The following is a 71776-nucleotide window of genomic DNA, read 5'->3' on the forward strand; positions in this document are numbered from 1 at the left end:
GGGGAAAGGACCTACATGTACAAAAATATTTATAGCTGCTCTTTTTGTGGTGGCAAAGAATTGGAAATTGAAGGAATGCCTATCAATTGGGAAATGGCTAAACAAGTTGTGGTATATGAATGTAATGGAATATTATTGTGTTGTAAGAAATTATAAGCAGGCAGATTTCAGAAAAACTTGGAAAGGCTTACATGAATTGATGCTGAGTGAAATGAGCAGAACCAAGAGAACATCGTACACAGTATCAACAACATTATGTGATGATCAACTGTGATAGCCTTAGCTCTTCTCAGCAATACAATGATCCAAAGACAATACCAAAAGACTCATGGAGGAAAATGGTCTCAACATACAGAAAAAAGAACTGTGTAGTCTGAATGCAGATTGAAGCATACTATTTTCACTTTTGTTGTTGCTTTTTTCTTGTTTCTTGCATTTTTTCCCTTTTGTTCTGCCTCTTCTCTTATAACGACTAATGTGAAAACATGTTTAATGTGAAAATATGTTGTAATTTAAAATCTATTTCAGATTGCTAACTGGCCTTGGGAAGGTGAGAGAGAAATTTGGAACTCAAAATCTTACAAAAACGAATGTTGAAAACTATTTTTACATGTAATTTGAAAAAATAAAGGTTTGATAAAATGAAATAAAAAGTCAGCTGGGGAAGCGAAAAGAAAAAAAAGAATCTTAGTCCTTTTATCACCTTCTTTCCTTCATATTTTTTAGAATGATCCTTTTCTTTAATTACTTCTCTTTCTATATTACAATCAGAGCACATAGATTACATTTGCTGTCCCATCTTAGGAAGCAGCTGTCTGTCTTATCATTATTTGTACACCTCAACTTTTTTTTTTTTTTTTTTTTTTTAGTGAGGCAATTGGGGTTAAGTGACTTGCCCAGGGTCACACAGCTAGTAAGTGTTAAGTGTCTGAGGCCGGATTTGAACTCAGGAACTCCTGACTCCAGGGCCGGTGCTCTATCCACTTCGCCACCTAGCTGCCCCACACCTCAACTTCTACATGCACTATATTTCTGAACAGCTCCCATCTTGCCATGACAGCCACTGGATGCACTACAAAGAATATTTTTGCTAAGTTGCATTTTGGTGGTCTTGTCATTATAAAAATCTTCTAAAGACACCTTGAGTGGATGCATCATGTCCTCAACTCTCCTACTATTTCAACTTCTATCTTGATTATCCATAAAACTGAACAATCCCCCCAAAATATGAGAAAAATATCATGCATTCCACCACTTCCACTATTACATTCTTTTTTTTCTTTTTTTTTTGCTGGGCAATGGGGGTTAAGTGACTTGCCCAGGGTCACACAGCTATTACATGTCAAGTGTCTGAGGCTGGATTTGAACTCAGGTCCTCCTGAATCCAGGGCCGGTGCTTTATCCACTGTGCCACCTAGCTGCCCCCCACTATTACATTCTTTCTAGTTGTTTATTTACAGAGAAATTTTAGAACAGTGTTTTTTGTTTTGTTTTGTTTTTTGGCAGGGCAATGGGGGTTAAGTGACTTGCCCAAGGTCACACAGCTAGTGTCAAGTGTCTGAGGATGGATTTGAACTCAGGTACTCCTGAATCCAGGGCCAGCGCTTTAACCACTGCGCCATCTAGCTGCCCCCCCACTATTACATTCTTGAAGGTCTTGCCCTCTATATTGATCATATAACTCCCATTTCTTTATATTAAACTTTATATGCAGAATTTATTTCTTTGAATTTGTTTGCCTCATTTGGATTCTTATCAGGGTGGTATTTCTTGATCAGCTTTTTCTCCCCTGTAAAATGTACTTTATTTTTTCCAATTACATGTAAAGGTAGTTTTCAACATTAATTTTTTATAAGATTTTGAGTTTCAAAATTTTCTCCCTCCTTCCCTCTCCTCCTCACTTCCCAAGATAGCAAGAGATCTGATATAGGTTATACATGTGCAATCATGTTAAACTATTTCCACAATAGTCATGTTGTAAAAGAAGAATCAGAACCAAAGGGAAAAACCATGAGAGGGAATTTTTAAAAAAAGTGAAATAGTTATCAATAAGAAAATCAACCAAAATCATATGATTATCTCAATAGATGCAGAGAAAGCTTTTGACAAAGTATAACACCCATTCCTAATAAAAACACTAGAGAGTTTAGGAATAGGTGGAGCTTTCCTTAGAATAATAAACAGTATCTACCTAAAGCCATCAGCAAGTATTATATGCAATGGAGATAAATTAGAGGCCTTCCCAATAAGATCAGGGGTGAAACAGGGATGTCCATTATCACCCCTATTATTTAATATTGTCCTAGAAATGTTAGCTTTAGCAATCAGAGAAGAGAAGGGAATTAAAGGAATTAGAATAGGCAAGGAGGAAACAAAACTATCACTCTTTGCAGATGATATGATGGTATACTTAAAGAATCCTAGAGAATCAACTCAAAAATTACTTGAAACAATTAACAACTTTAGCAAAGTAGCAGGATAGAAAATAAATCCACATAAATCATCAGCATTTCTATACATGACCAACAAAGTCCAGCAGCAAGAGATAGAAAGAGAAATTCCATTTAAAGTAATGGTAGATAATATAAAATACTTGGGAGTCTACTTGCCAAGACAAATCCAGGAACTCTATGAACACAACTACCAAACACTCTTCACACAAATCAAATCAGATCTAAATAATTGGAAAGATATCAATTGCTCATGGATAGGCAGGGCTAATATAGTAAAAATGACAATACTGCCTAAATTAATTTACTTATTCAGTGCCATACCAATCAGACTACCTAAAAATTATTTTATACAGCTAGAAAAAATAATAACAAAATTCATCTGGAAAAACAAAAAATCAAGAATATCCAGGGAAATAATGAAAAAAAAATTCACAGGAAGGTGGGTTAGCGGTACCAAACCTGGAGCTTTACTATAAAGCGGCAGTCATCAAAACTATCTGGTACTGGCTAAAAAAATAGAGTGGTAGATCAATGGAATAGGCTAGGCTCAGGAAATGCAGTAGTAAATGACACTAGTAATGTAGTGTTTGATAAACCCAAAGACTCCAGCTTCTGGGATAGGAACTCAGTATTTGACAAAAACTGCTGGGAAAACTGGAAGATAGTATGGCAGAAATTAGGCATAGACCAACATCTTACACCTTATACTAAAATAAGGTCAAAATGGATAGACGATTTTGCCCAAAAAAATCATGGAAGGGGGAAAGGGACCCACATGTACAAAAATATTTATAGCTGCTCTTTACGTGGTAGCAAGGAATTGGAAGTTGAGGGGGTGCCCATCAATTGGGGAATGGCTGGACAAGTTGTGGTATATGAATACAATGGAATACTATTGTGCTGTAAGAAATGATGAGCAGGAGGAGTTCAGAGAAACCTGGAGGGTCTTACGTGAGCTGATGATGAGTGAGATGAGCAGAACCAGAAGAACATTGTACACAGTATCATCAACATTGAGTGTTGACCTACTGTGATGGACTATATTCTTCTCACCAATGCAATGGTACAGAAGAGTTCCAGGGAACTCATGATAGAAGAGGATCTCCAAATCCAAGAAAAAAAAAGAAAGAAAGAACTGTGGAGTATAGATGCTGATTGAACCATATTATTTCTTTTGTTTTGGGTGCTGTTTTTTTTTTTCTATTTTGAGGTTTTGCATCACTGCTCTGATTCTTTCTCTTGTAACAGGATTAATGCAGAAATAGGATTAATGTTATTATGTGTATATATATGTGTGTGTATATATATATCTATATGTATATGTATAGATATATATAGATATAACCTATATCAGATTACCTGCTGTCTAGGGGAGGGGGGAGGGAGGGGAGGGAGGGAGGGAGAAAAATCTGAAATTGTAAAGCATGTATAAACAAAAGTTGAGAACTATCTTTACATGTAACGGAAAAAATAAAATATCTCAAAAAAAAAAAATGGATAGACGATTTAGACATAAGAGGTGATACCATAGGTAAATTAGGAGAGAAAGGAATAGTCTACCTATCAGATCTTTGGAAAGGAAAACAGTTTTTGACCAAACAAGAGATAGAGTATATTATAAAATACAAAATGGATGATTTTGATTATATTAAATTAAAAAATTTTTGTACAAACAGAAGCAATGCACCCAAAATTAGAAGGGAGGCAGAAAGCTGGGAAACAATTTTTGAGGCCAGTACTTCTGATAAAGGCCTCATTTCTAAAATATATAGGGAACTAAATCAAATTTATAAGAATCCAAGTCATTCCCCAATTGAGAAATGGTCAAAGGATATGAACAGGCAGTTTTCTGATGAAGAAACCAAAGCTATCTATTCCCATATGAAAAAATGCTCTAAATCTCTAATGATTAGAGAGATGCAAATTAAAACAACTCTGAGGTACCACCTGACACCTATCAGATTGGCTAAAATGGAAAAAAAGAAGATAATAAATATTGGAGAAGCTGTGGGAAAATTGGAACACTAATGCATTGTTGGTGGAGCTGTGAACTGATCCAACCATTCTGGAGAGCAATTTGGAATTATGCCCAAAGGGCGATAAAGCTGTGCATACCCTTGGACCCAGCAATTCCACTTTTAGGTCTTTTTCCCAAAAAGATCATGGAAAGGGGAAAGGGACCCACATGTACAAAAATATTTATAGCTGCTCTTTACGTGGTAGCAAGGAATTGGAAGTTGAGGGGGTGCCCATCAATTGGGGAATGGCTGGACAAGTTGTGGTATATGAATACAATGGAATACTATTGTGCTGTAAGAAATGATGAGCAGGAGGAGTTCAGAGAAACCTGGAGGGTCTTACGTGAGCTGATGATGAGTGAGATGAGCAGAACCAGAAGAACATTGTACACAGTATCATCAACATTGAGTGTTGACCTACTGTGATGGACTATATTCTTCTCACCAATGTAATGGTACAGAAGAGTTCCAGGGAACTCATGATAGAAGAGGATCTCCAAATCCAAGAAAAAAAAAAAAAGAACTGTGGAGTATAGATGCTGATTGAACCATACTATTTCTTTTGTTTTGGGTGCTGTTGTGTTTTTTTTTCTATTTTGAGGTTTTGCCCTGATTTTTTCTCTTATAACAGGATTAATGCAGAAATAGGATTAATATTATTATGGATATATATATATATATGTGTGTATATATATATATGTATATAGATATATAGGTATAACCTATATCAGATTACCTGCTGTCTAGGGGAGGGAGAAAAATCTGAAATTGTAAAGCTTGTATAAACAAAAGTTGAGAACTATCTTTACATGTAATGGAAAAAATAAAATACCTTATATGTTAAAAAAAATAGAAAAAAAAAGTGAAATAGTGTGCCTTGATCTGCATTCAGACTCCATAGTTCTTTCTCTAGACATGGATAGCATTTTCCATCATGAGTTTTTTGGAATTGTCTTGGATCATTGTATTTCTCAGAAGAGTTAAGTTTATCACAGTTGACCATCACACAATGTTGCTGTTACTATGTACAATGTTCTCCTGGTTCTGCTCACTTCACTCAGCATCAGTTCATGTAAGTCTTTCCAAGTTTTTCTGAAATCTGCCTGCTCATCATTTCTTATAACGCAATAATATTCCATTACATTCATATACCACAACTTGTTCAGCCATTCCCCAATTGATAGGCATTCCTTCAATGTCCAATTCTTTGCCTTCACAAAAAAGCTGTTATAAATATTTTTGTACATGTAGGTCCTTTTCTCTTTTTTACAATATCTTTTGGATACAGACCTAGGAGAGGTATTGCTCGATTAAAGGGTATGCACAGGGGCAGCTGGGTGGCTCAGTTGGATAAAGCACTGGCCTTGGAGTCAGGAGTACCTGAGTTCAAATCTGGCCTCAGACACTTAACACTTACTAGCTGTGTGACCCTGGGCAAGTCACTTAACCCCAATTGCCTCACTAAAATTAAAAAAAAAAAAAAAAGGGTATGCACAGTTTTCTAGTCTTTTGGCTAGAAAATTCCAAATTGTTCTCCAGAATGGTTGGATCTGTTCACAACTCCATCAACAATGCATTAGTGTCTCAATTTTCCCACATCTTCTCCAACATTTATCATTTTTCTTTTCTGTCATATTAGCTAATTTGATAAGTGTGAGGTGGTACCTCAGAGCTGTTTTAATTTGCATTTCTCTAATCAATAGTATCTCAGAGCATTTTTTCATATGTTTATAGATAGCTTTAATTTCTTAATCTGAAAACTGCCTGTTCATATCCTTTGACTATTTACCAATTGGAGAAACTTGGTCAACTTTTTATAAGCCTTTTTCAGTTCATTGTCACTGGCACCTGGAGGGACCCTGAGATTGTCATAGAGTTTCATATCAGTCATGTTTCCTATTGGGGGGAGGGAAAGGTGGGAGATAGAAAAAGCATAAGTAAACCTTGATCCTCTAGCGATGGAAGCAGCAGTGGGGGCAAACTGGGGAAAAGGAGAAATGAGAAGAACAATTAAAAAAACCCTTTTAAGTTGCTATCTGATTTAAGCAAGCTTCTAGGAAAGAGTTAATAATAGGTAGTTCTGACATATCAGATAAATTTAAACTAAAAACTCATTTAAAAAAATTCTTTGGGGGGCAGCTAGGTGGCACAGTGGATAGAGCACCGGTCCCTGGAATCAGGAGGACCTGAGTTCAAATCCAGCCTCAGACACTTAACACTTACTAGCTGTGTGACCCTAGGCAAGTCACTTAACACCAATTGCCTCACCAAAAAAATTGAAAAATTCTTTGAAACAAATTCTACAGAAGGGTACCTCTAAACTCATGAAACATATCAGCATTTATAAAACATTCAAACTGCAATTTGAAAATTCACAGTAGAGAAATTATATTTCAATCACAAATTTAGTCTCTAATTAGTTTGCAATTACATAAATTTCTGCAGACTGGGGAAAGATTAATCTGCTTTATCTTTTGTTTGCCTTTCAACCTGACTGGAGTTAGAAGGTAGAGAGATTCTCCTTATTAAAGGCCTTGAAAGTTCTACAGTGATATAGAAGCACTTGACTTCACCCTTCTAAATACCTTCTTCTTGCCTCCCGGTTTTTTTCCCCCTTTCTTGTCAGTCTCTTCTCTCTGGGATATTCTCATTTTTGTTGTAAGAACATCCTCTCTCAACAGTTCTGAAAATAACATTTTTTCCTACATGATTCAACTTGAAGACTTATTTCAAATGTACATCTGAATGACTATAATTCCCAAGGTCCCATCTTTTAAGTAACAGGATTCCCTTTTCTCTTATTAAATTTACTTCCCAGTCCTTATAGAAGTTCAGTGGACAAAACTATTCAAAGTCCTATGAGGTTTTTTTATTTTTTCAAAAAAATTTTGAACTTGGCAAGATTTCTTTTCCCCTAAGAGCCCCTCCCAAGTCCTAAAGGAATCCCAGCCCCTAATGAGTCTCATTCCTCAGCTGTGGACATAATTGGCAGGTCTCCTTCCAAGCTTCTCTTCTGGCTCCCTTCCGCTCAAGATTGTCATCCTGGGAGTCTCCAGCAGGCTTTCTCCTTCCCCTCTCATTTAAAATACAAGTATTTCCCTTGCAATTAGGGACACTTTCCTGGTTCCCTTGCAATGAAGGATGTGCAAGCCCATTTCTTACCTGCTTCTTGACTGTGCCTTCCCTTCTTCATCTTTGTGTACAAATAGGAGACAAAAACAAAACAACAACAAAAAATTGGGGGTTTGGCACATATTTCTCCTTTATCCTTTCCTTAGCCTGGGGAGCCCAATTCTCTAACACTTTTCATGGCAAGTAAACCCCAGCTTAGGATAGGGCAAAAATAGCCCTAGTGCTGGCAGCAGCAGAAGAGAGCAGTGTTGGCCTATGAGTGCCTCCAAAGGAGTGGCCCATTGTTGAAAGAAAAATCTTCCTTAGGGCTTCAATCTAGCAAATCAGGCAAGCCAGGAGGCAAAAAGGAGTTTATTATAACATACATGCATTGTATGAGCCAAGGCTGGGCTCTGGCCAGGTTCAACCTTCTCAAGACAAATTTTCATAACAAGAAAATTCAATTCTGATAGGTTTAAAATTCAAAATGGGGTGGGCTAGTGTTTTTATCAGTGTCTTGAGTTTGCAATCCAGATCTGGTGCTAATTTCTAAAGGGGATCAAAGTGGGCATAAGGCTGCTCTTCACTACACTAAGTTTTGCATGCTACAGTACTCATCACAAGAGAGTTGCCACATAAACCTGTGCAGCCCCTCATCTTAGGAGATGTATGCTCAGGGGCAGCTAGATGGCGCAGTGGATAGAGCACCAGCCCTGGAGTCAGGAGTACCTGAGTTCAAATTCGGCCTCAGACACTTAACACACTAGCTGTGTGACCCTGGGCAAGTCACTTAACCCCAATTGCCTCACTAAAAAAAAAAAAAAAAAAAAAAAAAGGAGATGTATGCTTGATAAAATAGGGGTGAGAAACCAGGCGAATTCACTTGACTTAGCTTGTTGTGGATAAATTCTGCACATTAATTCAAAAGTTGAGTAATGAACACATAGTGAATTCTTGGAAAGTTTTTTTTACACAATTATTATTAATACAATTAACTAAATTGTCTTAAGGATCCTAAGACTTCAGGAGTAGGCATCTCCCCATTTTTGTAATGAAGTTAACTCCTAATTGTTGGCATACAGTATTTATGCCCTTCATGCAGTGTCAGTAGGACAGTGTTCATCAGTTTGTTTACCCCTTGCCATCCTAAATGTTTTTGAGCTTCTTTCAATTGTCATCAATTACAATGTGATAGGGAGACCAAATGGAATGTTATAATAATCTACGTATGAGGTAGCAAGACCCCAGACTAGGAGTGATTTGAAAGACATTAATAAGTAATAATAATAGGAATTAGTGATAGTTATAAAATACTTTAAGGTTTATAAAAACCTTTTTTTACAGTGATTTATGTGGTGGATCACAATAATAACTAAGATTTATGTAGTAATTTAAGGTTTATAAAGTGCTTCTCTGGTAACAACTCTATGAAGGAGGTAGCAGAGATAAGAGAAGACAGCTGAGAAGTTATGTTGAGAGAAGTCAACGTATCCTTGTATCTTGTTCATACATATGTACCACTGGTGGTTTGTATGATATGAAGAAACACTACAGTTTCATTTAAGGAGTATGTGGCTGAATTTCCATTCCTGGAGAGCCAACATTGGACTGACTCACATGCTTCCCAGCTATTACCCTACCTTCTCCCTCCATGGTTTCTCTTTTGGTGATTCTTACCTACTCTCATTATTATCTCTACAAAAATGTTTTCTAAATCTATATCTGAGCTAAGATGCCAAATTTGCCAACTGCCAGGAATTATCTAGCTGAATGTTCTCCTGGCACCTCCAACTTAACACATCCAAAACTTACTGTAGTCTCTCCCCCTAAATTCCGCTTCCTCCAAACTACATTTCTGTCAATGGCACTACCATTCCTTTTTTTTGTTGTTGTAGAAATAATAATTTATTGCCTTATTTCTTTCAAAGTGGTAGGTGCTTCAAAAAGGACTGGTGTTGACAGATGTAGCTATAGATCAGAGACTGACAACACAGAAGAATCCATAGCACAAGATGGTCAGCCCTGCTGTCCTGGCTTCTGGACAGATGGGCAAGGTCCTGTTTACTGCCATCTGGCTACAATTGGGCAGAATTCTAAAAAAAGTTTGGTTATTGCCTTTCAAGATGACATGGTATTGGTTACAATCCCAAGTTGCATATATGCGCATGTGGTCATCAAGTTTATTGGAATGGGAGGGGGTGGGCAGTTTTTTGGGTTTGTTTTTTTAAAAATAGGATTTTTACTGTAAAAATCAGTTTATTTCTGAAAAATAAATTGGTCAATAAATTCATTTTGTTCTGCTTCTACTTTACACAAAGCTTCATATTCAACTCGATACCTTTCTAGCTGCATTTTCTTCTCTGTTATTAGAGCCTGGAGCTGCTGTTTTTGGGCCTCCCTTTGCTTTGCTATGGATTTAAGCAAATTTCGAGCTCCAATTGCCTTCACTTCTCATTTTCAGCTTCTTTTGCAAGTTGGTCAACAAGTTCAATTAAGCCGCCTACTATTTTCTGAAATTGGCCAATTTTGTCCACAAAGTCCTTGCACTCCTCCTTGAGTTCTATGGTCTGCTGTGTCACCTCGGGGTCCAACACTCGCAGCTTATTCAGCTCATCGAAGTGCAGGCCTGCATCTCCCGGGATATCTTTAGCCATGACTGAGGCCGGGCGCGGGGCGGGCATAGGAGACGGCGGCTCCGCTCTCCGGTTGGTAGCTAACTCCGCCACCCGGAGCCGCCCGCTCCCGCCACTGGCACGGTTACAGCACCTCGGCACTACCATTCTTAAAGTTTCAAACCCTGGAGTTGACTATCTTTGACTATTACTACTTTCTCCCTTCTTACTACATCCAATTAGATGGCAAGTCCTACTGCCCCCTCTTGCATCCATCCCCTTTTTTCTATTCATGTTGCCATATTCCTAAGTTCAGGCCTTTAACCACTCACCTAGACCATTGTTTGTTTGTTTGGTTTTTTTTTGCAGGGCAATGGGGGTTAAGTGACTTGCCCAAGGTCACACAGCTAGTAAGTGTCAAGTGCCTGAGGCCGGATTTGAACTCAGGTCCTCCTGAATCCAGGGCTGGTGCTTTATCCACTGTGCCACCTAGCTGCCCCACACCTAGACCATTGTAATAGCCTTCTGGTTGGTATCCCTGATTCTAGTCTGTCTCCTCTCTCAAGGTCTGTCTTCTCTTTCAATGCTGTTAAAATAATATTTCTAAGTTACCAGTCTCTGTAACTCCCCTGCTTCAGTTGCTGCTTTTTGTTGTTGTTGTTGTTGTTATTCAATCTTGTCTGACTCTCTATCACCCCATTTGGGGTTTTATTGGCAAAGATACTGGAGTGTTTTGCCATTTCCTTCTTCAGTTCATCATTGTTTTTTGGGGGGGGGTGGGGCAATGAGTGACTTGTCCAGGGTCACACAGCTAGTAAGTGTCAAGTGTCTGAGGCTGGATTTGAACTCAGGTCCTCCTGAATCCAAGGCCAGTGCTTTATCCACTGTGCCACCTAGCTACCCCCATCAGTTCATCATTTTACAGATGAGGAAACTGAGGCAAACAGGGCTAAGAGACTTGCCCAGGGTCACACAGCTAGTAAGTATTTGAGGCTAGATTTGAACTGAGGTCTTCCTGACTCAAGGCCAGATGTTCTATCCACTTGGATACCTCACTGCCCGTTTTTACTTCTAAGATAGATGCCAAGGTCATCCACTATATGCTGGGCCACAGCCAGTTGTCTTGACTTTTGTCTTGCCCCTGGATTTCAATGACTCAGGAAGAGAGAGTGAGGCTGACAGCTTTGTGCAACTCTGCCTCACTTAAATCCAATTTAATCTTTTTTTTTTTTTTTTAGTGAGGCAATTGGGGTTAAGTGACTTGCCCAGGGTCACACAGCTAGTAAGTATTAAGTGTCTGAGGTCAGATTTGAACTCAGGTCCTCCTGACTCCAGGGCCGGTGCTCTATCTACTGCGCCACCTAGCTGCCCCTCAATCCAATTTAATCTTAAATCCATTTTAATTTGAATCAAGATATCACTCCATGATGTCATTGGTCCTCTGAAAATGAAGGACAAACAGCAACAACTTCAAACATAAAATATATGCTCCTTAGTCAACTATTTAGTGTGACTCCAAACATTTTCCCTGTTTTCTTTCACACTGCTCTGCTCCACACATCCAACAGACTAGGCAAACACAAACAATTTCTATTCCCTGAACTTGACACACCAATTCCTGCCTTTGATCATTTATAAGGGTCATCTACCATACCTGAAATTCATTCTCCTCTAACCTCAGAACCTCAGAACCCTTGCTCTTTTTCCATGCTTAGGTTAGGTACCACCTTCTCTTGGCAGACTTTTCTAATTCCTTATTAGTTCTTTTGCATTTTCTTATCTGTGTCTGTGTCATATTCTTTGGGGGGCAAGGACTAATTTTACTTTTGTATCCCCAGAATTCAGCACTATAAGGTATAGAGTTGCCTTTTTTGTTTGTTTGTTTGTTTTTGTTTTTTTTTGGTGAGGCAATTGGGGTTAAGTGACTTGCTCAGGGTCACACAGCTAGTAAGTGTCAAGTGTCTGAGGCCGGATTTGAACTCAGGTACTCCTGAATCCAGGACTGGTGCTTTACCACTGCACCATCTAGCTGCCCCTAGAGTTGCCTTTTAAAAAATGTTTTTCTGAATTATTGAATTTGACCTAGAAAAAAGAGAACTGTAGTGGAACATGATAGCTGATCTTTATGTAATTGAAGGGTTGTTGCTTGGAAAAGAGATTAGGTTCATTCTGTGTTACTCCAGAGAGCAAAGATAAGTAAGACCAATAGATCAAAGTTACAGGGATGTAGATTTTTGGCTCATTATGACAAAGAACTTTCTAATAATTAAGAGATGCACAGAAATGTTATAGACTGTGAGCTCCTTGTCACTGGGTGTATTCAGTCATGGCCTGCGTGACCGCCCATCCTAAACACTGTGGAGACGGATCATTTCATATGATTGGGGAAGTTGAATTGAATGATCTCTCTTTAGTTCGTTGTTGTTTGTCCTTCCTTCTTGAAGAGGACCATGACATTGGAGAGGTGATATCATGATTTGCAGTGAATTGGATTTAAGTTGAGAGAGGGCTGTGCAAAGTCATCAGCCTCACTCTATCCCCCTGAACCATCTGGATCCAGTAGCAAGATATACTTCAAGAAGCCTGGAGAGCCACCTCAGGGAGGGGGGTGGGGAGGTGGGGAAGGAGGGATAAAAATTGGAACTCAAGACTATAAATAAAAATGTTTATTACATTTTTTTTAAAAAGAAGACTGGAGGGGCTAGCTAGATGGCGCAGTGGTAAAGCACCGGCCCTGGATTCAGGAGTACCTGGGTTCAAATCCGGCCTCAGACACTTGACACTTACTAGCTGTGTAACCCTGGGCAAGTCACTTAACCCTCATTGCCCTGCAAAAAAAAAAAAAAAAAGAAGAAGAAGAAGACTGGAGAAGGCCATGGATGCAGTGGGAGACCTAGGCCTTTTAAGCTAAGGCTTTCTGTGGGTCTCAGTTTGCCTGAGGCATAGCTCATTCAGATCTATAAGTCTATAGTAAAAGAAGGGCAGAGAACAGTGGAAGAGTCAAAAACCAAATTGCTTAAAAACTTCCAGATTGGGTAGGTGAATGATGAGTTGATCGTATTAACATTAATATAGTACTTTCAAAGAATTTAATGTTTGCTTTAGCAATACTGATGTGGGATGGAATTAAAGTGATCAAATTGATTGTGAGGCATCCCCAAAGGAATTACAAGACTCAGTGACTCAGTTTCCCAAGTTTTATTGCAATACTGCAAGTGACCACAGGGAGAGCACCATGGAGGTGTCTCTGGATTAGGGGGATGAAAATGGTTATATTTATAATCAGAAAATAATCGATCATCTCTTCATTATCCTAATCTCCATTTTAGGGAGGTACAGGGGAGGGCCTAGCCTAATTTGGAGTAACTGGGGGGTTAAGCCAATCCCTGAAATGGGTACTTTTTTCCTTGGAGGTGTGTTTTGGGGGTCATATGGTGAATTTAAGGACAAATTTAGCCTTTTCTGTGCATGCTCCTAAAGACATGCTTAAACTTGTCAATCTCAGAGGGTCTCTGTATTTATGGTATCTCTTTACTTAAGATCTGGTTTCTAGGTGTCCTGTCATCTAGGAATAGTAATGGCTATTGATGGTTAATGGTCCCTAGTTACTGTCTCTGTTGATGGTGAGGGTTGCTAGGGAGTAAACCCTCTTGGTTACTGTACTGTAAGAACACAAACCTTAGTTTCTCTGTTAACCCTTCTAGGTACTATTGATAGCTACTATTTATAGGTTATATGTTAACCCTTTTAGCCTCCTCCATCACTCCCCCCTTTTCATATGCCCCAGGAAAAGAGACAAAGATCATTTCTTCTGTAACTGCTTCCAGCTGAGTCGGGGGGTGAAGTAGGGGCCCACAGGGAGTCTATGAACTGAGGGAGATCTAGGAGCCAGAATTACAAATGCAAGGACCACAACACAAACCATAAATGATAAACAGACCAAGAAGCAACAGGGACCCTAATACAGAATAAATACAAGAGGTCCATAAAAAACTGGATGAAGCAAACAGTTGTGAACAAGTTTCAGCCATCCAAGTGGACACGGAGCTCAACCTTCCAAGAGTTGTTGTTGTCTGAACCATATAGACTCCACCTCAGTCCAGGATCACATTTGCCAGAGAATTTGATGACTCTTCCAATTCTTGTAACCCTAATGCAGTGGAATTAGATATTTATTCTATTGCCGAAGTTAAATTTGTAAGCACAACCTCATGTTCAAGATACCTAACCCAGGGGATAGCCTCCTTCATCAGTTTCATTATGAGTCAAAGTCAGCCAACATTTAATATATAAAGTATCACTACAAAGTGTTTTCCCCCAAGAAGAAAGTTTTATTAAAACAAGGAAAATGAACATAAATCATGGATGGGCAACCTTTAGTTGCAATCATATGTAAATATCCAAAGTCAAGTTCTCATGTCCTCCTAAGACTTTTCTTCTTCATGAGTTTTTTTCTTTTTCTATCAGTCTTTCATTTTTTTTGTGTGTGTGAGGCAATTGGGGTTAAGTGACTTGCCCAGGGTCACACAGCTAGTAAGTGTCAAGTGTCTGAGGCTAGATTTGAACTCAGGTCCTCCTGAATCCAGGGCTGGTGCTCTATCCACTGCGCCACCTAGCTGCCCCAGTCTTTCGTTTTTCATTTTTTCCTTTCATTTTGTTTTCTTCTTCATATTTCCAGTTCCTTCCATTGATCCACTTATAGCCTGGACTTATGATCATGATTGTCTTCCTCTGGAATTTCTGCTTATTAATGTCCTTCCTAAATTGTGGCAAGGCAGAGGTATTACCAAGGTCAAATGAATTGCCTAAGTCAAAACAATGAAGTTAGAAAACTTTAAATACCAAAATGCTTACCTCAGGCCTCCAGCTGAAAAAAAATAGAGGGGGCAAGATGTCTTGGAAAGAACACTTAATGTTGCAGTCAGAAGCCTCGGATTCTTATGAGTTTTATGACTTTGGGCAAATCACTTTCCTTCTCTAGTTCTCCATCAAAGGGTTCTAGAATATAATTTTTCTATAAGGTACCTACCTTCTAGCTTCAGATTCAAGCCCTGATGGAGGGAGCACAAATCACAGCACAGACATGAGCTTCTGGACTGGGCAAGTCACTTAATCTCGACAGTCTGCAAAATAGAGATAATACTTGTACTCATCTCCTTAGAAAACCCCAAAATAGGGTCAAGAAGAGTTCGACACGACTTAAAACGTCTGGACAAAAGCAACTTCATAGATCTGTGAGGAAAGCACAGGACAAGTCTTTAAAGCACCAATTTAAATGGAGCGGGAGGAGGGGAAGACAAACATATAACTCCAGATTTACAAACTCCCTCTTCTGATACATGTCTCTAAGTCATCATCCCAGAGCTACATTTTAATATTTTTAATATCATGGACCTCTTTAGCATTCTGCTGAAGCCTACGGTCCCTTTGTTGGAATAGTGGTTTGTGACTTACATTTATAATTGAAGGAAGTGATAGATTTCAGTTAGAGGTTTGAGAAAATAAGGATGTAATTTTTTTTTCTCCATTTAAGTGTACGGACCCCTGAAATCTAACCCTGGGCCTCGTGGATCCTAAGTCTTGTCTTTGAGATTTGTCTAGAGCACAGGATCACACAGCCACGATGAAAGGTGAGACTTTGAACCCAGGTCTCCCCAGGTGTCTATCTATCCCTTAGGTCTCAATACCTCAATATTAATTGGCATATTATTCTAATGGAAAACGCGGCTGCTTTCCCTCCCAAGTTAAGAAGGAGGCTGAAGCCAAGCACAGCAGGGATTCTCCCTCCACATAGTCGGCTCTCGACCTTCGACCCACGGTTTTAGGGACACAGACACTGCTCTCCTCCAGGGGTCAAAGCCAGGATTCTGTCACTGGCGCTTTCTCAGGGTGAAATGCCGCACAGAGGCCTGAAGTCGGGGAACTGGGGCATTAGGCCGCTGGGGGAGCCCCTACACACAGGTTCAGTGGGATGTGGAGTTGGGGAGGAGCCGCTTTAGTGACCCCTGGCAAGGGAGAGGAGAGGAGGCCAGCTCAGGTAGAGCCGCTAGCTTCTCTTCCACGTCCCCTATCCTTGTCTATTGCACGTTGTCTCGGAATCACGGCTTTTCATTGGTCTGATGGAAGACTCCAGGAGCTCCTGATTGGGCCGCAGCTTCAGGCCGAGCAGGTGGACTCCTCGTCCTCACGCTGTCTCAGAATCGCGGCATCTTATTGGTCGGGTCGGAGACACCGGGACGCTCCTGATTGGTCATCTGGAAGTGGAGTCAGAAAGATGCCCGAAAGCCGAGGTTCGGCCGCGTTCCCTCCCGGCCCGTCCCCCTTTGGCGGTGAAAGCTCAGCCTAGCGTTTCATTGGTGGAGAGGAAACGGACCACCACCTCCAGACAACGTCTATTGGCTTGGCCCCGAGTCCTCCGAAGGCGGGATGGTCGGTCGGATACGGAAGCCGGCTCGGCGGGGGAGGGGGAAACCTTCCACCTGAAGTCGGGCTCGCTGCCGGGAGGAGGCGCCTCTGGTCTCGATGGCGGCGGAAGGTGGCAGCGGCGATGGCAGCAGCATGGCGGGGAAGGAGCCCGACGGGGTCACCTACTACCGGCTCGAGGAGGTGGCGAAGCGCAACTCGGAGAAGGAGATGTGGCTAGTGATCCACGGGCGAGTCTACGACGTCACCCCCTTCCTGGGCGAGGTGGGGCCCGGGGCGGGCTGGGGGGAGCGTGCGGGGCTCGGGTCCCTAGCTCCCGGGAATGCCTAATGCCAACGGCTGCACCCCGGCTTTGATGGGGGGACGCACTCGGGAGCTTCCGGGAACGGGCTGGACGCGGTGCAGGCAGGGGAGCCGAGTTCAGGTCCTGCTGCAGGCCCTTGCGACCCCAGCGGCATCCTCAATTTTGTGAGATCAGCTTCCTAAGAACACGAGTGCAATCTTGCATGTTATTACGAGCTTTGGGGCCCTGGTGGTGGTGGGGGGGGCAAGTCCTTCAAGCCGACTTAGCCAAAGCATGCCCTTTGAGTTCAATAATAGCAAAGATAATAATTACCAGCACTTATAGGGCACCTGCCATGTGCCAGGCACTCACAGCTCCATGGGAGGTACGTTGCCATTATCATTCCCTTTTTTCACAAGTGAGGAAACTGAGGCACAGATCGGTTAAGTGACTTGCCCAGGGCCATGCAGCCGGGACGTGTCTGAGCTCAGGTTACTCCTGACTCCACATCCAGGCCCTCTATCCCTATCAATTCAAATCCTTCTTCAGACATAGTTAGCTGTCACCACCCTGGGTAAATCATGAACCTTCCTTTTCAGCCTCACTTTCCTTTTCTGTAAAATCAGGATCATAATAGCACTTGAGTTCAAATCCTGCTTCAGACATTTAACTGTGGGCAAGTCACTGAGTTTCCTTATCTGTAAATTGGGAATGAATAGAACTTGAGTTTAAATTCAGCTTCTGACTCTTAGTAGCAGTGATATCCTCTATGCCACGTCTGAAGCTCTCATCTGTAAAATGGAGATAATAGTACTCATTTAACCTGACCTACCTAGGAACTGCATGCATTCCTCTTGTTTCCGCCAACTGATTTACTATTTGTGTGCCTATGGACAAATAATTTCCTTGAACCCTGCTTTCATTACCTAGAGAATAGAAATTACATATAGTTTACCTACCTTACAGGGTTATTGTGAGGAGTAAATAAATAAGTACTATATGGATGTCAGCTATTAATAATGTCAACAATTCAATATAAAAAACATTTATTCGTCCCCTGTAATGTATAAGGTACTATGTTGAAAGTTGGAGATAAATTTTTTTTTTTTTGGTGAGGCCAACATTTGATATAGATATATGTGTGGTTGTCAGCTCCAATGAGCCAGTGCCCCTCCCCCACCTGGGCCACTGCTACTCAAGCCTACCTCCTGGTTCTCAGCAGGGGTGAAAAACCCAAGTTCTGCCTCAGCACCAGCATAGACCCCTGTAGTCTTCCCCTTGCTGAGGGCTCAGCCCTCTCCCCAGACTGTGAGCTTAGTTCCAGATGACACTGACGCTGCAGCTGATTGAGAGGCTCTGAGGGTCTGCTTCTCTGGTGAGGCCTTGCTGGGACTGGATCTGTGTCAGGGTGACTGTGGGGTTGGGCCCGACTCCTGTCTCAGCACAGCAGCTCCCTCCTTCTGACCTTCCAAGCCATTCTTGGTTGGAAGATGATGTCAGCACATTCTTCCGTGGGTTTTGCTCAGCCTGAGCCAAGAGAATGGGGCCAAGAAGCCAAGATCACCCAGATCAATATAGATGTATATGTGGAACCATACAATACATTCTTCTAGTTCTTTCTCTGGAGGTGGATTGCATTTTCCTTCATTAGTCCTTTGTAGTTGATCGGCGTGATGACATCACTCAGAATAGTTTGGTCATTCAGTTACTCCTCGAACAATTTTTCTGTCACTGTATACAACATTCTCTTGGTTCTGCTTGCTTCACTCTTCATTATTTCATGCAAGTTTTCCCATTCCCCCCGACCCAAACCAGCTTATTGTCATTTCTTATAGCACTGTAGTATTCTATCAGAATCATTCCACAACTTGTTCAGCCCAAATTCCCCAACTGTTGGGTGGGCATTGCCTTCATTTCCAATTCTTTGTCACCACAAAGAGAGCTGCAATAAATATTTTCTGATATAGATTCTTTTCCTTTTCCCTTGCCCATCAAGGTGTTGTCTTAGATCTCTCCTAAAGGCCTAGGAATGAGCTGTGCCCATTTGTTGCCTCCTCATCTCTCATTAAGGTCTCAGCTCTTTGCTTTCTGGCTTCCTATCTCTGTTGTTTCGTAGGGATCACCTTCCTTTAGGTCATCAGTGATCTCTGCTATTGAAGGCAACAGCCTTTTCTTAGTCCTCACCCTTCTTAACCTCTCTGTGGTGCTTGATACTGTTGACCTCCTTCAGATGAACTCTTTTTTCTCCCTGTCTGTCTGTGACACTGCTCGGTCTTGGTTCTCTTCCCATCTTATGGATTCCTCTCAGTTTCATTTGTCCCTTTCCTATGTTCTCCAGGACTCTGCTTTGGACCCTCTTTCTCCATTTCTCTCTACACTTCATTGGTGAGCTCATCAACTCCCAGGGATTCCTCTATGACCTTTTTGCAGGTAATTGCCAAATTAAAAATTTCAGCCTTCATCTCTCTTCTGAGTTCCACACCCACATTTCCAACTGCCTATTTGAAATCTCCACTGGGGTTTTCCAAAGGCATTTCTAACTCACCCCATCCAAACCCAGACTTTGCCTCAATAAGTCGATAAGCACTTGTTAAGGCCCTCCTGTGAGCCTGGCACTGAGCTAAGCACTAGGAATACAAAGAGAAAAGGGAAAGGCCTGTCCTCAAGGAGGCTTCTACCCTAATAAAAGTAAATACATAAGTATTCAAAATGAGTGAGTGCCAGCTGGTTTGGGGAGAGGGTAGACTAGCAGCTGAAGGATCAAGAAAAGCCCCTTGTAGAAGGTGATGCTTGAGCTGAATATTAAAGGAAACCAGCAATTTGGAGGCAGATTTCCAAGTGAAAAGTCACCCTCAACTCTGCTTTCTTTCATCTCCCGTATCCAGTCATTATTAAGTCTTATCATTACTAACTCCTCAACATCTTTTTTTAAAAAAATTATAAACATTTTTATTTAAAGTTTTGAGTTCTAAATTTTATCCCTCCTTCCCTGAGGTGGTAAAGCAGATATAGGTTATACATGTGTGATTATGTAAAACATTACCATTTTAGTAATTTTGGTGGTTTTTTTTTTTTAGTGAGGCAATTGGGGTTAAGTGACTTGCCCAGGGTCACACAGCTAGTTAGCGTTAAGTGTCTGAGGCTGGATTTGAACTCAGGTACTCCTGACTCCAGGGCCAGTGCTTTATCCACTGCGCTACCTAGCCGCCCCTAGTCATTTTGTATAAGAAGACTAGAATAAAAGAAAAAAAAATGAAAGAAAATGAAAAATAGCCTGCTTCAGTCTGTGTTCTATCAGTATTGGTTCTTTCTTTGGAGGTGGATATTATGCTTCATCATTAGTCCTTTGGCATTGTCTTGGATTATTGCATTGCTGAGAACAGTTAAATCATTCACAGTTCTTCATCAAACACTGTTGCTGTCATTGTGCACAGCATTCTCCTGGTTCTGCTCACTTCATTATACACCAGTTCATACAAGTCTTTCCAGGCCTTTCTGAAATCATCCTGCTTGTCATTTCTTATAACAGTAATATATTCTATCGCCATCATATACCACAGCTTGTTTAGCCATTCCCCAATGGATGGGCATTCCTTTGATTTCCAATTCTTAGCCACCACAAAAAGAGCTGCTGTAAGTATTTCTGTACAAACAGGTCTTTTTCTTTTTTGAGGAATGGTTTGGGGATATAAACCTAGCAATGGTATTGCTGGATCAAAGGGTATGCACAGTTCTATAGCCCTTTGGGCATAGTTCTAAATTGCTCTCCAGAATGGTTGGATCCGTCTTCGACATCTCTTGCATCCATCCATTTCTCTAATACCACAACCACCTTAGTGGTGGCCCTCATCACCTCTCTCCTGGCTTGTTGCAGTAGCATCCTTAGTGGTCTCCAACATCCATTCACTCCACTCTATGAGCCTTCTCTACACAGCTGCCAGGACAGTGGATAGAGTTCAAATCTCACCTTAGTTACTAGCTGTCTGACTCTGGGCAAGTCACTTAATTCCAATTGTCTCAAACATCTGGGGCCATCTCCAGTTGTCCTGATGTATATCTTGCCACTGGACCCGGATGGCTCTGGAGGAGAGAAGGAGGTTGGTGACCTTGCATAGCCCTGCCTCACTTAAGTCCAGTTCACTGCAAGTCATGACATTACCTCCAGATGTCATGGTCCTCTTTGGGAACAAAGGACAGACAACGACTTAGCTGCCAAATGAACATTCTTTTTTTTTTTTTTTTTTAAAGTGAGGCAATTGGGGTTAAGCGACTTGCCCTGGGTCACACAGCTAGTAAGTGTTAAGTGTCTGAGGCCGGATTTGAACTCAGGTACTCCTGACTCCAGGGCCGGTGCTCTATCCACTGCGCCATCTAGCTGCCCCTAAATGAACATTCTTAAAACAGATCCTACTATGTCACTCTCCTCAAGAAGCCTTTAGGATAAAGTACATATTCTTCTGTTGGGAGTTTTAAGCCCTTCCTGATTGGATTCCAGCCCATTTTTCAAGGCTAGTTATACTGTGCTCTACACTCCAGCCAGTGATCAGATGAAGCATTCCATCTCTCACTGCCATCCCTTTGCCCAGCCTGTTCCCCAGACCTGAAATGCTCTACCTTCTCACAGCCACTTCTTTCTTAGAATCTCTAGGCCCTTTCAAGACAGCTCCAGCGCCACCATCTTTAGGAGACCTCTCCAGATTCTCTTAGGTGTTGGCTCTTCCCATCGCTGAGTATTTTTTGTACATAGCTTACATTTACCTATTCTTGAATATGCTGTTATATCCCAGTAGAATTCAAGGTCCTTGAGAACAGGGACTGTTTATCTCATTTTGGGATTGATATTCCTAGCACCCAGTCTAGCGGTTGTCATACAGCAGGCACTTAATAAATGCTTGTCCATTGACTAGCTAAGCGGGGCGGATGTTCTTCACCTTTTTATGTCACAGACCCCTTTGGCAGTCAGTCTGGTGTAAACTAAGGGACCCCTTCTCAGAATTGTGTTTTTAAATATGTATTAAAATATGTAGAATTACAAAAGAAGAGGATTATATTAAAACAAAGTTATCAAAACCATTTAGGATGGTTGTATGTCTTATTTTCTGAAGACAGGGCTTCCAGGGATAGAAATTCCACAGTTTCTTTTTAGAAACTTTGTCTTGTTCTCAATCTTTAATGGCAGGTGTAAAGGAGTTGGACACAGCAAGCATTGAGCAATATCACAAAATGAAATGGCCTCGTTTTAACAGATAGGACTTGGGAGCCATTTCAGGATCCTTTCTGAATCCTTTCAGACTCTGGACGAGTGAAAGCAAAGGTCAAAGTATGCTAGCTTAGAAAGAAGAGGAAGAGCAGACACTGCCTGCTCTTAGGAGGCTCACCCAGCCTGTTTGAACAGACTGTTGACAGTGAGAAATGGGAAGTGCCTCAAAGAATTCTGATTCTGGATTCCAATTGTTGTAACTCTTTCTCATCAAAGGTCATGGGACTGTTGATTTTTGAGCTGGAAGTGACCTTTGAGGTCATCTGCTTTTTACCCTTGTCATTTTACTGCTGAGGACACAGCGGTCCAAGGTCACCTCTGGAACTAAGGAGAAGGGTCAGGATTTGGGCTCAAGTCATCTGATTTCACATCTAGCAAGCAAGTTCTCTTTCTAGGGCACCAGGAGTTAATCTGACTTAAAAATAGATGTGACCATGAGTAGGCCTAGAGAATCCAGAAACTGTCTCAGCCAGCAGACAGACACTCAGCTCCCCCAGCCCAGAGGTGTGGCAGCCAGAAGGAATGCTGGTTTGAGGGCAAGCTAATTTACAAAAAATCTTGGAGGCAGAACATTATGGGATGTCTATCATTTTGGAAGATCTTTAGAAAGCAATGGAAGAGAAAGCAGATGTGCAGAAAAGTGTTAGCGGCCCTCAAAGCCTTCGCACTGGAGATGACAGCTGGAAGGAGGACACAAACAGAGGCTGAATGAAGCAGAAGTGTCAGGATTCCTATAGCAGTATTCTCATTCATGTCAGTGGAATCACCGTCCCCATTTTGTATGCTCTTTGAGGAGGTGAGAAGAGAGACTGGACCTGACTGAGACTTACAGAAGAAATTCTTGTTGGAGATAATACAATTTGTTTTGTTTTGGTTTTTTTGTGAGGCAATTGGGGTTAAGCGACTTTCCCAGGGTCACACAGCCAGTAAGTGTTAAGTGTCTGAGGCAGGATTTGAACTCAGGTACTCCTGACTCCAGGGCCGGTGCTCTGTCCACTGTGCCATCTAGCTGCCCCTGAGATGACACAATTTTGAGGGCAATCAATATTGATTTTTAGTATAGGAAAGAAAGCAAGATATTAAAAGAATGGGAAAATTGTGGACTGTATTATCCTCAAAGATGACTGGGAATATTGTTACCTTTGTAAATTAAGGTCAATTGAGAGACAATGGTCTGAGCATGATTAGTTTATTAGGCTAGCAGTAACCAGTGGGTCAGTAGCCTCTTTCACAGATAACTCACCAGCCTTAATATAATTTTGGGGAATACAGAGTTGGGTAGGTGGAGAAGACGGTATGATTGGTTACAGAGCAGACAGCCTCCTGGGTTTTGATACAACGTGATTGGTTATTCAAGAAGGAGGGCAAGCACACTCCTGTGGGGCTAGGGACCACCCCTCTCTGTTTGTTTGTTGTTGTTTTTTAGTGAGGCAATTGGGGTTAAGTGACTTGCCCAGGGTCACACAGCTAGTAAGTATTAAGTGTCTGAGGCCAGATTTGAACTCAGGTACTCCTGACTCCAGGGCTGGTGCTCTATCCACTATGCCACCTAGCTGCCCCCCCCCCATCCCTCTCTGACAATTAAGGAATGTTCATTTTTATTTTGATACCCATCCCCATCTCGTGGACCTTGTTAATAGAACTTGAATTAGCAGACTCTCCGGTGTCTAGAAGGGTTTGTTAGGGAGATAAGACTCTCCTTAGTTGTACAATGGACAATATGTCTTTTGGGTTTGATAACAAATTAGCTTGTAACTTTAAACTGACAGAGGAAAAGCTAACTCAATTATAAAAGTAATACAGCATAAAATCAGTTAAATTCATACCATAGAAACTAGAAGTAATATTAATTTTGATATTTTCAATTTTATCAAACTGATTCAAATGCCTGCTTTCTTGTCCGTCTACAAAACAACTTTATGAGAATGATCCACACCTTTATTGATGTTATCCTCTATGAAAGTATATGGGTAACAAATAGAATTTTCTTTTTTCTTTTTTTTTGGGGGGGGGCAGGGTAATGAGTGACTTGCCCAGGGTCACACAGCTAGTAAGTGTCAAGTGCTTGTGGTCGGATTTGAACTCAGGTTCTCCTGAATCCAGGGCCCGTGCTTTATCTACTGTGCTACCTAGCTGCCCCCACAAATAGAACTTTTTTCAGTGATACTGAGTTTCTTTATGATTCCCAAATCTACTTTTTAACACCACATTTCTCTAGTAATCATCACATATACAATGCCTAATGACAAGGTACTTTGTCTTATTAAAATTTCATTTAAAAATCACTAAATGTATAAAAGAAATTTAAATAACTGAACTTTCTAATGATGTTTTTATAATTTTTGTAGTATTTATAATTCTGAGATTATTAAAGCTTAAAACTGCATGAAGGCTTTTGGGATACCCTCATTATAACCTCATTCTACTTTTCAAATGGATTAGTACTCTCCATCATTCTAGCATTCCATAAACAATGTAAATGTAATCCATCCATGCCTGCCTATTTTGTTCAGGGAGGGAAATATGCACAATATTGTCTACTCTTGTCCAAGGCTTCCCATGATCCTCTTTGTGGGAGTAGGGGTGGGGGTCCATTCAATGTGTGTGGGACCTTCTTTAGGTTGTCTTGACAATTCATGGATACTAGTGAAGCAGACTTGTGAGATTTTGCCAGCTTCTCTCCCCCTGCCCCAGTAAGATTTTGCCAGCTTCTTCTAGCATGTTATTCCCATGGTCTCTTTGGCAGTCTACCTGTCTTCCTACAGAGTGCTTATTTGCAATGACACGTTACACATTTTGGCCCACAGTTCAACAATTTCACCCCTGAGTTCCTTGAAGGCACTTGGGTGATTGCCATTTGGCACTTGGGTTGTGTTTCTGGTTTGTTGATTAGGTCTGTAGGATTCTAAGCATTTGACAGTGTTTGATTTGGTCCTCTCAATCTATTTTATTTTTGAAGCCAGATATTCAGACTTTCCCTGTGAAGAAGGAAAGTCTCTGAAACCTAACTGTCAATTCTGAGTTGTCCTTCATTCGAGAAGAGGACAATGACATTGGGAAGGTGATGTCATGACTTGCAGTGACTTGGATTTAAATTAGGAAGGGCTGTGTAAAGTCACCAGCCTTACACTCTTCCCCCTGAACCATCTCAGTCCAGTGGCAAGATATATCTGGACGACTAGAAATGGCCCAGGATGCAGTGGGAGACCTAGGCTTTTTTTTTTTTTTTTAGTTAAACTTTTTATTTAATGTTTCAAAAAATATATTTAGTCAAACAGACCAAAGCCCATGTCATCATCGGACTCCTCGGGCTTTTCTTTTTTTGCTTCCTCTTTCTTCTCCTCAGCTGGGGCAACTGTGCTAGCAGGGGCAGCACCACCAGCTGCTGGGGCAGGTCCACCAACTCCTACATTGCAGATGAGACTAGCAATGTTTACATTGTTCAGGGCCTTTGCAAATAATCCAGGCCAGAACGGTTCAACATTTACACCTGCTGCTTTAATGAGGGCATTCATTTTATCCTCCGTGACCGGAACCTCATTGTTGTGAAGGATGAGAGCAGAGTAGATGCAAGTGAGCTTGGAGACGGCCATTTCGGGAGATGGATGAGGAGAGACTTGTTTGTAGTGGTGCTAGCCGCCGGCTGAAGTGAGGGTGGCCTTAGCTTCAGAAGAAGAACCAAGCACCTTATAGACAACTGAAGAGAAAGACCTAGGCCTTTTAAGCTAAGGCCTTTCCTAGATCTCAATTTGCCTGAGGCATTGCCCATTCAGTAATTAAGGCTAGGTAAGAAAGGAGGCAAAGAAAGGCCTCTTTTACCTAGTCTCTTCCCCCTCTCCCCCCCAAAAACCCACAAAGGATATTTAAGGAGTTAGGAGAGAGACTCTCAGGGTTTCTGGGTAAAAGAAATACAATTGCTATATTTAGGCCCACTCTGAGCCAGTTCTGCCCCTGAGAGATAGATTCTTTTTTGTTTTGTATTTTTTTGAAGACATAGATTTTGTTTTGTTTTGTTTTGTTTTGTTTTTGCAGGGCAATGAGGGTTCAGTGTCTGGCCTGGGGTCACACAGCTAGTAAGTTTCAATTGAGTGAGGCTGGATTTGAACTCAGGTCCTCCTGAATCCAGGGCTGGTGCTTTATCTATCCACTGTGCCACCTAGCTGCCCCTGAAGACATAGATTCTTAAGGGAGTTTGTACGCAGACACACAGGATAGTAACCAACAGATGGTGCTGTGAAGCAGGGTTTGTGTGGGTAAATATAGAATTTCCACAAAAATTCAGTAGTCCTTTTATTTTTCTAGTAGGAAAGATGTTATGCTAGAATTGAGTATGTCATCCTTAAAGTGCTATTCCTCTTTATGACTATTCATCCTAGTGCTTTCTCTAGAGTTTGTAATGTGGAAGCATGGTATCCCATTTGTTGTCCTTATCATGTTGTTTTTAGTTTCTGGGGCAATTATGAAAAAATCAGGGTCAATCCCCAGTTACCATATATTCTCTGTACAAGGTTGTTGAGCTGAATAAACTAGTATCCCAAGAGATGTTTTATAATCCCTTTTACTTCTTGACTCAATGAGTGAGTAATGAATAGATCAGTGACTGTTTTGTCTTTCACAATTATCAGTCTTGATTGCAGAATATTTCTTTCTTTCTTTTTTTTTTTGGTGAGGCAATGAGGGTTAAGTGACACGCCCAGGGTCACACAGCTAATAAGTGTCAAGTGTCTGAAGCCAGATTTGAACTCAGGTCCTCCTGATTCCAGGGCTGGTTCTTTATCTACTGCGCCATCTAGCTGCTCCCAGAGAGCTCCAAATTTTTAAAAAGAATGATAAACATAAATAAATAAAGATGAAAAAGAATACATAGCTAGAAGAAAAAAAGAAAAGATGGACTTTGCACTAGATAGATTCTGAGGCAGATCCCTTGCACATGTCAGATTCTATTAGCAAGGAGCAGCTTTTGGGTTCCTTGAAAGGACTATGGGATTTCCAGCCCATTGGTCTCCTCTTGCGTTCTAGTTCCGGTTCATTGTTTAGTGCCTGGCAAGGTAGGTCCATGAGCACTGTTTGTTTAATTCAGTGGCCTGCACTTCTGACCATGTTCTAACTTAGGCACAGTTGCTAAAACGTACTCCTTGGTGTAGTGGCAGGAGTCCTGTGTTGGGAGCCATAGGGATTGGAGCTAAATCTTGCCTCTCTTGCTTACCACAGGTGTGACCTTGGGTAGATATCATTTGACTTCCCAGTGAATCAGTTTCCTCATTTGTAAAACGAGGGAGCTGGACTAGATGATGTCTGATTCCTTCTTTCTCTAAGGAATACACATCTCAGTGATGTGATCGCCTGACTTGTGTGCTGGAAGTCTTCTAGGCACATGCCATTTTTTTCTATCGTGGTTCCTTGGTGGAAGGGAGGAAGCTGCAGTCCCTCTCTGTCCCCCATCGATGAAGGACCAAAGCTAGTCTTTAACATTTAGTCTTAGAGTGGCTCTGCAGTGCTAGGAGGTGCACTCACTTCCCCATAGCTGGGTGGGATATGTATTTGGAATGGAGATGTCTCCCCCTTGCTTTGAGCTACTGCAGTTCGGCTTCAGTCATAGAGCATAACGCCTTCTTTGATAAGGGCACCCCATGCTGGCAGTCCTGTGCCTGTGCCAGCATCTTCTTCAGAGAGACCTGGAGAGTGTCATTGTATTGCTGCTGCTTTTCTCCACCTGAGTGCTTGCCCTGTGTGAGTTTTCCCTAAAATAGTCTTTGGCAAATGTAAGTATGTTTGGCATTCAGACAACGTGGGCAGCCCATTGGAGTTGCACTCTTTACAGTAGAGTCTGAATGCTTGGCAGTTCAGCTCAAGAAAAGACCTCAGTGTCTGGTATCTTATCTTGCCAGGTAATCTTCAGAAACTTCCCAAGACATTTCAAATGGAAGTGATTCAATTTCCTGGCATGGTGCTGGTAGGCTGTCCAGGTTTCATAGGAATACTACAATGAGGTCAGCACAGTGACTCTGTACACCTTTAATTTGATAGAAGTTATTAATAGATAATAGACTTGAGAAGGTTAAAAATAGTAACAAGAAAGTTTAGATTTTTAAAAGTTTGCTTAAAACTGAAATACATAAAAATGTTATATACAGATAATGTTTCACTTAAATATTAGCTACATATTGATATAGTGGGAAATGGGGTACGGGTTGGGGTTGGGGTTCTTGGGAATTCCTCTTTAAAGAATTACACCCTCTTGCACACAAAACATAGTTAGAACAAGGTGATAGTTTATTTAGGAGCAAGGGAAGGGAAGGGTGGGGGGAGGGAAACCATGAAAGAAATCCTTAGACTTTTCATGGGGAGATTTGGCATAAAGCACATGGCTCAGAGGTACCAAATCTCCTCGAACAGGAGACCGGAAGGTACTTTTATAGAGGACTGATGGGGGTGGACCATCTGCCCGTGAAAAGTTCCTTTAATGAAGGTGGACCATCCCCCACTGGTGGTAGCTGGGGGAATTGGGTGAGGAGTGGAGGACCATCCCCCACTAGTAGTGACTAGAGGAATTGGGTGAGGGGTGGCTACGGATCCCTCTTCAGAACACAAAGGCCGAAGCCACACCCAAACTTATCTCCCCAGGATAAGGGAGACCGGAATGAAGGGTAGGAATCCCAAGCTAGCTCAGTCCGATTTGGTTCCTCTAGGCCTTATCTGTCCTCTGGTTTAGTTTCTCAAGGAGAAGATTCCTCGGTGTGCCCCAGAGAAATTCTGGGGTGCTCTGCGCCCCATGACATTCCCCACTTCTCTATATATAAGGAAAGGGGACGAAGATTCTTCTGAAACTGCTTCATGCTGACCGGGGGTCGAAGAAATCACGGCGCAAGGGAGGGGGAGGGGAGAGAAGTGGAGAAGGCCCGGAATGCTCGGAGTTGTGAGGGGCCCAGAGAGTCCAGAGGCAACACGTAGGCACAGTGTCATGAATCCTTGAGCCTAGATGGAACAGACTTAAACAAAAAAAAATTAAAACTGACCAGAGCAAAAAAAGGAAAAGGGACTTTATCAGATCAGGAGTCAAGTGGGACCTTTTTGCAGGACAGGGTGTGGCCTGCTTTACAGGAGGGAGTTCAAGCCTAATTCTGTGATAGGCAGTGTCTGTCTACATTAAGGGTCCTTTTATCCCATCCCCACTTTGTGCCTTGATTGCATGCTAGGACCTGAACCAGAGAGTAAGACAGAGGTCGCCCCAAAACCATTCCTAGGCTTGCCTCCTATGTCCAGCTTGGCCATAGGCCTGACACGATGCTGGTCAGGAGAGCAAGCTGCAGAGCCCTGGATTTTTGCTAAGCCAATCTCTCGGGTGCTGCCCTGGGGACAAAGAGGTAGGAGAGCTGACCTCACCTTCGTGCGGCGTCCCCCACTTCTGTGTTCCGGTTTACTGCAGCTGCCAGAATCTCGGCCAGCCAGAGTTCTGCTGGTAGCAGATGTGGTGATGGCTGCTGCTATTATATGAGCTTGGTCTATGGAGCGGGCACGAGCCATCTTTTCTCTCTCTTTGGCTACGGCAAGGTCCCTGTTATTAAAAATCTTAAAAGCAATGTCAAGGAGTTGTGAGGATGGGATCTGGGGACCCCAGTCTAACTTCTGGAGCTCTCTCCTAATGTCAGGAGCAGACTGGCTGATAAAATGAATATTGAGGACAGTAATTCCTACATCTCTTTGGGGGTCTAGGTTAGTATATTTCTTCAGAGAGTCTGCTAAGCGGCTCATGAAGACAGCAGGATTTTCATCAGACCCCTGTGTTATCTCCCTCACCTTTCCATAATTGACCTGTTTCTTAACCCCCCTTCTCATTCCCTCAACTAGGCAGGTGACCATGTGATTTCTACGAGCTCTGTCTTCCCTGTTATCATAGTTCCATCTCGGTTCTATGACTGGGACAGCTGTAAAACCAGGGACCCCAACCCAATTTCCAACCTGCGAGTGTTCATCCCCAACTTGTACCGCCAGGTCCCAAATCTGTTTTTTTTCGTCAGGGGTACAACAGCTGGCAAGAATAATTTGCAAATCGGTCCAGGAAAGGTCAAACTCCAGTGTCACAGACTTAAAGCCATCTATGAACTTTGTGGGGTTCTCTGAGTAACTCCCCAATTTCTCTTTAATCTGAGATAACCTGCTTATAGAAAAAGGGGCACGCCTTAATGTTGTGCCCTTCCCAATGGGAAATTCCCTTAATGGAAGCAGGGAAGCAGTGGGAGACGCTGGTAAAGACCTGGGTTGGGGAGATAGCTCAGGTGGAGACAGAGGATTGGGCACAGGGCCCAGTAGGGGAGGGGTGACAGCCTTTGGCTGTGGAGTAGGTGGGGGAGGGGAAACAATCTTTGGCTGCAGCATGGGTGGAGATGGGGAAAGGGAGATAGCCGTAGGTGACTGCAGATTAAGTAAAGCAGATGGGGTCGGCTGAATGGAAAAAACAGGAGAAATGGGAACATATTGGAGTTCCCCCCGATTGTAAATGGGGTAGAGCAGGATAGAGGGAGACTGATATCCACTCCCCGTGTGGCACAGGGAATTGGTTCTGAGATCAGCCGATGGGCAAGGAGAGGTCTCAGTCATAGAGTGATATGACTGTGGTTGACCCATAGGTACAGAAGCAGGCGGAGAAGGAGTGGAATGAGAAACAGGTAGGGAATGAGTTTGAGGAGGGGGGGAGGCTGAGGTCTCAGAGTAGGTGCCCAAAGAGTTAGCGAATTGCTTGGGCTTGTGGTGATTCTCAACCGGCAAGGGGACCTCATCCTTTCCCTTTGATTTCTGGCTCAAACTCATAAAAGCCGATATGTATGGAATCTCTGTCCATCTCCCTTCACGCTTGCAAAACTTGTCCAATTGCAAGATGGTATTATAATTAAGGGTGCCGTGTACAGGCCAATTTCCTTCACTTCCTAGAGGATAATGTGGCCATAAATTGTTACAAAAATGTATCATGCACCTCTTTCTCAGGTTTTTAAGTTCCAATTTAGTCCAATCTCTTAGGATGCACCCCAGAGGTGAATTTTTCGGAACACTCCCTTTCTGTCCCATAACTACTGTCTAAGGAGAATAGTCTGAACCAAGAGCAGAGAGCTGGTAAGGGATAGACACATAAGCATAAATGTTCTTACCCAGAAACGTGTAGTCTGAGGGTCCTAGCGTGGTTCGGACATCTAGGAGTCCCAGGCTGCTCTCTGCTATCGTGCAGACGCCGACCGTCTCTACCTCTCTGTGACTCAAACGGGAGGTTGAGTCCAGTGGGAGAGGGAGAAGAGAAACCCAGAAGGTAGGGCCTTACCTCCAGGTTCTGTGCCAAGCGTGGTCCAGACGTCTGTTTGAGCTTTCAGCGAGGGAGGGAGACTCAGGCTGCCCTCCACTGTCGCGTGCGAAAGCTGACCCTCTCTCTACCTCTCTGTGACTCAAACGGGAGGTTGAGTCAGGCGGGAGAGGGAGAAAGGAAACCCAGAAGGGAGATTCCCACCCCCCAGTTTTGTGTGTTAAGAGGAAAGAGGAAAATCCCACGTGCCCCACGTTCGGGCGCCAGATGATATAGTGGGAAATGGGGTACGGGTTGGGGTTGGGGTTCTTGGGAATTCCTCTTTAAAGAATTACACCCTCTTGCACACAAAACATAGTTAGAACAAGGTGATAGTTTATTTAGGAGCAAGGGAAGGGAAGGGTGGGGGGAGGGAAACCATGAAAGAAATCCTTAGACTTTTCATGGGGAGATTTGGCATAAAGCACATGGCTCAGAGGTACCAAATCTCCTCGAACAGGAGACCGGAAGGTACTTTTATAGAGGACTGATGGGGGTGGACCATCTGCCCGTGAAAAGTTCCTTTAATGAAGGTGGACCATCCCCCACTGGTGGTAGCTGGGGGAATTGGGTGAGGAGTGGAGGACCATCCCCCACTAGTAGTGACTAGAGGAATTGGGTGAGGGGTGGCTACGGATCCCTCTTCAGAACACAAAGGCCGAAGCCACACCCAAACTTATCTCCCCAGGATAAGGGAGACCGGAATGAAGGGTAGGAATCCCAAGCTAGCTCAGTCCGATTTGGTTCCTCTAGGCCTTATCTGTCCTCTGGTTTAGTTTCTCAAGGAGAAGATTCCTCGGTGTGCCCCAGAGAAATTCTGGGGTGCTCTGCGCCCCATGACAATATGCAGGTTTATATTTTATGTCAGAATGCTGTCTATTCCCCCTAAATGCAAAATAAAGAAAAGGAGAATTCTCCTGGACAGAGAAGTGCCTATTAAAAAATATGGTATCTCCAATAGAGTCAAATTCTGTCTTTCTCAGCTTTTTTTTTTTCAAGAATATGCCTGTTACGGGGGCAGCCAGGTGGCACAGTGGATAAAGCGCCTGCCCTGGATTCAGGAGGACCTGAGTTCAAATCCGGCTTCAAACACTTGACACGTACTAGCTGTGTGACCCTGAGCAAGTCACTTAACCCTCATTGCCCCATGCCAAAAAAAAAAAAAGAAGAATATGCCTGTTACAATTAGTATTCAAATATAAATGAAAACCATTGCTAAAAGGCAGCCAAAGTTGGATTACTTAGAGTAACCCCCATCATGGGCCTGGAAAATAGATGATGAAAAAATACTTCCTGGGGCAGCTAGGTGGCGCAGTGGATAGAGCGCTGGCCTTGGAGTCAGGAGGACCTGAGTTCAGATATGTCCTCAGACACTTGATACTTACTAGCTGTGTGACCCTGGGCAAGTCACTTAACCCCCATTGCTGGGGGGGAGGGGGAGATAAGGGACTATGAGGACAGAATGTTGTGTATGTTATCACAAGGGGTCATTTTCCCCCCATTGTTTTTGCTTAACTCTTTTTCTTTGCTACAAGGTAAAGTTCATGGGGGTGGGGGGCAATGATCAGAGAAGAGAGAATGGTTGATGCTTGGAAACAACTACAGTCTAAAAGCAAAAGGCAAGAACAAAACCAAACCAAAAAGGAATATGGTTGTTGTATACTAGAATTCACAGAAATGACTTTCTTCAAGACTCTCTTAAGAATTTGACTTTTTCTAGTTTGTTTTGCAAAAAAGGTTCTATAGGAAGGAAAATTTTAATAGTATTTTTGTTTGGCCCATCTAGTTTTTTAATCTGGACTGCGAGTACAGCTTTCCATGGAATAAGGTAAATAAATAGTTAAAATTCTCTTGGTCCTATGTATTCTGTTACATACTTAGGAGAAACTTCAAAGCTTAAATCACATATGTTAATTAAGTGCTTGAAATGGCAATCACCAGTCACCAGCTACAGGGCAAACTGGGAAACCAGGAGACATCTGGGTGTGTCCCAGCTCTTTGTTTTTGGTCTCGGTTTCTTCCTATTGTGGCTGATTGTTTTATTCCTGTGGGACTTTGAGTGAAAAGGTTGATCTCTTTGAAAGTTGATTCCCCCTTTCCTTGTTGAATTCAGTTTAATATAGACTCCTCCCATTAGAAGGAATTCCAGGTACCAGCTTTTGAAGTAGGGAATGAGATGTTCCATTTGAGGAGATTTTCCAGATGAGTGAAGCTTAAGGTCCTTTTTAAGTACCAAGAAAAAATTTTTGAAGTTCACTTTTTTTGATGCTGAGCTTCAAAAGTGTATTATGGCAGAAAAGCCTTTCCTTATTTTTTTTTCCCTGCTGGATTCCTCATAGTGCTTTAAGATCCAGCTCAGATCCCATCATTTCTTCTCTCTGAGCTTCCATATGATTTTCCTTGCACTTCTCTTCTCCATTTTAACCATGTTGTAAAAGACAAAGCCTGACTCAGGTTTGAAATTAGAATGAGGTGTGAGACTCCTGTAGAACATCTGACACTGAACAAAAGGAGGTTTCCTTAGCCCCAGCAGGGCAAGGATGTTCAGAGGGGAGACCGATGACATTGATTCATTCCCTGTCTCTGTCCACTACTCAGAAGCCTTAAAGAGGATCTGGCTTGTGTACAAGGATGCTGTGACAAAGAGCCGTTTGGCTCCTCTTAGCCTTTGGTCAGCTCAAGGATGATTTCAATATATTTTTTTTGGGGGGGGCAATGATGGTTAAGTGACTTTCCCAGGGTCACACATTTAGTAATTGTCAAGTGTCTGAAGCTGGATTTGAACTCATGTCCTCCTGAATCCAGGGCCGGTGCTTCATCCAGATTCCAATAAAGAAAAACTAGATTATCTCAGTTGAGGTGCAGGGCCTTATGTATTGTTTGTTTTAGTTTTTGAATGTGAGTCATCCCCACTGTGAGAAAATAATGGGGTTTTGGGACTCCCAGAGGCCCCCTGCTGAAGGGTCTAACCCAGAGAGCCTGGCCTGACCTTTCTTAAGGCCAGCGCAGAATCAGGAAGTTACCTCACTCAAAACCACACCCACCTGAAAGCCTTGTTCAGGCCAGAGGATCTGGCTCTGACATCAGCATGCACTGAGCTGAAGATTTGAATGATGCTAGCCAATTAGCTTTAAGCTAGTCGTCCTTCCCTCAGGGAGCTTATGCTCAGCAATTGGCCTCTTGGCCCTGGGACACTCAAGGAGGCAGCCTGTGTCCATTTTGCTCCCTTCTCTTTCCTAGCTAGCTGTGTGACCCTGGGCAAGTCACTTAACCCTCATTACCCTGCCCCCCAAATCCTTACTCTGCTATGTGACCATGGGCAAGTCCTTTAACCTTTCTGAGCCTCAGAGTAGGTCTATAAAGTGAAAATAACCCTTGTGCTTTCTGACTCACAGAGTTGTGGGAAAAGTGCTTTGTAAGCCTTAAACTGTAGTATAAATATGAGCCGTGGTTATAGTAACAGAAATAAGCCTTTTGTTGGTGATTTAGCATTGGCATTATGGATATATCACCGAATCTCAGTCAGTAAATATTCAGCCCTTTGTATGTGCCAGGCACTGTGCTAAGTGCTATACGATTATTACTCATTCGATCCTCACAACAAGCCTGGTAAGTAGGTGCTATTGGTATCCCCATTTTCCAGTTTTGAAACTGAGGCAGACAACTAGACCCGCCATCAAGGAGCCCACAGTCAAATGGGAGAGATAATGAACAAACAAATATATATGTGTGTGTGTGTGTGTGTGTGTGTGTGTGTGTGTGTGTGTGTGTGTGTGTGTGTGTATATATATATATATATATATATATATATATATATATATATATATATATATATATAAGCAAGCCATCTACAGGAGAAATAGCAAATAATTAGCAGAGGGAAGGCACGAGAATTATGAGGGATTGAGAAAAGCTCCCTATAGAAGGTGGGATTTGAGCTGGGACTTGAAGGAGTCCTGGAGGAAGAGAGAATATAGGAGAGCATGATAGGAGAGAATATAGGCATGGGGGACAGCCAGAGAATTTTTCCCCAGGGAGGTGGAGTGTCTTCTTGGTGTAACAAGCAGGAGCCCAGTGCCATTGGCTTGGAGAATGTGGGGTTAAGGGGAGGTGTAAGAGGGTGTGTGTGTGTGTGTGTGTGTGTGTGTGTGTTAGGAAGGACTTTGAATGTCACAGATTTTTGTATTTGATTTTGGAGGTGAGAGGGAGTCACTGGAGTTTACTGAGGTCATTTGGGCACTTGAGGAAAATGGCTTTGGTGGTTGAATAGAGAGGATGGATTGGAGTGGGGAGAGACTTGAGGCCGACCCAGCAGGAGCCATTGCAGTAACCCAGCGTCAGAGGAGAGAAGGGGGCAAAGTGAAATTAACAGGCCTAGGCCACAGCTGGGAGGTGGGGAGCTGTGGAGAGAGAGTGGAGTCCAGGGGGACACTTAAGGGTTTGAGCCTGAGCAGGGGGGAGGATGGCGTTGTCCTCTACAGTAACTGGAGGGGGAGGGTTTGTGGGAAAGATGATGAGATGTATTTTGGACTCGGTGTCCCAAAAGCCTGGTGAGAAGAGAATATCAAGAGGAGGGTGATTGAACTTGTCAGAGGCTGCAGAGAGGTCAAGGAGAATGTGGATTGGGAAAAGGCCATTGGATTTGGATGTTAGGAGAACATTGGAGCAGATTTCAGAAGCCTTCTGGTGTACTTCATACCTGAACAAGCATCCCTTTTATAACTTAGGTACCTTTGTATTCCAGCTAGCTTGAAGGGAAGAAGCACGAATGTCAGTACTCTGGCCCTTTCCCTTTTCTCTACCAGTTGTGTACTTCTGTGTCCAGGAAGATTTTGTCTGGCTGTTAAACAATTTAATTTCAATAGGCAACACTGAAATTTGTGTCCTTGCTTTGGGCTGTATTTTGGTGGCAGAATACCTTCAATCAAGGCATTTTGCAAAAGTGTGGATTGAACAGATATCCTGATTCTAATGTGAGATGCTTTCTGGTCTTGTTTTTTGATGTGTATGTGATGATTTGATTCATTGAACTGGTAGAAATATCCTCATAAAGGTGATTTTCCCCAGTTGGCAAATTGCTTAATTAATAAAGGGCTGAACATTCTTACCTGCTCAATAAATAAGTGGTTTTTATCACATGACATGATATACCTGACAGGTGGGCACTGTAACTTTTTGTTTGTTTGTTTTTGTTTTGTTGTTTTTTTTTAGTGAGGCAATTGGGGTTAAGTGACTTGCCCAGGGTCACACAGCTAGTAAGTGTTAAGTGTCTGAGGTCAGATTTGAACTCAGGTACTCCTGACTCCAGGGCCTGCGCTCTATCCACTGCGCCACCTAGCTGCCTGCACTGTAACTTTTGCTTGAATATCTTCAGTGAGGAAACATTTTAGTAGTATTTGGCTGTCAGTTTTTTTTAATAGGCTGTATTTGAATAGGGTTTTTTTTTCTCTTCATCTTTTCATCATAACCTTTGAATTAATTTCCAATTCAGAAACATTTCTCTATTGGCGATCTCTGCGGCTGCCATGGATTCTGCTATCAACTCTAAGTAGATGGTTCCCAAACCTGTCTTGCCAGACCTCATCTCTCTTCTGAGCTCCAGTTTCACACTGCTTGCTTGACACCTTCATCTTGATGTTGCCATGACTATCTCAGACTCAAAATGGGTAGCTCAAACAGAACTCATCTTGAATCTCATAACCAGCCTCCAGGTCTTGTAGATTCTACATGCACGTCTCTGACATCTTATCCCTCTTTCTCAGCTCTCATTACAGCTGCCATAGTTCAGGTTCCCCCATCTTTTCTGGCCTGCACTATTGCAAGGGCCTCTCGTCCCCGAGTCTAGTCTCCAGTATACCACAATTGCCGGACTGATAGTCTTCAGACATAGATCTGCCCATGTCACCCCCTTTTTTGAAAAATTTCATTGGTTCTCTTAACTCTGGGGTAATATACAAATTCTTGAATTTTGCATTTAAAGCCCTTCACACCCTAGTTCTAGCCTGTCTTTCAAGGCTGATTAAACATTACTCCACCTCATCCTATGCGCCAGCTGTTTATAGTGAATGACCAAAATGATATTCTGTCTCTACCACCGTGTCTTGGCATAGTCTTTCTGAGCTTGGAATGCTTTGCCTCTTGGGATGCCCAGCTCTTTTCAAGAGTCAGCTCAAGTGCTATCTTCTTCAAGAGGCACAATTAGTACTGTTTTGTTTTTATACATCTTGTATTTACTACTCTGTAAAGATACTGTACCCTCTAGAGTGGAACATAAGCTCCTTAGGGGCAGAAAATGACTTGCTTGCCTGGCCTGGCACAGGCGGTGCCTGGCAAATAGTAGGAGTGTATTGATTAATAGACTATAGAGAGACTCTTGCTTTTAAAGCCTGGATAGAATTTTGAAATAGCCAGAAATTCTGGGTTTTTTGTATAACTGCAGGGCAAAAGTACATTTAAAAATTTTAATGAATATCTTTTGGTTTTATATCACTTTTATCCTATATCCTGCAAAATTTTCACATCACCTAAGGTCTACAGTACTCCATACCTATAAACACCCCTTCTCCACAGGTAAGTGAAGGAGGTGAATTTTCTCATCTCTTAGTACAAGCTTGATCATTATAATTACACAGTTCTGCTTCTTTTCTCTGCATCAGTTCATAAAAACCTTCCAGGTTTCTGTTGGGATTTTGCTTTCTGTCCCTTTCATTGTTTCTTATGATGCAAGATTATTCATTTGCCTTCATATCCCGTCATTTATTTGCTCAGCTCTTCCCAGATTGGTGGGGATTATTTTCTTTGTCTCCAGGTTTGTTTTTTCCCCCCTTACAACATAATAAAACCAACCCCTGTATTCCCAATATAAATCCAGCTTGATCAATTAACAAGCAATTACAGTTTTTCCTTTTGGGGCTGAGAGAACAAATCTATAGCTTCCTTATGACAGCCCTTTAAGAGCTTGAATGAGAATAATCACAACAGGTGACATTCACATAGTGCTTTAAGGATGTGGTTGCAAATTCTGGTTGAGAAGGGGGCCACTAGTCTTTATTGATCCCTTATGAGTTTTAAATTATAATGTTATATATGTTTATTGTGTTTTTTATTTGTTTTGATGAATATTTCCAAATTGTACTTTAATTTGATTGGGAATGTTGGGCCACCATGCCTACGTTTGGTACCTCTGCTTCAAGTGAACCTAGCACTTTATCTGCCTTGTTTCTTTTGAGTCTCACAGTTATGGAGTTATCCCCATTTTATAGACTAAGAAACTCAGGTTCAAAAAACTTAGAGTGAGATGGAGGATGGCCAAGGTAGCAATTACACATTGGACTTCCTGACAGGACTCCCAAGTCTAACTCCTTGGTGTCATTGATTAGGTGAATGTTAGACTTAGAGTCAGGAAGACTCTTAGTTCAAATCCAACTTCAGACACTTAATAGTCATGGGTCTTGGGGGCAGCTAGGTAGCACAGTGGATAGAGCACCGGCCCTGGAGTCAGGAGTACTTGAGTTCAAATCCAGCCTCAAACACTTAATATTTACTACCTGCGAGACCCTGGGTAAGTCACTTAACCCCCAATTGCCTCACTAAAAAAAAATAGTCATGGGTCTTAACCTTCCTCAGCCTCAGTTTCCTCATTTGTAAAATGGGGGTAATAATAGCATCTACCTTCTCCAAAGGTTACTGTGCAAGTATCAAATGAGATAATATATGTAAAACATTGTAAACCATAATGCACTGTATGGAATGCTAGTGTATTATTATTATTATTCTGTGCTTGTGGGCCACTAAGATTTTTTTTAACACAGAAACTCTTGTCTAGCCTCATTACATATTTGTAAAATTAATTTTTGGAACTCAAATATAGAATTTTGCATTTATCCCTAATTGTATTTTATCTTATTTAATTTGGTCTATTCTAGCCTTTCAAGATATTTTTGCTTCTAGATTTTATCATCCAGCTGTTAGCTAAGCTTTGTGCCAGATGTAGATTTGACAGTCATGATATGTATGCTTTCATCTAAGCTCTTAATACAAATGTTGAATGTTACAGAGCTGGTGACAAATTCTTGGGACATTTCCACTCACTACTCCTTTCTCCCCATTAGTCTTTGGTCTGGTACATTTAGCCAGCAGCAATCCATTTGACTATACTATATTTCCATCCTACCCACAAACACAGCATAAAAGACTTTATCAAATTTGTCAAATACTTCCTTTAATCTAAGTATACTATGTTTTTGGCACTCCTCCCTTCACAAGTCTAGTCATCCTGCCAAAAATAAGATTAACCTGGGCAGCTAGGTGGCGCAGTGGATAGAGCACTGGCCCTGGATTCAGGAGTACCTGAGTTCAAATCCAGCCCCAGACACTTGACACTTACTAGCTGTGTGACCCTGGGCAAGTCACTTAACCCCAGTTGTCTCACCCAAAAGAAAAAAAAAAAAAGATTAACCTGGTGTGATCCTTTCTTTAAGGAATCATGGCTTTTAGTAATCGTCGTATCCTTTCTTAAGTTCTCACAAATCATTCCCTTAATATGTTTTGGAATTTTTTAGAAATGGAAGTGAATTGGTCATTGGTGTATGGGACCTACATCTTCTTCATTCATACTTCTCCATTTTTGTGGCTCCCCTTCCTTTCTTCAAGATGTTTCAGAAGTCACTGATAGCCATTTACCAGTGTTATCTGCTTCCTTCCTCCAGGATGGAGCTTGATCAGGGCTGTTAATTTGGATACTCTGAGGACAACTAGATGCCATTGCTCCTGTCTTTTTAAAATCTGAATTTGTAGATTCCCATTCAACAAATGCATCCACATTAATAATCTTTTTAGACATTTCTTCTTTTTCCTCATCGCAGTATTTGTGTCAGAATTCAAAATATCTTCAACTACCAAGTTTAAGTGATACCTATGATGTCAATTTTGCCTCTTCCTTTTCTAATCTCTAGTTCACTCTGAATGCATTTGTGTCTTGATATTTGAGGCAGTGGGCTTTATTTCTGATTTCTATCTTGGATGTGTCTGCAGCGATGCCAAGGAATATTCAAATTACCAAACAATTGCACTCATTTCAACATGCCGGCAAGGTCATGCTTAAGATTCTGCAAGCTAGGCTTCAGTGGTATGTGAACTGAGAATTGCCAGAAGAGCAGACTGGCTTTCAAAGAGGCAGAGGAACTAGAGAATGAATTGCCAACATTCACTGGATTATGGAGAAAGCAAGGGACTTCCAGAAAAACATCTACTTCTGTTTCACTACACTAAACCCTTTGTATGACTCATATTAAAATGTGGCAAGTCCTCAAAGAAATTGGAATAGAAGATCATCTTACTTGTCTCCTGAGGAACCTGTTGTTGTTTGTCCTTCATTCTCGAAGACCATAACCTCAGGAGGTGATGTCATGACTTGCACTAAATTGGATTTAAGTGACCAACCTCACTCTCTCCTCTAGAGCCATCTGGGTCTAGTAGCAAAATATATATCAGGATGACTGGAGATGACCTTAGATGTTTAAAGCAATTGAGGTTGTGACTTGCCCTAGGTCACATAGCTAGTAAGTGCCTGAAATTTGAACTCATGTCTTCTTGACTCCAGGGCTTTATCCGCTGTACAAATTAGCTGCCCCTTGAGGTACCTATATGTGGACCAAGAAGCAACAATTACAATTGAACATGGAGATTGGAAAAGGAGTGCGACAAGGCTGTATGTCATAACCTTATTTATTTAACTCATATGGAGAGTACATCATGAGAAATGCCAGGCTGGATGAATCAGAAGCTGGAATTAAGGTTTCCAGGAGAGTTATGCAGATGATAGCACTCTGATGGCAGAAAGTAAAGAGGAATTTAGATGCCTCTTGGTGAGGGTAAAAGAAGAGAGTGTCAAAGCTGGCTTGAAGCTTAACATCTAAAAGAGAGAGAAGAAATGGAAGCAGAGTCAGATTCTCTGTTCTTGAGCTCTAAGATCACTGAGGACAGCAACTGCAGACAACAAGTACAGTCATGAAGTTAAAAGATGCTTTTTCCTTGGAAAGGAAGCTGTGGCAAATCTGGACAGCCGACCAAAAGGCAGACCAAGTCTTGTTGACAAAGTCTGTATAGTTAAGGCTGTGGTTTTTCCCATTAGCAATGCCTGGTTGTGTGACTTAGACTATAAGGAAAGCTAAGCCCTGTTCTATGGATGCTTCTAAATTGTGGTGTGCTGGAGGAGCCTTCTGAGTCCTTTGGACATCAGGGAGGTCAAATCAGTCAAAGACAGCCAAAAGAAATTAGTGCAGGCTATTTAATGGAAGGTCATACACTGAAGCCAAAACCTGAAATACTTTGTTCACATACTGAGAAGGCAGGACTCATTGAAGAAGACCCCGACGTTGGGAAAGATTGAAGGCAAATGGAAAAGGGGATGGCAAAGGATGTGATGGATTGATAGTGTCATGGAAACAACATGAACTTGGACAGACTTTGAAAGAGAGTTCAGGAGAGAAGAACCTGATGTTCTATGGTCCCTGGAGCCACAAAGCATCAGGTACAACTGAACTGCAGCTTGGAGAGCCATTTCATTTGAGTGATAAGATTGGAAGCCTTATGTAAAGGGTGGAGGCAATGAGTGCAGGTAATTTTTTTGAGGAGTTTGGCTAAGGAAGAATAGGTGTAGGGCAATAACTTGGAAGGGTGGGGTCTGTGGATAATTTTTTGTTTATTGGATGAGGAAGACTTGGGAATGTTTGAAGGCAGTAGGAAAGGAACAATACACAGGGAAAGGTTGAAAATTTAAGAAGGGAAAGGATTGAGAGAAAAAGCAAGAGGGAAAAGGAAGAGAGAAAAATGATTCAAGGTCACAATCTGCTTTAGAATAGGAGTGTCAAATAGAAATGGGTACTTAATGATTCCTGTGGATCCTTATGGACAGTTTTATTGTATTTTTAAAAATTTTGTTAAAGATTTCTGTATTACAATCTGATTTAGGCTGCACTCAGGAGTGTTGTGTTTGATACCTCTTCTCCAGGAGATAGGATGTTGGATTAAGGGTCCGTGTCGAAGGTTTGGTCTTGGCAAGGAGAAGGACCACCTCATTTCAAGACACTGAGGAAAAGGAGGAGAGTGTTAGATGACATCCAGGTTTTGAGAAGAGGAAGAGATCACACTCACATTTGAAGCCTCACTTTTCTCAGTAAAGTAAGAGGAAGCTGAGAGAGGAGAGAGAAGGGTTGAGGAGGGAAGAATAGGTTTGGAATCACTTCTGTGGTGAATGAGATGGGGATAGATAGTGAGAACTCTGCCTTGAGAGCCCAGTTGAAGCTGGATAATGTAAATGTCCTGGAAGTCCTCTTGCGTGACATCTTTTGTTCCTCAGTAGGTGACCACCATATGAGTTAATATTTGTGGCTAGAGGAACTCACAAAGACTTAAGAAGAGTTACATTCTCTGCTGTTGGAATGAAATATTCACACTGACAAAGCCATGACCATTTGTTAGTGAGGTGTGGCTTAATCTATTTGGAGATCGGCTTGTTGCTTAGGATCAGTGCCATTCTCTAACTTATTTAGCCCAGCTGCAACACTGGAAGTTTTAACAGAAGATGACCTTGCAGGGACAAACGTATACTGTGACATACCTAAGGTCATTTCTTCTGCCTCTAACAGCAGTCATTTTGGATTTTCTTAATCCAGTTAATTAATTAAGCCTGTCTATCTTCACAACTGGTTTGGTTAATTGTCCATTTTGAATAAGAGCAGCCTCACTCTCCTTTCCAGAGCCACCTGGGTCCAGTGGCAAGATATGCATCAGGATGCCTGGAGATGGCCCTGGATGTTTAAAGCAATTGAAGTTAAGTGATTTGCCCAGGGTCACACAGCTAGTAAGTGTCCAGAGTGAACTCTGGTTGTCCTGACTCCAGGGCAAGTGCTCTATCCACTGTGCCACCTAGCTGCCCCAGCTCAAGGAGAGCACAGTGTGAATGGGGGCCTGAACTAGGAATCAGGAAGTCAGTTTTGGTTGTGTGGTTTTGGGGAAGTCATTGCCTTTTGGATGTCAGTTTCCCTTATCTAGAAAATAGAGAGGGTTGGACCACATTATAGTGAATTCATAAGATCCCTCTAGCTCTAATGCTTGTGAATATGAGAGGTGTTGTTTTTTTATTTTGAGGATACAGATAATCAAAAATTGTATTTAAATTACTTCCAGTACAGTAGGATTTAATTCAATTAAAAAAACACTTAGAAAAGTCCTAATATATGCAAGGAACTTTGCTAGGAACATAAGCACAAAAAAAGAAAAAACCCTGCTTTCAAGGATTTTATGTTCTACCATGGAAATATTGGGGCGGGGTAGAAGTGATACTTTATTGACAGCAGGTTGTATCAAGATTGTTTTTTACTATGTGTAGTTACATTTTAGGGAATGTAGTTGGATAACCACCCTGTCCTTGTAATAATTTTAATATCCAAGTCCATACACTGGACTGACTCACAAAGATAGCTTTGTAAATATATTAGTCTCTTTAGATAGGAATATTTATTGTCATCCTTCTTTTACCTCTGCCTCTAATGGAGGTCAGGTGGGACCAAACCCCCCCCCCCCCCAGCTAAAAGCTATAGTGTAAGTGTGATTTGTGGACTACATACGGTCTTTCTGACAAAATAGGAAATTATGTTATTGATCCTCTAGGCTGCAAGGGGTTTGCTGTTTGTGAAGCTGGTCAGGCCAGGTACCTACATAGTGAAGCTGTGGCTCTTCCCCTTTCCCTTTCCTAGGATTGCCTCAAGGCGAGGGTAGGTCCCTTGCTTTCTAACCAGAGGTGTCTTGAGCTTGTGGTCAGAAACCACTTTACTGAAGAAGAAAAAAAGGTGAAGGTGATGGGAAGAATGGAGCTCTGCTCTTACTTTTGTTGCCAGTGAGCCTTGGATTGAGGGGAGTCTCTTTTTTTTCAGCACCCAGGTGGAGGAGAGGTTCTGATGGAACAAGCTGGTCGGGATGCGACTGAAAGCTTTGAAGATGTGGGGCACTCCCTCGATGCCAAGGAAATGCTCAAACAGTACTACATTGGGGAAGTCCATCCGGTAAGGGGCGTTGAGCTAGAGACTAAGTTGGGGAAGGAGAGGGGGGGGCGGCTTACAGAAGAACGGGGAGTAGATGATTAGAGGATAATTTTCTTTAGCTTACTAGACAGATACAACTTTATCCTGATAAACTTGTCTCACTGCCCTCAGGTACATGCTCATGTTTATAAGGTGGAACACTTAGTGTTGATTCACAGTTGAAAGGAATAGGCCATAAATTTTTCTCATATAATGAAAGGCACTTTTACTGCCAGTGATTCGGCCCACGTGTCATTGGCTGGTGACTGCCCCTTCCCTAGAGCAGCTGGCTCTGCGGTTATGTGTTTCTTCATTATTTGGATATTTCCTTAAATTTGATTTTTTTTCTTTCTTTCCAGAGTGACCGTAAAGAAGGATCTGAGGTAAGAAAGCATCCATTTCTTCTGTCCCCCTGCAGCACAATGTGTTAGAACATACTTCCTCAGTAGATTTGCCAGCTTGGTGTATGCTTTTAGTTTGAGTTGAGTTGTGTTAGTGTGATTTTTTTAAACCAGGAACCCCCCCCCAATTTGAATGAAATTCCAACACAGGAGAAAAGGACTGCTGAGTTTTCAATAGTAGGAAAAATGTCCTAAACATTCCATTATGTGGGAATGAAGCAGATCAATTCAGGGCTTGACCCTAGAAAAATGATACCGTCTAGCATAATAAACAGGGGATTTTTAAAAGGCTCGCTCTGTGTTCAGAGGATGAAAACTTAGAACATCAGTTTTTATCTCTGTGGTAAAAATTATTTGTGGTAAAGATTAATATCGCAAGTTTTAGCTGAATCATTTGGGAGGGGCCACATCTGGCCCACCCTGAGATTACATATGCTACTGAGGTCAGAAGGAGAACTCTCCATGAGCAGCTTTTGAAGGACCTCCCCTTTTGGGGGAGGAAAGATTGAATGGTGACCTGAAGGGAGGCAAGGCACTTCTGGTAGGCTAAGCTCTCGGCACCTCCGGAATTTGAACCTCTCTCTGGTGGTTGATAGAGGTCGCGGTGGTGCGTGAGCAACCTTAGACTGGTGGGCTGTTCAGGTTGGTGAGTTACCTACTGAAAACCCTAAATTCCTTTGAATCAGCTTAGGCTAAGTTTAGAGTTAAGAGCATCTATCTGTATTTCCATTTTCCCATTTCCTTATCTTTGATTTTTATTAGTTTCACCTTTGTTGTTTAATCAATTCCCAAGTAATAAAATCTGATCCTTTTGTGAACTAAAACTTAGAGGCTCCTTTCTTATTGGCCTGGGAGAAATACCTAAAAAAGAATAGTTCAGAGGGGAAATTAAACCTAAAAAGGTCCCTTATATTTCCAGGACCCCAATATTAAGGCGAGTCACCCAAATTGCTCTCAGTATATCTAATTTTGGCCTTCACACCTCCCTTATCCATCCTTTTCCTTTTCCTTTCTGAGTATAACTAACCATATACATATACACATATTATCCTAATTTTCCATTTTAAAGAGTTGTGGGTTGAATTAGCTTGGAGATGGCCTTTCTACTCTTTACCTAATAGTCAAATTCTCTTACTGAGTCAAAACATTGGGGCTGCTTTGCTCAGAAATAGGTTCCCTTGTCCATTTGCCCTTTGTTCTAGCAGGAAGGGTGGAATCTGTCATCAGTCAGTACTGTTGAGGGGCCTCCCACTGCTACCAAGCCCAGGACAGAAAAGATGAAGGACTTCCTTAGGCTTTCTGCTGTAAGGACACTTGTCTTTTCGCTGACCATCCTCCATCCAGCCCTGCCTGCTTCTCCAGCCTCACCTTTATGGGTGATGCATTAGGAGCATCATCAAAATCAATGTGCCCTTTTCCCTACCTTTGTCCCCATTCCCATTTGAGCCTGAATCGCCAGGCAGGTTTGATGTAGCAAATAGTGTTGGCCTACACATAAGAACTGAGGCCTCAGCTGCCTCAGAATGTCTGTGCCCCAGCGGCTCAATCCGCTCCTTGCACCCCCCACACTCACTCTGCTAATCTATCAAATTGTTTTCAGAAAAGGAGAAGCTTGTCTCTAAAGCTAGCTGTGAGCAGGGTTGGCGTGTGAGCTGCACTCCCAGCCGATGCTCTGTGCTCCTGAGCTCTCGTCAATAAAGTTGAATTGAGTGCTCGCTTCGGCAGCACATATACTGAATTGGAATGATACAGAGAAGATTAACATGGCCCCTGCTCAAGGATGACACGCAAATCCGTGAAGCATTCCAGATTAAAAAAAAAAAAGTTGAATTGAATGGCTCCAAATGGCCTAACCCAGGTTGTTGAACTGGTCCAGAAAACAGCGGGTCGGTGGTGGGTCTGTGCTTCCTACAGGTGTGGCCCTGTTTGCCTAGGAGATGGGTCCTGGCCTCATCTTCATAGATGCCTCTTTGTTTACGCCCCTAAAATCGATTCAGAACACTGAAACAGAGAAGGCCTTATGTCTTGCACCTTTTCCATGTGATTATGGTTTCTTTCCAATACCTTGAGGAAGACTAGGAAGAAGATCTTGTGCAGAATTGAAGTCCCTCTTTTGCGTGTAGCCAGAAGCTCTGACAGGCTTTGAGGGGGCCAGCCAAGGATGCCAGCTGTGCCTTAGTAATAGCTGGCAGGTGCTAGGGATGGGAAGGGGCTGTGTTTTCAGTTGGAAACTAAGGAAATAGTCCTTTGGGATAAGAGCAAAGTCTCATTTGAAGTAAAGTTTCTGCATATCTGTGCTAAAGAGATTTTTTCGTACAAAGCATCCTGAGAAACTTGGATGATAGTCTTGCTCCTTTTACAGGATTTATGGAAGCAATAAGAACTGACATTTACATTGCACTCTATGGTTTGATTTATATGCTTGTGCTGTCTCCTGCAGAGGATACATAATCTCTGTTATACCAAAGAATATTAATGATAGAATACTAGATAGTTGTCTGTATTATAAAGACAAAAATAATTTCTTCCAGCTGACAGTCTTAGCAGATAACTAAATTATGTAACAAGATTTTGTTAGGTTTTACAAATGGTTACTGAGACTCAGTTTTTCCTTGTGTCCTTTGTGTTCAAAAGATTCTTTTAGTAACACAGAACAATGATTATGTAGATTATATAGTTTTTCTAAAAGTAATATACATGCTAGATCATCGTGTGCTTTTATTTCTCTGCCCCTTTAGTTCAGGACTCATGGGCAATAGGTAGCCTTTTAGACATTTTGTAAAGACAGCTGGTACAGGGGATGGAACGCTGTATTTGGAGTCAGCAAGACCTGGGTTCAAGTCCTGTCCCTGATGCTTACTAGCTGTGTGACCCAGAGTAAGTCATGTAATGTCTGTGGACCTCAGTTCTCTCATGTGTAAAACAAGGGCATTGGGCTCTGACTTTTTCATTTCTAAATCTATGATTCAATGAACCCATTACCTCCCAGAGAGAGAAACTCTGAACCTGGTTTTCAGTTCCTCAACCCACTTAAAAAGGAATATTCTCTCTCAAGTTATCAGACAAGGCTTCCAATACCTGCTACTGTTAGCTAGAACTGTCATTTCTGGTGACTTTTCTGGCTTATCAAGAGAAAATGGTAAGGCTTCTTCTTTTCGTCGCATCTTTCTTTTTTTAGGTGATTTCCCTGGTGGGTAGGGGTCCAGGAAAGCTCTTCCAAAGTACAGTTTCTAGAAGTTTGAGGATTTTGCCCTCTTGAGTATTAGGGTTATTTCAGTCTTTGTCAGTAAGTGAGTTTTAGGCCTGTTGAAAACTGGGTTTCGTTTTCACCTCTCCTCCAGTTACTCTTAGTGTGGGGAGAGTTCTCGTTCTTGTTCTAACTTTTTTGCATGTAGGGTGAGTGGAATGTGAAGGGGGCTGTGGAAAAGTCTGCTTTCTATTTTAGGTTCTTTCTCTTTGGAACATTTAAAAAAAACCCCAAAATTAAATTGGTAAAAATAACAACTTTCTATTTGGTCAGATTTATGCCAGGTTTTTTGATGTGTGATCAGGTAGGAATTCCCTCAAGTTTACATTTATAACATAAAGCTCACTTTAATTAGTAGCTATTACTCCATCTTTCTAGGGGACTCTTCTTCATGTTCTTTTCAGTATCCCCTGTCCAGGGGACATGGCCCTTTCTTACCCTGACTTGATGTCAGATTGTCAGATTGCCTCACTAGGGTAGCTCGGGGGCCAGGACACCAGGCACCAGATATCAGACCCAGAGGGCCTTGTCTAGCTAAGAGAACTGAGAAGCCTCTTGATTTCTCTGATGGAGGGACCTTGAAGTTTCTGCGCACAGTGGACTGTCCTTGCTGGTCAGCTTTGCAGTAGACATTTGTCTTGGAAATCACCTTGGTAGCATTTTGAGTTAGGAGCACTCGTGTTCCATAAAGCAAATCTCTTCTGATCAGTCATTTGCCAATACAGTTAACTTGGGATTCTCTGTTAAAAGAGAGTAAGAGGGGGCAGCTAGGTGGCACAGTGGATAAAGCACCTGCCCTGGATTCAGGAGGACCTGAGTTCAAATTTACCCTCAGACACTTGACACTTACTAGCTGTGTGACCCTGGGCAAGTCACTTAACCCTCATTACCCTGCAAAAATAAGAGAGAGAGAGAGAGAGAGAGAGAGAGAGAGAGAGAGAGAGCGTGCACAAAGCCCACAGGTTTGGATCTTAAAACTTATGTAGGGGCAGCTAGGTGGCGCAGTGGATAGAGCACCGGCCCTGGAGTCAGGAGTACCTGGGTTCAAATCCGGCCTTAGACACTTAACACTTACTAGCTGTGTGACCCTGGGCGAGTCACTTAACCCCAATTGCCTCACTAAAAAAATAAATAAATAAAGAACCTCACATTTAAAAAAAACCAAAACTTATGTAGCCAGTAATTTCTTAACTTCCCTCCTTAAATTAGATCAGAATTGTGCCATATCCAGACAGTTGGGCATAAACTGCTCTTTCTCTCCCTGCCTCTCTCTCTCCACAGTGGAAAGAAGTCTACTCAATGGGTCAAGAGGGGTGAACTTCAGGAAACTTTCTCCATACCTTTGTTTCATTGGTGTCAGAGGTTAACCCGGGCATAGAGGTACTCTTGGGCCCTGTGACTATGGCAGATGAGCACAGGTTTTAGCAACTTCTACAAAGGTGGAAATACTTGGGCCTTGATGGATCTGGCACCAGATTGTACGACTAACCTAGTCTGTAGAACTTGCATATAAGCAGCCCATCTAAGACAAGAGGCAGTCATCCTGAAACTTGGTGGTTTGCTTTCTCCTTTTTGGTCACTGTAATTCATAATATTGTAAATGGAAGGGGAGCAATCGATCTAAGTTGGGGATGGTAGCTCCCACACTAAAGAAATTACAATCCCCAAAAGATTTTGTTGTTCATTGCTTCCTTTGGTCTATTTCTTGCAGTTTTGGGGGGGATGAAGCTGAGTTGGCTTTAAATTCAGACCCTCACTCATTTAGCTTGCACAGAACTCCCTGCAAACAGCTTTGGAGGACAAATTGGATGTTATTTTCTTTTGCTTTTTCTTTTTTGTTTTTGTTTTTTGCAGAGCAATGAGGGTTAAGTGACTTGCCCAAGGTCACACAGCTAGTAAGTGTCGAGTGTCTGAGGCTGGATTTGAACTCAGGTCTTTCTGAATTCAGGACCAGTGCTTTATCCACTGTGCCACCTAGCTGCCCCCGTATGATATTTTCACCTGTGATAGTGAGCTTCATTCAGTTCTACTTACCATGGGATATGGCTTGACTTTCTTCTCTGCAGTAGCCATTTTTGTTTTGTGACACAAGATGAGATAAGAATACCTCGGCACAGTGGCCAAATGTAGCTATCTGGAACTTGAGGAATGTTATTTTGAGGAGCCATTAATAGATGGGCATTTAATTATTATTATTATTTGTTTTGGTGAGGCAATTGGGGTTAAATGACTTGCCCAGGGTCACACAGCTAGTTAAGTGTTAAGTGTCTGAGGCCGGATTTGAACTCAGGTCCTCCTGAATCCAGGGCCGGTGCTCTATCTACTGTGCCACCTAGCTGCCCCAAGATGGGCATTAAAAAAAAAATCCTGTAGTTATTCAAGTTGAAAAGTGGGCAGGGTTTTTACGAAGAATTTGGTTATACAGGTGCCCTTCGGCCTAGTGATGACTGCTGCTTGCTGAAGCATCCTATCAGGGCCATCAGATGCCTTTTTTTTTTTTTTTTGGCGAGGCAATGAGGGTTAAGTGACTTGCCCAGGGTCACACAGCTAGTAAGTCTCAAGTGTCTGAGGCTGGATTTGAACTCAGGTCCTGCTGAATCCAAGGCCAGTGCTTTATCCACTGCGCCACCTAGCTGCCCCCATCAGATGCCTTTTTGCATGTTTTGTAATGTTATCTTTCATGCTGATACTCAAGACTCATGATTCTGTTAAAAACCAGGTGCCTTCATCTTAAGTCTTGAGACTGCTTTGTATTTTTTTGTTTATTTATTTTTGGTGAGGCAAATTGGGGTTAAGTGACTTGCCCAGGGTCACACAGCTAGTAAGTGTTAAGTGTCTGGGGCTGGATTTGAACTCAGGTACTCCTGACTCCAGGGCCAGTGCTCTATCCACTGTGCCACCTAGCTGCCCCATGAGACTGCTTTGTATTTTATCTACTCCTTCACAAAACAACACATACAGAGCTGATCTATAAAAACAAGGGTCAGCAGAGCCTTACATCCTTTTCAGAACCAGCACTTTGATTTTGTCACAGACTTCATTCTTGGGGCCCAGGAGAGTTCATCTTATGCTTTCATTTGAATGGCTTTCATCCCCTCCACCAAAATCTTCTTTAGATGCCTCATTGTTGCCCAGAGGTAACCCATGGTCCTCAAAGGCAACAGGAACACAAATTTTGGAAAGACTTCAAGTGTATTCTCAGTTGTTGGTCTGTTGTCCAAAGACTCTAACCATGTTAAATGGGGAGGGGCCTGAGCACTGGAGGGTGGAAGCTACAGTAACTCAAAAAGATCATCCATCAGGGTAGGGATAGGCATTCACCCACTTTGATGAAAACAGATAATTCCTAGTACTGAAGTATTTTTTTTTCTTTGTTGAGCTTAGTGAATTCTTTAGTTTTTTTCCCCTTAAAAGTTATTTGAAAAATATGCTTTTATTTATATTTTGAGAATTGTGCTTTTATTCCTATGAAACAATAGTGCTATAATAAACAGGATGATTTTCTCAGAGATCAGCATCACTACTTTGCAGAGTAGCAATTGGAGTAGCCCAAATCACTAATATTGGCCACCTAGACAGTAAGATTGAGTAACTTTGAATAGATGAGAAATATTAGTTGTTTGTAACTTCACTTTAATGCTGATTTCCCCATGTCCATAACACTGAATTTCCACATAGGTGAACATATATTTATTGTTGTTGTTGGAGGCAAGTGGTCTGAGGCCAAATTTGAACTCAGGTTCTCTTGACTCCAGGGCCAGTGCTTAATTCACTGTACCACCTATCTGCTTCATTGTAGGTGAACATATTTTTGAAGATAAAATGAGAGCTAGGCTTTCTTTTTTCTTTTTTTTTGTGGGGCAATGAGGGTTAAGTGACTTGCCCAGGGTCACACAGCTAGTGTCAAGTGTCTGAGACCAGATTTGAACGCAGGGCCGGTGCTTTATCTACTGCACCATCTAGCTGCCCCCTTAGGATTTCTTTGAAATGGAGTTCAAGATGAGACCCATCACATGACAAATACTGTGCAAGGTTTTTCGTGTACTTGAGAGGAGAAACTTTTACCTTTATTTAAAGCCTTAAAAAAATTCTGAGTTTCTTCTCAGGAAGAATTGTCCACAAATATTGAAATTTTCTATTCTAAAAAGAAGATAAAACTCCCAACCAGGGCACCCAAATGTTCATTATTTTTCCTAGAATCATCCCTGTAGCTTAGAACACTGCTTTCCATTTTAAATACTTGGATTCATAAACAGTCAATTTGTGACTTAAAAATAAGCCCCTATAGTGGCGTAGTGGATAAAGCACCGGCCTTGGATTCAGGAGGACCCGAGTTCAAATCCAGTCTCAGACACTTGACACTTAACTAGCTGTGTGACCTTGGGCAAGTCACTTAACTCTCATTGCCCTGCAAAAACAAAAAACCCCCCCAAAAACCAAAACAAAACAAAAAAAATAAGCCCCTATAACTGAATACTAAATTTTAAAAAAATTTTACTTTAATCTATGAAATCCTTGGTGTTCACTGTTTCAGTTGAAGTGGAGTCATTTATATATGTGAAATCTCTTCCCACATATGTAATGACTTTGTATGTCCTAAAGATTGCTGCTATTCTTCGGTATCTTTTGCTAGATTAATACCCCTGTAGCAAAGGATGCCCAGTTTCCAAGTATGGGGTACTCCCAGCTGCTCTCCTAGATTAGATATCCCGTGGAAAATGGTTTTATTGGACCTGGTTCCCTAAATGATTGTCAGTTCTGGAAGCCCTGTGGAGTTTATCACCCCAAGGGAATGGGGTCAGACTCTGAGCTTTTAAACTGGAAGCAACTTGGTATGGTGGTTTCTCCTTCCCTCCTCACAGCCTACTATCTAGGGCAGTTTACTAAGGATTACACTCATGGGGCTGACTTGTGGCCATTGGTAAGAAAATTATATTGGATTAATTGAATTTGACGTGAAAACAATAGAATTTTGGAGACGGAAGGGGCTTTAGACATCATCTTTTAAGCTTTTTCCACTTGTGACCCCATTTTGCCTGAAAAGTTTTTACAGGACCCTGGGTATATAGGTACATGAAATAGGTACACAAATCAAACATTTACTGCCAAATTCTTCATGACGTCCACATTTAGTTACATGACCCCCTGTGGGGGTTTAGCCCACAGTTTAAGAACCTTTGATCTAGTATAACTGCCTAATTTTACAGATGAGAAAAGAGAAAAGTTAATTGACTTTGATTTGAAGATGTTAGACATAGTTCCTTTTATAAGCAACTTTCTAAAAGGGCCACTCAGTTATGATGAAATATTTCCTTTCAGCTTTTCAAGACCATCTATAGCATCTTAATTTCCCAAAGGTTTTTTATTTTGTTTTTTAATTATAAAAGTATTTTATTATTTTCCAGTTACATGTAGAGATAATTTTCAACATTTGTCTTTATAAGATTTCTAGTTTCAAATTTTTCTCCCTCCCCCAATTTCCCAAAGTTTCAAAAATTGTTTCACAGTGTTTGGTGAAGCTGTAACTTAAAGGCCTGGTTTTCTTTTAAGATTTGGAAACTAATTTTTTTTTTAACTCAAAATCACAGTAAGTTTATGAAGGGGTTTGTTAACTCTCGATCCTAGTTATATCCAGAATTCCATTGAGGAAATGTAAGGAAACATACAAAGGAATTCCTTGGTCTGTTGAATGCTGAAAGTGCTTTTTCAGACTCTGGTTTGCTCTCCTGTACTGAAATCCCCGTACTTCTGTTTCTCCTCTGTAGACCAGACAGTCCTAAGGTTTGTAAGAGTCACTGTGTTCTGCTCCCTGAAAAATCTTGTGTGTAAATTCCCATCAGGGGAGGCTCATAAGCAGCTCTACTTGCCTCCATGGCCAAAGGTATACATTAAAGGGACCTCTGAGGATTTTCTTTTAAAAGCCGTTAGGTTGAACATCAGAACTTTGGGAGTGAGATTGGGAAATGACATTTGGAGGGAAAGAAGGGGTTGAAAGTAGACATGTGTGTTAGTAGAATCGTTTAAGGACTAAATGTCTTGCATTTTTTAATTTTGCAAAATTAAAAATAACTTATTTGGCTTCTTTCCAAGCTTGGCTGAGGGACTTGGCTTCTAACGGCACTGCCTTAAACAGCTCTTTCATTGTAGTTGATTAAAAGTGGGGCCACTGCAGCCTGGCATTCACTTGGCTGTGAGTATCCTTAAGGGAGAGCAAGTTTTTTTTTAACCTTCCTTTTTACTGTAACCTGGTAGGTAAGATTGTATCTTATCTCCTGGGTAGATGACAATTAAAATAAGGGCATTTTGACGTGCTTATGGTTTAAAAAAAGATGCCATATACATTTCTAAACATTAGTTAGGAAGTAGTTTAACAGTTTAATCCAAACTTCTAGCCTTAGGCCCCTTCCTTCCACTTCTGTAGGCCAGATTTGACGGTGTTCTCTCCACATCCTGGGATTTTTAAACATAATTAAGGGGGTGAAACTCATGGTGAACATTTGAATCCATGAGTTTCACCCCCTTAATTATATAGATGGTGTACCTTTTACCCTCACAATTCTAGACCTGAGCACCATGCTTTCGTTTTTGGCCAGTGTTCAAAATTTCTAGCAAAACACCTTGTTTCATAACCCCTTTACAAATTTGTTTTGTCAAATACCAATGTGTATCTGTGGAGAAAAATCCCAATGAACTGTTAGATAGACAGTATGAGACCGTTGACCTTTTCTTTATGCAGCCAGATCATATGTGCCTGCTGTTTAGAAGTTAAAAAAGTAAAGGATTGGGGCAACTAGGTGGCACAGTGGATAAAGCACCAGCCCTGGATTCAGGAGGACCTGAGTTCAAATCCGGCCTCAGACACTTGACACTTACTAGTTGTGTGACCCTGGGCAAGTCACTTAACCCTCATTGCCCTGCAAAAAACCCAAAAAACCCCAAAAAACAAAAAAGTACAGGATTAGGCAACATTATAGATGATTAGCTTAAAATTGTTCTCAGAGCTGAGCCTGTGAATTTTTCGTTAGATGTTTCCCCTTCATTCCCCATAAACTTTTGTTTGTTTGTTTGTTTTTGTTTTTTGTGGGGCAATTGGGGTTAAGTGACTTGCCCAGGGTCACACAGCTAGTAATTGTTAAGTGTCTGAGGCCACATTTGAACTCAGGTCCTCCTGAATCCAAGGCCAGTGCTCTATCCACTGCGTCACCTAGCTGCCCCTCCCCATAAACATTTAATGTGCCCAATGGCCATACACCCAAAGACCCTCAGTGCCATCTTAGCATGACCATTGAATATTTTTCCTTTTTTTTCTTTCCAGTCTTAAGGAAAGGCTTGGATTAATTTACATGGTTAATTCAAACTGTGATGTTGAGATCAGAATGACCATAGCAACTTAAATACCTAGGCGTGAGAGATGTGCCCTATTTCAATAGGGGCTGATTTAACTGATGAACTACCACATTCAGCTGATGCTGTCTAGCAAACACTACAATTGTATCATTTCCTCCCCACTTTCCAAATTTCTTTAATTCGTCAACATATTCTTCAGAAGGGGAGTCATTTATTCTAAAAGACTCAAACTCTTGTCTATGGTTAATCATATAAGAAGCAGCTTCTTGTCTGTGTCTGAGATGATTCCTACAGTGACCTTCTAGCTGGGTCTGCTAAGGCCCTAAAAAGGCAATTTCCATCTCCTGAAGACTGAGTGCCAAAGCATTTAACTGATCAGTGGGACTATCAAATGGGAACTGCCTGTTGCTGCTGGGCTCCCTTTGCTCTTTAACAGTTGCTATCGTTAGGGTTTTTTTGTTCTTTAGCGTCTACCTCAGGTTTACCTGAAATCTCTTCACCTATGCATGGTGCAGGTTTTACATGAGAGCAATGAATTCCAAATTTCTTTAATAATAATAATTCATAGAAGTATTTGTGGATCTAGATAGGTTTGCTAGGAAGTCTTTCACTAATTTATTGTCAGAAACTTACAGACCCTCTTCATGGGCAACAATCATATTTTGGGAGGAAGTACCTTATATCTGTGAATTGTTGCCCCACTATCAGTTGTTACAGAGACTTTTTGTGTATAGCATTTATTTCTGGAATTACCTACCACCTAAAAATAAAATTAATGGGATTTTTGGATTCCAGGTTGTTGATATGGAATCTTTATTACATAAAATAATGAGTTTTAGGTGGATGTTCTCCTTCCCTATCTTCATTTCCCAGTGCGGTAGCCACACAAGTCTTATAGTCCTCAGTCATAATTGTAGTACACAATTGAAAACAGAAAAAGGAAGTCAGTTTTCTCTAGAAATCATAAAGTCATGACAGTCCCATTATGGGGAGTATTACATAACTGGCCATTGTATTCTAGAGGAACTTTTTAAAGTTAGGTCTGTTTCCAGAACATATGGTCTTAGCTCTTGACAGTGGCAACCACAGTTAGATGAGGTAGCCCAGTGGGACCTTAAGTCCACTTCACTGTAGTTGTTATTATCCCTGATTTCCCCCCATCTTGTATGCCTACCCATTAAGGATTTTAAAAATATGTTTTAAAGTTTAAAAAGGTTTTTTTTTTTTAAGTTTTATCCAGTCCTGGAGCTGGTCTAGAGTATAGTTTGGATTCATGCTGTAGTTTCTAGTTTTTAAAAGTGCTAACCATATTTCCTTGTTTTTTTGTTTTGTTTTTGTTTTTGTTTGTTTGTTTTTGGTTCATATATCTTCAGGATTCAAGTTCAGTGTGCAAAAGGTACAGTATTACTTTAACAAACTTCTTTGTATTTTACAAGTAAAGTCTTAATAGAGAGGTCCATCTATAGTGATAATAAGTATATACTTTCTGTCTTTGATATAAAGTTACAGCTTTGAAACTCTTGCTTTTTAAAAGGGAGGCTCCCACCTGGTTGACATGTTTAGTTTGTCTGTCAGACCCTTTGGGTTTCTTTTCTGCCGTACATACATAAAGGTGGTATTCCCCCATGTCATATGACCTCACTGAAACAAAAAAAAAGTGTGTTAATTGAATCTGTCTGTGCCCACTTTTGAAGGCTTTCTGGCTCACTAGCTACATGTATCTCAAACAGAAGAGCAGCTGGGCCATGAGAAACCTTTGCTGGCACCGTGGCTGCTCAGGAGTATTGTAGTATTCCTCTGATGATCATACCTGGGAGTCAGACTCAGAATAATATCAATTAATGTCTCAGGTCTTAAGACCTGTCTGACTCTTATGGCCTTGAGCTCTGTTAAAAAAGAAATACTTGGGGGCAACTAGGTGGCACAGTGGATAAAGCACCAGCCCTGGATTCAGGAGGACCTGAGTTCAAATCCAGCCTCAGACACCTGACACTTACTAGCTGTGTGACCCTGGGCAAGTCACTTAACCCCCATTGTCCCACAAAAAACAAAACAAAAAAGAAATGCTCTTCTTTCAAGCAGTTCCATTCTAGCTTTGAAACTCATACAGAAGAGTACACACAGCACCTTTGGGTGGGTGTTTCTGCCTTTTGCTAGTCATTTCTTGTCATAGTCTTATCTGGATTTATATAACTTGTTGGCAAAAGTCCTTCTGTAGAAATCTGAATTATTACCAAATGTGGCTGGGTAGTATCACAGTAATAAATGTCAATTCAGTAGTCACTAGCGTCTTGTTAATTAAATGGCTAGTATTTATTTCCCAGTTTTTTGCCTAGACAAAAAGGTACAGATTGTGCCAAACATTATGGATAAATGTGCATAACTTTATTACATTTTGTTTCGTTCTGTTTTCTCTAGCTTCTGGTCAAATTGGCTTATTCCTATAGTGGGTGCCATCCTCTTAGCTGTCATGTATCGTTTTTATGTGGCGGAGAGCAAATTGTCCTGAGCTGGCCTCATTGGAATCTGGAAAGTGAACACACTAGAGCGAGAGAAGATTTGCGGTCCTTCTCTGGTAGGACTGCTGGATCCCCCCTCTTTGAATCCTGCCAATCATATTGCCCCCCTGCTAAGTCACAATGGGCCTGCCAGCCAGCCACCTGAACTGGCCACCTCTGAACTGGGACATCGTGCCTCATCATACGGTTGCAATGCCTTATTCGCATCACTCACTGAGCATTCCATTCCCTCACACTCACTGAGCCCGTCCTTTCTTCCTGAAGTTTTTGTAAATAACTCTTCATTCCACAATTTTCTGTCAGCCAGTTCAGGGAAGTGGAGAAGTCCTTTGAATGTGTATATGTAAAACAATTCTTTGATTTTATAGGAAAAACAATACTGTCTGTTTCCAGTGTCTTTCAATAAAAATGTCTGCCTCTGGCACTTTGAACTTAGTAGGCATTCTCAAAAGAAGGGCAGCAAAATACCTGGTTTTGAGGAGGAGAGAATGTTAATTCTTTTTTCTCTGTATATTGGTAGCTACTTTTAAGCAAATACCAATTTTAAAAATTACAGTCTAACTTAATTCCATTAATTTTGTTGATTCTGCATTATTTATTTTAAATAGAAGTGCTTAACTACTGTTACCTAGTACACAATTTTCCAAATTGACATTTTTGAGGATAATGTTGGATCTTCATTTCCCCACAAGAGTTAACACTTGGCTTCTGTGGTCCCAGTGTTTTCTCTTTTTAAAGTGGTGTTTGGAATAATCTAGTCTTTCCTTTGGTGGATGAGTGGAGTCATTTAGGCTCTGATGAGTTCATATGAACCTTGAGGGACACCTGGGTGTGGAGGTGGGGAGGAAGTGATAATGGATTTGGATGAATAAGGTTCTGAGGTACTACTCTGGCCAAGTGGTTTGAGGAAACAGTAACCATTCCTTTAGCTTGATAGCATTTTTTGAGGGGGTCTATTAAAAAACAATAGCATATCTAAGTTCAGAGTTAGTCTGGTGAGCTTTCTCAGGGTATTTGTTTAATTTAGTGGATTTTGAAGGGATCCTGATTGCTTAAGAGACTGTGACTCCAAATGTATCCATGACATTTGGGATGAGAAATAATTGGTACAATAATACGGCTTTTTCGGGTAGGGTAAATAAGAGAAAATGTTTGATTTTATGCCTCTCTCTTTCACCTCTGTGGCTCCCAGATATTTGTAACTATTCCTGTTGGAATGTACTAGAATAAAAGAGACATCCTGGTTTTTTTCTTGGTGTGGGTGTTTTTGCCTGTTGTTCACTTGTGGTACTTCCTGGGAGCAGACTGTCCTACACCCTAGACTTTCTTTTTTCCCCTCGTGAGCACCTGTGTTGACACTACAATGACTGGCTCCCACTAAGGAACTGTTTTGTTGATGATTCCCACCTGTCCTTTGAGAATTGCCTAATGTTCCTGAACATAGTTAAAGGACCAGTGCTTCATCCAGCCTGGAAGCACCACCAGTGCTGCCCTTTTCCCCTCCCCTCTTTCTTTACTCTGCCAGCGACCCGACGAGACAGGAAACGGCTCAGCAAACCTGTGTCTGCCCATGCAAACTATTTAAGAAAAAGTTCAACCAAGGTCTTGTATCCTCTGATTTAGCAGATGAGTGAATACAGAATTCATCAACTAGTATTTGTAAACTTTTACGTGCACATATGGTTACCTAAAAGGGTATCTACCATGGTATTCTGGAAGAAATTGTATGGCTTTCTGGGATGCGTATGATGCAACCTTTCTTTTGGAGAATGTATTGGCACTTACTGCAAACCCCCTACTTGAAGATGTGAGCTGGATGCTTGAGAAAATCTTTTAAATTGCTCTGTGTAAAGGAACATTAGCCCTTAATTCCTCTAAATTGTGCAGGATGAGAATGCCTTGAGTAAAGGGATTGGCAACAGTTAGTGAGGATAAATTGATTTATCTGGAAATGTCGGGTATTTTTTGTCTTTAGGGGTGGCTGAGGACTTGGGGTGTGGGGGGAAGGGAGGATACTGGGTTGGAGAAGGAAAGGTTTAAAGTAAAATGAAGCCAGAAAATACCCAGATCCATTGGCAGTATTCAAAGTTGAATGCAAACCAGCTGGGTCATAAGGAATTTTGTAAAACTATCATGTAAAAATGGTGTTTTGATATTTTTAGGGTAAAACAATAATGTATTTTTCTATTTTGTACTGGACATCTTTTCCTGTTTACATCTGGAATTGTTCTTCCCCTGAGCCAGATCAAAATTCTTTGGTCTCGTCCCTACCGCACATAAAACCCACCCAAACTTTGAGTTCCTTTTTGGACTCAGACTATTCACATGATATCTTTAGTTGTTTTATTAAAACTGCTCTTGTGTACATTTGCTACCATATTATATTGGAAACACCTATGTTATTTTAGTTAGCTCTTTAGCAAGAGAGCCCATAACACCAGTTGCACAGTAGCATCTTTCTGATGTTGTTGAGCAACAAGAAGACCCAGTTAACTCCATTACTACTGTAAATAAAAGTCAGAATACTAATCAATTTCAGCATCATTGGATAGGTAGCAAAAGCCTGGTCTAAGGCATCTGTGAAATAACTCCCCTTTGGCTCCCAGTGCTCATTGGCACTAGCCTCAGGGGTATTTTCTTGTTTATTCTTGAGGAAAATTAGCTCTCTTGCACTAGTTACACTGAGTCAGAAGTATAATGTCGAGGGAACAAACCTGGGAAAGAGGCGGGGGCAGCTGGTGCCACCAAGAATAGACACTGTCGGGCTATGCCAGTTGGCGAGTCTTTGCACCCGCTCCCTAGAATCCCTCATCCTACCCCTGGAGGAATTGGTTTCGGTGACTTCTCTACTTGTTAAGAGAAGGAGGTGGGAGAAACAAAGTTAGTATTGTGTTTCTCAGAGGAATAGCTTCACCAGAAGCAAAATCCACTGGAACCTATAATTTCAACCTCTGGAGTTTGTTCCTTTAGCAGATGTCGTCAAAGTAAGTATTGTGAAATAAGAGCATTGTTGAGTTGCTATTCACTTGTGAATATTCCTATTCAGTTGTGGGGTAATGAAAAATATTTTACAGGCCAAGTATGTCATTACAGCATCTCATGCTTAAAATCTGAGGTGATGCCTATCTAGTTTAAATTCCATTTTAGGAGATGGAGATGACATAGGCAGAAAATTAATGCCTGCTCCTAGGGCACGAGGTAGTCAATCCTGACTTGTTCCAACAAGAATTTGATTTGTCAAACTGTCTTCCTCTGTAGTTGCCCAACATGACAAAACCAATTCTCCAAGAGCTAGGCTTGGAATGTGCGGGGGTGATGCAGCGTAGAAACGTTTCTCCAATTACCTGCTGTTTTCTGGGTTTGGCATCTTCTTCCTTCCTTAACCAGCAACTTTGTTTTCAGCACAGATGTCTTAAATTTGCCCAATAGGGGAAAAATCTTAGTATAATTTAAATTGCCTTTCTTTACAGCATTCCTACCTGACTGACAGTAAATGTGTGACGTCAGCATCCTCTTGTGTATTTTAATGGAATGGGTTTACCTTTTTAATTTCAGAATATTTCACACAGAGATCTTTGTGTATTTCTAATGGGATGTACAGAAAGTGAATGTTTGTTAAAGTGAACACACAATAAAGATCCTGCTTCCTTTTTCTTGCCTGGGTGATACTTCTTTCAACATTAAAATGAGGAATCTGTTGTTAGATTTCTTTATTCTCAGGCGTCTTGGAAGGAGATCATCTGAGTCCTGTGAATATGATCTGTGGCTATGCTAACGTTTCTGGCAAATGTGACTCTCCTGATTTGAAATTGTTGATCTGAAGGATTTCTGTTGCTGCTCACAGCCTGAACAAATGGTGGGCACCATAAGGATAGGGGAGGGAACCTCGAAACTTTTGGACAATATTAATGTCCACCAAATGTTGTGGAAATTAGTCTTTTAAGTGGAAGCATGACAAGGTAATAGTATGTTCTCTCTAAAGATGACCAAACAAGATACTTTTGGGGATGTTTCAATTCTGAGGTTAGAGCTCTAATAATTATAACATCAAAATAAAGAAAATAGTGTACTCTAACTGCTTCTGGCTTTTTAAAACTGAGATGAGAATCTTGGGAAGTGACTGATTAGACTCATTAAAGACGGAATGATTTTTTCCATCATGTGAATGCAGGACCTTTTCTTTGATTCAATCTCATAGCCTTGTACACAGTGGCAAGAACACAAACCTTGGTCTGATGATCCCTGGGCTTCGCTCCTGGTTCTACCACTTTTCCCCATCATACCACTGAGCCTTCTTTTCTTCATTGGTAAAACTGGGTTAATACTTGCACAGCTTAGTTTGTAACTGAAAAAAGCATTTTATGTATGTATGTATGTATATATGTCTATATACATACGTGTGTATATATATGACCCATTCATATAGGGCTTCATTACTTTCAGAGTACTTGACATGCATTATCTAATCCATCTCTGAAACAGCTCTCCAAGAGGTAGATACTAGGTATATGGTCTCCAATTTACAGATGAGAAAACTGAAGTCGAAAGAGGTTCATTGACTCTCCTGTGGTCACCAATGTTTTCAAAGATGAAATTGGAATCCCATCTGACTCCCAAGTCTAGCACTTTGTTCACAAAGTGTCTGACTTACCTACATCACCCATACTGGTCACATAGTGAGTACTGGCAGAGCGAAAGACTGGTTCTGAGGATGCCATGTTGCTCCAATTTTTGCTGCCAAAGGTGATGGAATGAGTTCTGGATCTGAAGTCGTAGCAATTGGATTAAAATCCTGGCTCTGCTAATTACTGGCTCTCCAAGCCTCGGTTTCTTAATGGATAAAATAAGGATAGCAGTAAACAATCCTGTAATCTACCTGTAGAAATGGGTAGTAGTGGTGGTGGTAACCAGGTATTTTCTGATTGTTGATGGATACATCCTTTCCTTGCAAGGAAGTAGCTTATCCAGCCATGTGTTCAGTGTGGCATGCTAAGCTCCTGTAATAAGGGCAGCTAAGTAAACAAAACATGAATTAGAGAACAGGAATGCCAGCCTAGGTCCAACCTACTAAGTTTTGCTGATCTTCTTTGGGTATCAATTATTTTGTCCATGCACGATTTGTTTCGACATCAGGTATAATCACTTACATTTCACTTTCCTATATAACAATGTATATTTTAAAAGCTAAATTATTGTGTAGATGATTTTGGGGTGACAAAAAAGTCATAAAGCCCTACTTGGAAGAATATGTTCTCATGAGATGACTCCCTCAAGAGACTTGTGTTAAACTTAATGCTGCTATACAGAATTTGATTTTGAAATCTTATCAGATCACATTGCTTGCCTTCTCAATGGGTGGGGAGAGGTGGGAGGGAGGGAGAGAATTTGAAACTCAATCTTTTAAAAATGAATAAAGAAGGGGCAGCTAGATGGTGCAGTGGTAAAGCACCGGCCCTGGATTCAGGAGTACCTGAGTTCAAATCCGGCCTCAGACACTTGACACTTACTAGCTGTGTGACCCTGGACAAGTCATTTACTGCCCTGCAAAAAAAACCCCAAACCCCCCCAAAAAATGAATAAAGAAGTTTTATCAGATATTTCTCAGAGTTTTAGTAAAATTACCTCCTTAAAATGAGGGGAGGAAAGAAGTTTAGGAATCTTAACACCTGGAGCAAAAACAAAATTTTGGTCTGCTTACCCAGGAATTGGGAGTCAAGTTAAAATGTTTTAGATTCATGTGGGATAAGATTTACCTCTTACCCTAAAGGTCTTGTTCAATGCCACTGACTGGTACATTATTAGAGGATTATTAAAAGACTAATGAAACCATTTTTTTAAAAGACATAAATCTCCCTTGACTCATTCTGGCCTGATAACCTGTACGAATTATACGGAAATCTGAGTGAGGCAGGAGCCTTGGATTTAACCTTTCCAATTGTCACTTCCAGCTTTGGAGATGGTCATCATGTGAAAAGACAAGGTCATTGGGAAAAGCAGCCTCAACAAATCAAATGACAAATGGCATTTGTTACCAGCATAACAGATGACGTTTTCAGCCCAACAGTGCCAGTCTCAAAGCAGCTTCCTGTTGTCCTTGTGTTTCTGGTTCTAATCTCTGTGACTCAAACACGCCCATGTTAACATTAGAACCACATGGACGTGGAAAGAAAAAGGTCGGATGCTTGGAATTCACTCCTGTAATCAGAAGCTCACCAGTTCTCTTCTTGTGCACCTTGACCTTCCTTAAAATGGTCCTGAAGGAATGACATAATGAAAATTATCATTTGATTAGTTTTCTCTGATGATTAAATTGGAATTCAATGGAGGAACGACAGAGGAAGACCTGATAAGAGACCATGAACCCTGTGCCCTTGATGTTGTAGAGAGGAGGATGTTCCTGGGTGAGGACATTACTTCCTCTGTGTGGAAGAAAAAGGAATGGTGATTCAATGGAAGAAACTCTAGATCTGGATTGAGAAGACCTGGGTTCAAATCCTGACTTGGCTGGTTTTACCAGTGCTGAGTGCAATGGTTGGTCCCTGATGCTGCTGTCATCCTGGTGAAGGTCCTCATCACCTTGCAAGGGCTTATTATTATAGCAGCTGCTGGTAGGTCTGGCTGCCTCAAGTCCCCCCCCCCACACACCCCCCCCATTACCCCTCACTCTCCACTCAAATCTGCCTTCCATTCATCCACCAAAGTGATTTTCCTAAAATGTACATTATAAACTCCAGTAGCTCAGTTTACCTCCAGGATCAAATATAAAGTATTCTTCTTGACACTCATGACCCTTTAATAACCTACACCCCATGCCTTCCAGTCTTCCCTTCCTCGATGTTGCATTCTCCTGTTTCATGAACAAGACACTTCATCTCTCAGATAGTGGTATTTTCTCCAACCCCCATCCCCGGGAATGTTGTCCCTCAACGCCACCTCCTGGCTTTCCCCAGCTTCCTTCAAGTCCCAGCTAGAATCCTACCTTCTCCAAGAAGCTTCTCTCAAGCCTTCTTAGTTTTAGTGTCTTCACTTTGTTGATTTTTTCCTATTGATCCTCTGTATAGCTTGTCCTTGCATAATTTGCATGCTGTCTCCCCCGTTTGACTGTGAGTTCCATTCGGATAGGGACTGTCTTTTGCCTCTTTGTATCCTTGGCACATAGTAGGTGCATAATGAGTGCTCATTGACCTTGGTCATACCACTTAATTTGGGGAGAACTCAGTTACTTCATCTGCAAAGTAAAGTGGTTGGACTAAATGATGCCTGTGGCCCCTTCTGGCTCCAAATCTCTGAGAGTATTAGGATCTAACCCCTGGGAAAGAAAGGGAAGGAGCATGTATGTGTGTGTTCTCTATCTTCCTTCTGGGAATTCTTCCCAACTCTTATGCATGCTTATTTCCTTGTCTCAGTGTACATCAACCGGTTGATCTGTCCTCTTTAAATTTGACATATGTTAGGGTGTCTGGAAAAAAGCCATACTTTTTTTTTTAAGATGTGTGTCCAGCTAGGTGGTGCAGTGCACCACCCCTAGAGTCAGAAGGACCTGAGTTCAAGTCCGACCTCAGACACTTGACACTTACTAGCTGTGTGACCCTGGGCAGGTCACTTAACCCCAATTGCCTCACCAAAAAAAAAAAAAAAAGGTATGGGAGCAAGGGGAAATAATGCATCAGGGAATGCTTGAGGAAAACCAATGGATGGTTTGATTCCATTTTGACTTTCAGAAGTATTCAAGTGCCCACTGTGTATTCATTTGGAAAACACAAATTTGAATTGTTAATGTCCAGTTTAATGAATGCAGTTACTCATTTTTGGCCCTGGATCATGATGACATTTTATCAAGTAAGTTGCAGGAGATTTCAGATATTAAATGCTACTTGATGGAGGGAAAATGTTATTTTGGTCCTGGTAGGAGTGAATTGACATGGGAAATGAATCCCGTTATCTCCATTGCCCTATTTCCCAATGAGTGTTCCTTTCCAGTTCAAACTGAACATCCAAATGAATACACAGTGGGCACTTGAACACTTCTGAAACTCAAAATGGAATCAAACCATCCATTGGTTTTCCTCAAGCATTCCCTGATGCATTCTTTCTTCAAGAACAAAGGACAAACAACAACAATCCATTATAAAGCATTTATGTGATGTAAGGCACTTAATTCTCATGTGTGTAATATAGTGATGTGTTATTTTTATATACACATACCATTTTTCTCACTAGGGTCATAAGGTTCATATTGATGGGGATTGTGATATACTGCTTTGTCTTTCCCTGAACACCTACAGCAGTTCCCAGGATGTAGTAGAGAATTAATTTTTGTTCATTACTTTTTATCTTCAGAAAGATCAAAGGTCATTCTTTACTTTTTGTTGAGCTCATATTACTCCTTTAGTCTCTTAATCACATATGATTAAACATTAACTGTTTGGTGGGTATGTCTTTTTGGGGGGGGCGGAGGTTAGGCAATTGGGGTTAAGTGACTTGCCCAGGGTCACACAGCCAGTAAGTGTCAAGTGTCTAAGGCTGAATTTGAACTCAGGTCCTGACTGCAGGTCTGGAGCTCTATCTACTGGGTCACCTAGCTGCCTCCTGGTTATATGTCCTTAAGAGCCACCTAGGTGGTACAGTGGATTAGAATTCTGGGTCTGGATCAGGAAGACTTCTTTTCCTGAGTTCAAATCTGGCCTCAGATACTTCCTAGCTGTGTGACCCTGGGCAAGTCACTTAACACCATTTGTCTCAGCATCCTCGTCTGTAAAATGAGTTGCAGAAGGAAATGGCAAACTACTCCAGTATCTTTGCCAAGAAAACCCCAAATAGGGTCACAAAGAGTTAGAGATGAGTGAAAAACGACTGAAATACAACAGTGATTATATGTCCCACTTAACTTGAATGTAAACTCTGTGAAAACAAAGTTGTCTCAATTTTGTGTAGTCCTCCTGGCATCCTGTACAGTGCTCAGTAAATTGTTGAATTACTTTCTTCTAAGTAACCTCACTGAGCTGATTGTACTGTCAAAAAATCAAGTTGGTAATATGGGGTTTTTTGTTTTTTAGTTTTTTACAATTTTATTCTGAGGGGGCGGCTAGGTGGTGCAGTGGATAAAGCACCAGCCCTGGATTCAGGAGTACCTGAGTTCAAATCTGGCCTCAGACACTTGACACTTAACTAGCTGTGTGACCCTGGGCAAGTCACTTAACCCCCATTGTCCTGCAAAAAAAAAAATTATTCTGAACTTAAGAAATAAAACAAGCATTTCCGTAACATAGTAGAATAGGAAAAAAAAAAAGGTTGTTCATAAAACTGCAAAATGTATGTACAGGAACAGCTAGGTGGTGCAATGGATAAAGCACCAACCCTGGATTCAGGAGGACCTGAGTTCAAATCTGGCCTCAGACTTGACACTTACTAGCTGTGTGACCCTGGGCAAGTCACTTAACCTTCATTACCCTGCCAAAAAAGAGCTGCTATAAATATTTTAGAATATATAGGTTCTTTCCCTTTTTTCCTTAATCATCTTTGGAAATAGACCTAGTAGTGGTATTTCTGGGTCAAAGGGTATAGGCAATTTAATAATAACTCTTGGGGCATAATTCCAGATTGTTCTCCAAAATAGATGGATCAGTTCACAGTTCCACTAACAGTGAATTAGTGTCCCAATTTTTCCACATCCCTTTGAACATTTATTGCTTTCCCCTTCAATCATTTTAGCCAATCTGATAGGTATAAAATGATATCTCAAAGTTGTCTTAATTTGTATTTCTCTAATCAATAATGATTTAAAGCATTTTTTCATATGACTATAAATTGTTTTGATTTCTTCATTGGACAACCACCTGTTCATATCCTTTGACTGTTTTTCAATTGGGGAATGACTCATTCTTATGGATTTGACAGAGTGTAAGATATGAGACCTTTCTCTGAGAATTTGTTTATAAAATGTTTTCCCTCTATTTTCTACTTTCCTCTGATCTTGGATACATTTGTTTTATTTTTTTATTTATTTATTTTTTTTTAGTGAGGCAATTGGGGTTAAGTGACTTGCCCAGGGTCACACAGCTAGTAAGTGTTAAGTGTCTGAGGCCATATTTGAACTCAGGTACTCCTGACTCCAGGGCCGGTGCTCTATCCACTGCGCCACCTAGCTGCCCCCATTTGTTTTATTTGTACAAAACCTTTTGAATTTAATGTAATCAAAATTATCCATTTTATAGGTCGCACTGCTCTCTCTCCCTCTTGTTTGTTCATAAATTGTTCACCTCGCCATAGGTTTGACAGGTAATATAACCCATGTTCTTCCGATTCTTTTATAATATCTCCCTTTATATCTAGGTCATGTATCTACTTTGATCTTGTCTTGGTAAATGGTGTAAGATACTGGTCTAGGCTCAATTTCTGCCATACTGATTTCTAGTTTTCCTAGGTAATATGTTTTGCATTGTTGAACATGTATAACCTATAAACAAATTGCTTACTGTCTAAGGGAGGTTGGAGGTGAGAGAAGAAGACAAAATTTTGGAACTCAAAATTTTTAAAAATTAATGTCGGGGCAGCTAGGTGGCGCAGTGAATAGAGCACCGGCTGTGGATTCAGGAGGACCTAAGTTCAGATCCGGCCTCAGACACTTAACACTTAGTAGCTGTGTGACCCTGGGCAAGTCACTTAACCCCAATTGCCTTACCACAAAAAAAAAAATGAATGTCAAAGATTGTCTTTACATGTAACTGGGGAAAATTATCATTAAAAAAAAATTTTAAATCAAGAGTCAGGAACAGCTAAGTGGTGCACTGGATAGAGTACCTTACCTGGAGTCAGGAGGACATGGATTCAAATACAGTCATAGACACTTACTGGCTGTGTGACCATGGGCAAGTTACTTAACCCCGATTTCTTAAAAAAAAAAAAAAGTCAAGGCCACATCCATATGTCAACCCATGTATGATCAACAGCAGGATTCTGTGATGTTGGCCAGGCTCACTAATAGAAACCGTTTTACTCTTCCAAACTTCTCTTCCTAGGAGCAGCTAGATAGTGCAGTGGATAGAGCACTGGCCCTGGAGTCAGGAGGACCTGAGTTCAAATCCGGCCTCAGACACTTAACACTTAGTAGCTGTGTGACCCTGGGCAAGTCACTTAACCCCAATCGCCTCACTAAAAACAAACAAAAACAAAATAAAACAAAACAAAAAAAACAAACTTCTCTTCCTTGAAATCGGCAGAGAATTTTAGAAACAAAGATCTTTAATGTCATTTGGCCCCACCATCCTGTTTTTTAGAGAAGGGAAGTTTGACCTTATAGAAGGAGCTACTCTGTGATACAGCTCCTCTGTGGGACCAGGGCCTAGGTTTCCTAACTCACAGCACTAGTAGAAGGCATACTCTGAAATCTGCTCCTTCCTGCTTCTTGGCTGTAGGGCCCCTTGTGTTTCCCTCTTCAAGAGTCAGGACTTAGGAAATTAGCCTATTCCAAAAACTGTACTCTGGCGGCGTCAAGCTGGGATAGAGATGGGGCCATTATGCACCCTCATATTGACTTAGTTTTAAAACGTGTTATCTATGTTTTGTTGTATTTTTATTTATTTTGTTAAATATTTCCAATTTTTTTTTTGTTTAAAAAATTTTTTTTTTTAATTTTGTTTTTGTTTTGTGGTGCAATGCGGGTTAAGTGACTTGCCCAGGGTCACACAGCTAGTAAGTGTCAAGTGTCTGAGGTGACATTTGAATTCAGGTCCTCCTGAATCCAAGGCTGGTACTTTATCCACTGCGCCACCTAGCTGCCCCCCCCCAAATGGTTTTTTAATCTGGTTGAGGCTGTACTGGAAGTGGTGGGTAGCAGTGTTTGATGTGCTTTTATGATACCCAGCTTTTTTTGTCTTTAGAAAAAGTCTTGGTGCAATAATTTCCCTACCAAGTGGCTTTTCTTCTTGGAACTCCTGGCTTTTAATCCTTCCTCTTGCTATTTACCTTTGTGACCATAGGCAAAATCACTCAATCTCCCACCCCCTGGCTTTGCTTTCTTCATCTGTAAAGTGAGGGGTTTGTCCATGAGGTTCCTTTTCACTCTATGAGCCTATGAAGCTTTTACTCTTCTGCCACTGTCCATCTGTTGCTACAATCTTGGGACATGTGTGTGTGTGTGTGTGTGTGTGTGTGTGTGTGTGTGTGTGTTGGGGTTCCTGCATGGATGAGAAATTTTCCACCTCCATCCCTTCACCCACCCAGGAAGACCCAAATCTGTTCTTTGTCTTGCCCCCTCGCCAGTCTATACCTTAGCTGAGAGATTTGTCTTTTTTTTTTCTTATCTTTGCCTGTTGCATTTTTTTATTTTGGGTGAGGCAATTGGGGTTAAGTGACTTGCCCAGAGTCACACAACTAGTAAGTATTAAGTGTCTGAGGCTGGATTTGAACTCAGGTACTCCTGATTCCAGGGCCGGTGCTCTATCCACTGCGCCACCTAGCTGCCCCCTGCCTGTTGCATTTTTTTTTTGTGGGGCAATGGGGGTTAAGTGACTTGCCCAGGGTCACACAGCTAGTATGTGTCAAGGGTCTGAGGCTGGATTTTGAACTCAGGTACTCCTGAATCCAGGGTCAGTGCTTTATCCACTGCGCCACCTAGCTGTCCCCCACCTGTTGCATTTTAAAGGCCGAGTACAGGGGCATGACTCAGTCCTCAGGATTGAATTAATCAGTCCTAATGCAGAAATATGTTTAATGTGATTGTACATATGTAACCTATATCGGATTGCTGGCTGTCTGGGGGAGGGAGGGAGAAAAATTTGAAACTAGAAATCTTATAAAAACAAATGTTGCAAGCTATCTCTACATGTAACTGGAAAATAATAAAATACTTTTATGGAAAGAAATTAGTCATTCCAGATGTCCCAGGACCTCAACAGTTCTCCTCGTGGTGTCAGTAGGTCAGGTTCCCTTTGAATAAAAAGTTCATCCACATGGTCTGAGTTCTGCATGTGATGTCCAGCGTGATGTTTTTATCTTGTATAGGGAGACACCTTTACAACCTCAACCAGGCCCATCTCAATTGCTTTCTCTATGTGAAAAAAATTGTAGAAATTATCCACAAATACAACCAACTACTAACTGAAGTTGTCCACTTCACTGGGAAAATAATGATTAACAATAATGATAGATGGGGGCAGCTAGGTGGCGCAGTGGATAAAGCACCAGCCCTGGATTCAGGAAGACCTGAGTTCAAATCCAGCCTCAGACACTTGACACTAGCTGTGTGACCCTGGGCAAGTCACTTAACCGTCATTGCCCTGCAAAAAAAATAATAATGATAATGATAGCTGACATTTTACAGGACATTTTAATACTTGCAAAGCACTTAGCAAAGCCATAATTTCTCTTGAAATAGTCTTAAATGTAACGCTTGTCCTGTGGGGCTAGAATTATACTTCTTTTGGGGTGCAACTAGTAGAAACACTGAAGACACTGGGGCAGTGCCTAGCACACAGTAGGTATTTAGTAAATGTTTATTGTCTTGATTTGAACTTCTTGCTCTTTAAGTAAAGGGAAGGAATCTCAAAGCAGGGCTTGAATTGGGTTGAATTAACTGCAATTTAAATTGAAAAATCTCTCCTTCAAGAGCCACCTCAAATTGAACCTCCCTGTGTAATGAATATTGAATATGCTCCCCCCCAAACTTCCTTGCTTCTATTGAGGTCACCATCA

General features: G+C 41.5%; 3 protein-coding genes and 1 non-coding gene across 4 annotated transcripts; 2 read left to right on the forward strand and 2 right to left on the reverse strand.

Annotated features, from left to right (window-relative positions):
- Positions 1 to 9474: 9474 nt before the first annotated feature.
- LOC122742889 (intraflagellar transport protein 20 homolog) lies at positions 9475 to 10243 on the reverse strand. Its single transcript, XM_043987464.1, is given in 2 exon segments — positions 9475 to 10029; positions 10032 to 10243. Coding segments are annotated over 2 exon segments (396 nt in total). The 5' UTR covers positions 10237 to 10243; the 3' UTR covers positions 9475 to 9838.
- A 6318-nt stretch (positions 10244 to 16561) lies between these two features.
- On the forward strand, positions 16562 to 59332 carry LOC122740750 (cytochrome b5 type B). Its single transcript, XM_043983391.1, has 5 exons — positions 16562 to 16881; positions 44424 to 44552; positions 44930 to 44953; positions 56939 to 56961; positions 57984 to 59332. Exons 1-5 carry the CDS (start codon positions 16717 to 16719, stop codon positions 58072 to 58074), a joined length of 432 nt encoding a protein of 143 aa, XP_043839326.1. The 5' UTR covers positions 16562 to 16716; the 3' UTR covers positions 58075 to 59332.
- On the reverse strand, positions 25375 to 25768 carry LOC122740751 (60S acidic ribosomal protein P1-like). Its single transcript, XM_043983392.1, has one exon. It carries the CDS (start codon positions 25751 to 25753, stop codon positions 25427 to 25429), a length of 327 nt encoding a protein of 108 aa, XP_043839327.1. The 5' UTR covers positions 25754 to 25768; the 3' UTR covers positions 25375 to 25426.
- Positions 46681 to 46786, forward strand: LOC122744896. The gene has a single exon (XR_006355232.1). It is a non-coding gene; the product is annotated as a U6 spliceosomal RNA (small nuclear RNA).
- Positions 59333 to 71776: the final 12444 nt, after the last annotated feature.

This window comes from Dromiciops gliroides, chromosome 2 (genome assembly GCF_019393635.1).
Source record: "Dromiciops gliroides isolate mDroGli1 chromosome 2, mDroGli1.pri, whole genome shotgun sequence".
Taxonomy (NCBI): Eukaryota; Metazoa; Chordata; class Mammalia; order Microbiotheria; family Microbiotheriidae; genus Dromiciops; species Dromiciops gliroides.

Coding starts and splice junctions, on each gene's coding strand:
- LOC122740750 (XM_043983391.1), top strand. CDS start 16,717: ATGGCGGCGGAAGGTGGCAGCGGCGATGGCAGCAGCATGGCGGGGAAG. Junction 16,882..44,423: donor TCACCCCCTTCCTGGGCGAG/GTGGGGCCCGGG, acceptor CTTTTTTTTCAG/CACCCAGGTGGAGGAGAGGT. Junction 56,962..57,983: donor TCAAGTTCAGTGTGCAAAAG/GTACAGTATTAC, acceptor TGTTTTCTCTAG/CTTCTGGTCAAATTGGCTTA.
- LOC122740751 (XM_043983392.1), bottom strand. CDS start 25,753: ATGGCCGTCTCCAAGCTCACTTGCATCTACTCTGCTCTCATCCTTCAC.